At 45.0% G+C, this 72,089-nt stretch overlaps 1 protein-coding gene across 1 annotated transcript; it reads left to right on the forward strand.

The window, feature by feature from the left end:
- The first annotated feature begins 904 nt into the window (after nucleotides 1-904).
- On the forward strand, nucleotides 905-38,640 carry LOC148524960 (aquaporin-4-like). Its single transcript, XM_088471416.1, has 4 exons — nucleotides 905-1,319; nucleotides 24,388-24,552; nucleotides 29,783-29,863; nucleotides 34,697-38,640. The coding sequence occupies exons 1-4, from the start codon at nucleotides 954-956 to the stop codon at nucleotides 34,883-34,885; spliced, it is 801 nt and encodes a 266-aa protein (XP_088327542.1). The 5' UTR covers nucleotides 905-953; the 3' UTR covers nucleotides 34,886-38,640.
- The last annotated feature ends 33,449 nt before the right edge of the window (nucleotides 38,641-72,089 follow it).

Raw genomic sequence — 72,089 nt, forward strand, 5'->3', positions numbered from 1 at the left:
TTGTTCCGACCCCCCATACGGGTGGTGCCGTGTGTCTCAGCTGTACCCTGGCGAGAAGAGGGGGTGTCTCCTCAGATTCACTAGCACCACAATGTTGGCTGGCCCGCAGGGCACCGCTGTGATCTATTCTGTTGAAGAAAAACGGGATTAGTACAATCAATCTTAGCATTACCCTTTTTATTTTGTGGTTACTCACTTTGATTACTTTCCTGTGGTTAAAAGTTGTGCTTTAGCAATTACGCCCTGTTATGCTATGTGGTCCTCATTGCCACTCCCATGCCCGTGGCTTCCGTGCCGTGCAGGGTTTGGGTGGGTATTCCCAAATTCCAAAGTGACTTGCTCTGCCTTGCTCCCTGCTTAAATGCACCAACTCTGTGGGGAAGGGCAGCCTCTGCCTCCTTTATGGCTTTTTACTGAAAGAAATAAACTCCAGTGAGGACTGTATATTTGCCCTCTTTTCTATGTTCGTGCAATGTGCTTTGGCCTTCCATTAAAGTGTCATTTATTACATTCACTACCTATTATTAGTCATTCCTCTGGTGTTTACCTTCCCTAGAATACATGACTAAGAATGTTCTAATGGCTCCTTATATATTGTACACATCATAACATCTGTAGCAGATGAATGGTCTAGAAACAAAGTCAATTAAAGATGATCTGGGTGGGACCACAAAGTAATCCAGTAACAACCCCCCTGAGGTCCTTATTTCTCCAAGGTGTCCATGTTTTCACAAGCCCGCTCTTAGGATATAACATTACATTCCTTCACGCCCTGATAAAAAAAAAAAGGTATTTCTTTCTCTGGTTCAGGTCCACAGGGAAGGGGCTGTGTCACCAACACGTCACCACTTGCTCAACCTGTTTTCCTGCTGTTTTATTGAAATACCCAAACCCCTTTCCTAAAGCACCATTCACAATTCACCAGTGTGTCCACTATCCACACTGAGGGCAAGATGACGGCTTTCAAAGGAATATGGACGAGGCAGTTCTGGACCTCCATGGCTGGGGAATTTCTGGCCGTTTTCCTTTTTCTGGTAGTAAGCTTAGGATCAACAGCAGGGATGAATATACCTGGACCTAGCGATACTCACATTGCCTTCTGCTTCGGACTGAGCATTGCCATACTGATCCATTGCTTCGGACATATATGTGAAGCCTTCTTGAACCCAGCTGTAGCGATGGCTATGATATGTACCAGGAAGATATCGGTGGCCAAAGGACTATTCTATATTATTACTCAATGTGTGGCTGCTATAGCTGGTGCTGGAGTGGTCGCCCTCATTACGCCACAAGATAAATGGCCGGTTGGAGTCACCAAGGTCAGTGTGATTTTAATAGGACTGGAGTAGCTTAGAATTAGGGGTAAACATTTTGTAACTATTTTTTTTTTTTTTTTTTTAATTGCCTTCTAGGGGCTCGATTCAATTGAACGCAAATTAAATAGTCCCAGGAGGGAGCTCCTGGCGCTATTCTATTCAGCACGCTGTTAAGGCGCGATGCTGTTTTCTGCCTTTAGCGTGGCGGAAACAGCATTGCACCTGGCAGGTTAGTCAGAAAATGCCCGTTTTAGCAACTAAACACCCTGTTTAAGGCGCGAGGGGCGGGAGAATGGGCAGTCTCCGACCTAACAGCTCGCTGAATTGAATAGCTCCGGGAGCTCCCTTCCCGCGTTATTTAATTCGCGTTCAATTGAATCGAGCCCTAGGAATTAGGAAATGGATTGCTGATTATTCCTTGTTGATTTCAGTATAAGCATCAGATAACCCATGGGTCATCAGAGGAGCAGGAGAAATATATTATTTAATAATATAATGAAGGTTTTATGGGCTAATTCTGTATTTGGTAAGGGGTAACTTAGGGTTTCCCAAACTCGATCCTAACAGTTCATGTTTTAAAGATATTCATGCTGGAGCACAGATGGTTAAACCAAACTAACCGAGGTACTAAATCAGGTCACCTGTGGCATGGATGCCTAATAAAACCTGAACGGTTAAGGTACCTGGAGATACTAATAACTCTAATTACTCTTTATTTTATAATAATAAATTGTATAATATAAATAGTAAATAGTATCATTAAAATGTTGAACCATAATTATAAAGGCATATTTAACATTCCTATGATAACATAAAACTTAGCTTGTTTGATGGTATAAGTAGGTGTCGCTCTCTACAATGAGTGCACAGATCTGTGAGCCTGATCCAGAGACGTACCCTGCAGCGGCCATGCAAAAAATACGCAAAGGTCGCAGCTGCCGGGAATTGTATTGAGACGCCCACAAGTAGCTTCGCAAATCCAAGTGACTGCGTACAAAGAGGCAGCTCGGTCGCAGATTAGTCAATAATCGGCTGTGACACAGTCAGATAAGGGGTCCCTCTCCTGGGTAGAGGACTCCTTCCTTACACACACAGCAGCTGGGAAACAGTACGCCAGTCTGGATTCGAGTACAAGCTGGTCGGCGCCAGTCTTTATTGTGCAAAACAGAAACAACAAAAAGAAACCATAAACATAAATCCTAGCCCTGGCTGGGCTCTAACTTTACAGGTGGTTCCCTCACTACAAGAACCTGGCAGGGCCTAATGCCCTCACCAGCAACAAAGGCACAGCACAGCACTTACAGATAGGTTTTTCAAGTGTCTCTGAGCAAGCTCCCTGCCTGCTCTCCCAGGTGAGACACTCAGCCCTAAACAAACTAGGCTTATATTGGCCACTCTCAGGTGGAAAACCTAACAAGCCTGTTACCAGGCTGCAAGGCCCAAAACCTGGAGTGGCCGTGGATGGAGCCCTCCCTCTCCTCTCACCCACAACCCCCAGGTCCCAAACCGGCTTTTCAAAAATCCGAGACTCAAGCCTGCTACACTGCAGACTTTCTCCTGGGGGTTTAAAACACATAAGACAGGAATCTGGGACAAATGTACCTGCCACAGACCACTTTACCAGTGATCCTATCACACGGCCTTCTGAGATACCCTAAGGTTGCGCAGGATGGACATGGGACCTGGGAACATGGGAACTGAGACGCCAAAGCTATTTTGACTACGTATGGCAGGGGTGGGGAACCTTTTTTCTGCAGAGGGCCATTTTGACATATATAACTTTTTTCGCAGGCCGGTGGTGGCCACGCCCCTTCTGCCTGCCATCACACAGGGGCGGGGCCACAATCGCCGGTGGTTACAGCAATGCCTGGAGCATGTAAGGGCAGCGGTGTGACCATCTGAAGCATCCTAAGGACGCTCCAGGCGGCACTGCTGCATAGATTCTGGCTGCACGGTGCCATTCCAGGCACCCTGCTAGCCAGATGAGGCTAGCAGAAAAAAGCTCAGAGGGCCAGACAAAATTATTCCGCGGGCCTTATACAGTCCCCGGGCCTGAGGTTCCCCATCCCTGACTTATGGGATCGCTGTATCGGGCAAGAGACACGCCCTGAAAACGGTTGCGACACATCTGTGTTTCAGTCGCCACCTCTCGTTGGCGCCCACAAATGGTCTCTTGCCCTGATTCAGAGCTGGACGCTCTGACAGAGCGTTCGCTCTGAATCAGGGCCGGCCTTCTTGTTTTTTAGAGCGGCCTCCTGGCCGCTCGCATAGCTGTGGGTGACCACCCACAGCTATAGCAAGCGGCCGGGAAGATGGTCGCGATGGTCAAGACCATCGCGACCATCGGGCTTGCGACAAGACCCTTGTGGTATGGTCTCGTTGCCGCAAGCCCCAGAGAGATTTCGGCTCTCACAGAACCAAAATCTCTCCCACTGACATCACTCGTGATGTCAGTGGGGCCGCCCCCAAACGGGAGGCGTTCACATGGGAACGCCTCCGTTTGGGCAGCCACTCCCCCGGCCCACCCACTAAAGGGGGCGTGCTGTCACTCAACATCGACAGCACGCCCACTTTGGTACGAGACCCGGTGCAACGGTTTGCCCGTCGCTATCCGGGGCTTGCGCATGCGCACTAGGCCACCATTGACCCGCTTGCGAGCGCGCAGCGCTTGCGAGCGGGTCTGAATCAGGCCCTCTGTTTGTTGCTTACTTTATTATCACTGTGAGCGACATCAATAATGAAACATCGGCATTGCATCCATCTCTGAAACATGCCCTATGCTAAGCCTGGAGCCAATGAGACATTGCTTACAGACACAACATTTTCAGTGCTTCTGAATTGTACTTGTTACAGAACCCAGCCAGCTTGGGCCACTAGAAGGAGATAGGGTGACTGTCTTTTCTCCAGCCACGCGTGTTACATGTCATCGCAGTAGAAGTGATCTGCGATCAGTATCTTAAAGCCAAAGATTTGACTTAATTTTTTAAATTCTTATTATTCCTTAAATACATGTCCGGCTGCCTGTGGCCACGTGTATTGCAGATCAGAGCATTCTTCAGCAGCCAGGGAAAGTGTAGAAAAAGTGGCGAGAAAAGTAATTTGATAAACGGTAAATGGATAATGTGAGGTGGGTGAGTGGCCTGGGCAAACTGTCCCAGGATGGTGGTGACGGCCGGCATTGGTAGCAGTGTGAGCTGGGGGCATCTGCTTGCCACCATTTGGCTCTCTGCATGACAGCAAAAGGCATTTAGAGGAGTTATATATAAGATTATTTTTCTATTAGAATTGTTAATGTAAAGTCTATAGACGTCACATTTTGTTGTAGCTGTTTAATAGAATATCCTATCAATGTATATATTTCAATCTTCTTCCAACATATAAGGGGTATTAAACTGTATCAAAAAGAGTGAAGAGCATACAAAAGAATGTATTAGTGGGAGAAGCATGAAGACATTAAGGGGTCTATACATCATCACTTAATTTCTACAAAAGCAGGTGACAATTAACATTTTCACCTACTTTTGTAGAAAGTAAGTATCACGGCTATTCATTATAAAAGTAATGCAGGAAGGGTTGGGTACGCGATCCTGGCGCACACAATGCCGGCGCCGGAATCCCAATGCTTAAATGCCGACGCCTGCAAGTAAGTAAACTAAATCTTCACCTACCCCTAACCCACCTTTCACGCAGCCTAACCCTAACCTTCCGCTCCTGCAGCCTAACCCTAACTCGCCCTTCCCACAGCCTAAACCCTAACCCTTCTTTTCGGGATCCCTGGTCACGAAGATCCCTCCGCCTCTGTCCGTCTCCTTCTGCCGTACGCTGGGGCTTTGTGCGTCTGCATGAAGCCCAGTACACGCAGGTGAAGTAGCACTGAGCACTGCCGAGTCAGAGTTTAAGTAGCAGTGAAGGGGATCGCAGAGGCAGCTGATTTTCGGATCAGCTGTCTCTGTTTCGGAGCAATGTTGAATTGCTCAGGTGATTTTGCATCCACCACTGCTAGTATACTGATCACACCCCTTAGCGGTATGGAGTCTATTATCCAAAATGCTTGAGAGGATTTTATGTTATGTACAGTACAATTTGCTTTACTGCTGTTTCCACACACTGCTACTTTCATTCCCCACAGCAGTAAATTGTTTAGCAGAGCTCCTCTGAATAAGAAACCCTTTGTGTTATAAGGTCTGCGTCTACGCCAGAGGTTCCCAAACGCGGTCCTCAAGGCTCCCCAACAGTGCAGGTATTAGAGAGATCCATGGCTGAGCACAGGTGACTTAATTAGTACCTCAGTCAATTTGATTTAAACACCTGTGCTCAACCATGGATAGCTCTAAAACCTGAACTGTTGGGGAGCCTTGAAGACTGCGTTTGGGAACCTCTGGTCTACGCCAAAATCACCAAATAGTGGCAATAATGTACTTCCTGTCCTGTCTGTATTTTGAAATGTTCAAGATGTTTAAAGTTCATATTTAGAGATACATATTCCTTCACATTGTTTTATAGTATATTTTATTTACATTAAGGGCTATATATATGCACTGGAGATAAGCCCTATATTTGCTTTTGCCAGAGATGGGGCTATATGGGAGACTACTTTAAAAAGGTGGTATTGGCTGTCTATTCTATATCTCAGGAAGGAGACAGCAGAGGCTCTGGACAGGAAAAAAAATCTTTATTATTATAATCAATATTTTTTTCCTTTGTTAAATATATTAATATAGTGTTTGTCTTCTTTTTTTTAACAATGTTTACTTTTTTGATTATCATTTTTTTGTTTTATTTTAATCAACTGAATCTACAGCTAGAAGCCCAGGTCTAGGTACCAGTGCAGTATGCATGTGTGAACTGGCAAAGCCAGGTGCCGCATGCGCAGAGGGGACCAGGTCTGGCCAGCAAAGCGGTAATAGTCCTCCTACTGCAGTGTTGGCTAACCTTGACACTCCAGCTGTTATGGAACTACATAACCCAGCATGCACTGCTACAGTTTTGCTATTAGGGCATGCTAAAACTGTGGCAGGGCATGCTGGGATATATAGTTCCACAACAGCTGGAGTGTCAAGGTTAGCCAACACTGTCCTACTGTGACTAGCCAGTATCATCGCTCAGCTGCCCTGGGGAATATTTCTTGTCAATTTGCTGTGATAACTGATTTTAAACCTTACCAAATTGGTAAATAGATGCCTAAGTCCAGTTTCAAGGGTCAACTTCTAAACGTTTCCATGGTATTATTTATTATTATTATTATCCTTTATTTATATGGGGCCACAAGGGTTCCGCAGCACCTTACAAAGTACAGAAACAAATGAGCACACAAGACAACAGTTATTAACAGTACAGACAATGCAGGACAAGTACATGATATATAAACAATGCTGCATGACACCTAAATAAGCAGCAGGGTGTCAGTAAGCAGTTTTAGACACCATTGTAAATGAAAGTAAAAGTATGGCAATAAGAAGCACGTGAGGACAGAGGGCCCTGCTCGTGAGAGCTTACATTCTGAGGGGAGGGTCAGACAAACAGGGGTGACACAGATGGGCTAGATAGTGAGGAAGGAACATAGAGTAGTGGGTTAAGATGAGCGCTGGAAAGCATTGAGGAAGAAATGGGTCTTGAGGGCCCAGTTGAAGATTAAAAGCCAGGAAGCCAAGTGATGGAGGAAATTTGCAGGAGCAGTGGTGTCAGAGGGGTAAATCCAGGGTTTGGTGATGGCAAGGAGAATCAAGGTAGATAAATTCTAATAATAGTATTGGAGTGGTTATAGTCACAGGGAGAAAGGCTATTGTATACAGAGCTACACCTACATCATTTGCTCCACTGCACCCTCTGTCTGGCTACACCCATACCATGTACCGTTTATATAAGGGGACAAACACTAGACCAGTGGTTCTCAACCTCAGTCCTCAGGAACCCACACAGGTCACGTTTTCCAGGTCACCCAGCAGGTGCACAGGTGTACTCATTACTCACTGACACATTTTGAAAGATCCACAGGTACAGCTAATTATTTCACTTGTGTTTGTGAGGAGACCTGAAAAACATGCACTGTGTGGGGTCCTGAGGACCGAGTTTGAGAACCTGTGCACTAGACCATAACTCCCAACATGACCCATTCCAGGAGGAACAAAATGCTCTGTTCCTGGACTTCTCTCTTAATTTATGATTGCAGTCACCTGTGTTGAGACACGTCTTATCACATAACTAGTTCAACACAGGTGACAGCAATCATAAATTAAGAGGGAAGTCCAGGAACAGAGCATTTTGTCCCTCCTGGAATTGGTCATGTTGGGTGGTATGCTAGACATGCTAAAAGGACCTGTCCCCTCAGTGCTTGCCTTGCAGGGGTGTACTGGTTAGCAATTGCATCAAGAGAGGATGGGAGAAGTGGACCCCTTATATTACCTCACACCTATATGGCGTTTTGTCCACTCTGAAGCTCACACCAATTGCACATTATAAGCACATGTTGGGATGGCTGCTTTACTTTTAACATACTTACCTACTTTCGAAAAAAAACGCATTTCAGGGAGACTGTTAACGTAACACCTATGAGCGCGGATTTAATGTGGGCGTGTACCTGCTATATCTGAGGGGCGTGTCATAAAATTGATATACATCCAAATGTAACAAGCCGCAAAGCAGTTAGTGAGATCTACTTGTTGATGAAAAAACACTGATACATTTCAGAAAATGCCTGTAGCTATAGGGATCATTGGGCCTGATTCAGAGCTGAACGCTCTGACCAGAGCGCTCGCTCTGAATCAGGGCCGTCCTATTTAAATGTTGAGCGGCCTTTTGGACGCTCGCATAGCTGTGGGTCCATCGGGCTTGCGACGAGACCCTGCGGTAGGGTCTCGCTGCCGCAAGCCCAGGAGTGATTTTGGCTCTATCAGAGCCAAAGTCACTCCCACTGACATCATTACCGATGTCAGTGGGGCCGGACTCAGACGGTAGGCGTTCCCATGGGAACGCCTCCGTCTGGCCGCCACGCCCACCAAAGGGGGTGTGCCGTCAGTCACCATAGACAGCACGCCCCCTTTGGTGCCAGACCCCGAGCGACGTATTTCTCGTCGCTCGCCGGGTCTCGCGCATGCGCACGACGGAGCTCCCTCCGTCGTGCGCATGCGCACTCTTACAACATCGACCCGCTTGCGAGCAAACTTTGCTCGCGAGCGGGTCTGAATGACCCCCATTGTGCCTTATTATAACCAATGCAGGAAAATGATACTAATGAACTCATATGAATGCATAGATCTGTGTTTTGATTTTTTTATTTTATACCAGCTTCATAATGGGGGTATGGTGCAATCAGGGAGATTGTTAGACTCTTCAGGGTGACAGGGGATGGCTACTATTTCAGGGAGTCTCCCTGACAATGAGGGAGCGTTGGCAAGAATGCATTTTAAGCGACAATTGTCCTAAGCCCACAGTAGATAGATAGAATTAGATAGATATTGCAAGCAGGACACACACTGGCTTCTTTTGCATGTTAACCCCCAAAAAATGGACAAGTCTAGTATTTAAAAAACAAGCAAAAAAAATATTCTAAAAGAGATATTTACTAAGCAGTGATTTTGCAGCAGGGTTTAAAGGTGCATTTTTTTGTGTAAAGGCAATAAATGTTGTACATTGCCTTTTAAAAACTTGCCTCTTTAAGGGGCCTATTCATCATGTTAATTATAATTAACATCCTAACTCGCCGCGGATGCCGGAGCAATTCATCAGTGCTCCGGCACGGTGACAGCTGATGTGATATCAGCTGCCCCCGCTAGCGGCTTCACTGCTCCTTTTCGGAGCAGTGACGGGAATGCGCATCCGCGACCTACAGGTCACGCATGCGCACAAGAGCCCCGACGCCTCGGCGGAAGTAGCCGGACATGGACGGAGGTATCCGAAAGTTTTGCTTGGGATTATTTGGGGGGTTTACCCTGCAGCTAATAACTGCGCCGCATGGGGAAAAGTTATTCAGCTAAATAACAATTTCCCTGCTCTGTAAATCAGAGGTTAATGCATGTAAATGTTTGAGAATAAACTGCAGAATCAATAGGTTTCCACCACGTTTCACCTCTGATGGTGCCTTTTTCTCGCTGACTTTTCCCCATAGCTCATGAAGCTGCGAGGAAAAGTCCACCTTTGGGGATAACACCGCTAATTGAATTGGCAGCTGTAGGTAATTAGCCGTGGGATGAAGTCCCCCCCCTTCAGATGACTGCCTGATGTATTCCTTGTGCGCGCCTTCCTGCAACTTCTACTTGTTGAAGTCGGACAGCGCTTGTGCGCATACTCCATATTGGTCCCTTTAGGAAGGCTTCAAAAGTGCCCCTTATGCAGTGCCCCATATACAGTGCTCCCCTATGTAGTTCCCCCAGTAGTGGTCCCCCTATGCAGTGCCCCCAATAGTGCCCCTTATATAGATCCCCCAGTAGTGGTCCTCCCTATGTAGTGCTCCCAGTAGTGCCCCTTATACAGTGCCCCCAGTAGTGGTCCCCCCTATGCAGTGCTCCCAGTAATGTCTCTTATACAGTGCCCCCCAGGAGTTGTCCCCCTATGTAGTGCCCCCACTTGTGCCCCTTATACAATGACCCCAGTAGTGGTCCACCCTATGCAGTGCCCCTTACATATATAACACAAGACACACACAATATACTTACCTGAATCCCCTCTCCTGCGCCTGCCACCGTCCGGTCCTCTGTCCAACCGCTCGGCAGTATGGGAGAGACGTCATGACGTCTCTCCCTTAACCCACTGCGGGAGCCGGAAGGCGGTGCTCATGAGTGAGCTCCAGCCCGGCTCCCTCCGTTGATGCAGCAGCCAATGAAAGTCTGTTTGGCTGCTAAAACAAACACACCGCTGCTGGGTAGTACGAGTGTACTACCCAGGGCCGGATTATAGACGGGGCGGTTGTCCAGAGGCCCCCACACCGCTGCGCTCCACATTCCGGCCACTCTCTGGCATCTGGCTGGCTCTCGGCAGCAGACTACAGTGACAGGCAGCACACTAGTCACTGTTTCCCCATAGCGAACGTTTCAAGCCACGCCAATTTATTGACAAAATGCTGCGATTCGCTGGTGACTGTTAGGGGGCGGAGCTTAATGCCGTAATGTGTCCGCCCCCATCAGAAGTGCTACATGCCTGATCCTGCAACAGGTAGTGTGTGTGCGCTCTCTCTCTCCCCCCACCCCCTTCCTCCCATCCCCCAGAGAGAGTGTTACACAGTGGCTCAGTTCACATTGCATACTCTGAATGTGGAGCTATGTATAAATAGGAATGACATGTACAGCCCACCAGTGACAGATTAAACAATGAGGAAGCATAACTGTGAATTGAGGTTCATGTTACTCTCTTAACATGTCAGTAAATACAGAACCACAGAATATTATTTGCTGAAGACACTGCATACGAGAAGTATCAGAGTGTGATTTCGATCAGATCTACAAATAAAGCAATTTAATGAAGTGGCATCTTGAAAATCTCTGTAAAAAAGTAAACAACTATAAAGCAGTGTTTGGCACAGCAGTTTAATCAGGGTCGTTCAGACAAGTTTGCTCTTATTTTTAGTGCAATTTTTGTGCACTCCTAGAATGTCCAAGAATCTTTAGAATCTCTGAGACTTCTCTCAGACTCTCAGGATAGTAGACCACCCTACAGGATCCCTCCCATCCTACAACAGGGTCAGGGCCATGATAATGCGAAGCGCGTATTCACGTCCTCCCCTCGCACATGCATTGGACTACTCTGCCAGGATCTTCCATGTATCTCCCGTTCTATCCCCCTCCCTTCTCTCGACCCCCACTCAAAATCCTGCGTTTGCCTCTGGCAGTGTACTAGATCATCCGGCCTATTTATTAATAATCAATGCGATCTGGGCATGACATTATCGCCCATGCTCGCACTGCAAGATGCGATCATACTAGTGGCATGTATCAACTGGCACACACAGGGACAGGCGGCCCGAAAAGAGCCCGTCCCTGCGATGCACATGCTCAGTACTGCTGACTGCACATGTGCAGCTACCATAGCCGGTGAGGGTTCCAGGGGAGCCCTTTCCCAGCTTCTTATGCAATGTGTAGCACATCGTCACATGGCGGTAACTGAAGGGAAGTTGGTAAATCTGTTAGCATCGCATCCCCCATAGAAACCTATGGGGGATGCGGCTGTCAGTGGGAATGGAGGGATCGCAGGAGTTGTCGTAGATATCTGCTGTGGTCTCTCTGTCATAGTTCTGGGGAAAATGTGATATTTGCTGTTAACCCCCAAATCGTGTGTTTTCGGGGATTAACCTGCAAATGTACAATGATAAATGCACCCCCATGTCCAATATACTGCTCAGAGGCGGATTTAGACCTCATGGGGCCCTAAGCAGTGTGGGGCGGGAAGACAATGACACTGATATAAGGCAGTCACACTAATGGGTGTAAGGGATGTGGAACCTGCTAGGCAGCTACAATCAATGAGGGGGAGAGGGGAACACAATGAAATAATACTTATTATTGCAACTATTAGTGTGACTGCATTACATATCAGTGACCCCCGCCCCTCCCCTCACTGATTGTAGCAGCCTAGCAGGTCCCACATCCCTTATAATACCCAATATTACACCCATTAGTGTGACTGTATTATATATCAGTGACCCTGCCCCTCCGATTGTAGCAGACATGCCCCCATCTCTTCTACATACACAATACTATTACAGTATAATATCATATAATATAATATATCGTAGTCAGTGTGTGCCACAAGCTCCCCCCCTGCCCTTTCTAACATGATAGCAGGCGGATGATGGATCAAACTGTACTTAAAATAACACAATAAAGGTGGCAGGAGCCGGCAGCCACCGTGCCAGGAGCACTCACCTCAGCCTCTTCTTTCTTCTCTAGGCATGTTTCGGCCTCTTACTGTAAACGAGCCGGAGAGCAACCAGGTGCTAGCCGTATCCTCACCAGGGGTCCCGCTGCTGCCGCATTCTCTCCCAGGGTCCCACGTCACCAGACTCTAGTACTGCCTTTGGCCCTTCCCTCAGCTCCACCCAGCGCATGATGTCCTTCCCGCAAAGAGGATCTAGTCAGTCACTGCCGTCCCGGCTCCTCGCGTCATGTGTGTGACGTCATACGCACATGCATCATGACGTCCACACGGACTACACTTCAGGAGACACAGGCGTGCGCTGGAGCAGGCGCCCGGCAGCTGCACTGACAGCCTGCCGAGGGGACTAAGTATACAGCCAGTGCAGCGTTCAGAAATGCCCTCTATATAGAGCCCTGTTGGTGGGCCCCCTTGGACCTGCCGGGCCCTAAGCGCCTGCCTTTGTTGCCTAGCGGTAAATCCGCTACTGATACTGCTGGGAGTTGGTTCTCAGCAGTGTTGCGGACATGATGTAGTATGCTGCGACCTTGCCGGTCAGTGGAGAGTCCGGAGACAAGGTAAGGGGCATAGTAGTCACTGGGGCCGTAGCAATTTTATTGATGGGGCCTCCACATCCCAGTTGCCCCGGGGTCCCCACAAACCTTAATCCGGCCCTGGTACCACCCAGCAGCGGCGTGTTTGTTACTGTGTAGTGCGGACCGCACTCACTGTGGTCCGCACTACACTTACTGAAACCGACGGCACTACGCCACTAATCGGGGGGCAGGGGGGTTTTCTGGGTACTCAGAAACCCCCACTGCGTGCGTGTATGAATAATTGTGAGTACGGCTGTACTGTACCAATCACAATACTGCTGAATAAACCACTACTGGGCTGGTCACTAACTCAGGGCATCCGCTGGTGTGTACTTATACTCTGCCATGCCACCGCCAATAGTACAGACATATTCCAATGTTGCAAAATACACCACCTTCTAGCTCTCCTCTGCACTTTTCAGAAACATGTCTATATAATAAGGCAGATTTTTGTTGCCCTGGGTTAATACAAAGCTCTGGCAGGTTCTATAGAAAATATTTTCGTCTCATGTCCCAGGGCACTGAAAAAAATCCACCATATATATAATATATATATATATATATATATATATATATACACATACACACATGCTGGAAATTGCTATAGGAAGCTGGAGAGGTGTAGTTATTTATTTTGAGGTTACAATCTGAGGAGGCCATTATGTTGGGTAGAGGTGTGTCTCTATATATACAATGTCTCTTCCTAAGCTGTAGTTGTGGTGTGTATATAGGTGTACTATATATTAGGGGTGAGCGGGTTCGGATTTCTGAAATCCGAACCCCCCCGAGCCCCCCCGATCCGAGTCCGATCCGAATCAGGCTCGACTTTTCCCGCCTGACTCGGATCTGAAATCGAGGCAAAACGTCATCATCCCGCCTTCCGAGTCTCGCAGGTTGTGGATCCTATATAAGGTACCCACGTCGGCGCCATTTTCTCACTCGGCTGTGGACAGTGAAGAGGGAGGGTGGGAGTTAGGGCTGTGTAGTGTAGTGTAGTGTAGTGCTGCTGTTGTCCACTACTTCAAAGTCCATAGGGGCTGGTTGTGTTGTGCTGTGCTGCTGTTGTTAATAGGGGCTGTGTCCACTACTTCAAAGTCCATAGGGGCTGGCTGGACTGTGTTGTGCAGTCAGTTCTCCATAGGGGCTGTGTCCACTCCAAAGTCCTGTGCAGTGTCCCAGTCCTAAAGGAGTGCTGCAGTGTTGTCCAGGGGGTGCTCTGTCCATCAGGGGTGCTCCCCCCAAGTGCTAAAAAAATAATATATTTTCTGTGTTTGTGAATTGTGTGCGCAGTAGCCGCACGTGCATCAACAAAGTAGTGCCAAGCGTGCGCCTGTGTCATAAGTAAAGGGCCGGCTGGCTTGACCGTTAAGGGTGCTCTAACCCCCGAAAGTACACTCCAGTCCAAACCAAAAAAAAAATTATTTTCTGTGTTTGTGAATTGTGTGCGCAGTAGCCGCACGTGCATCAACAAAGTAGTGCCAAGCGTGCGCCTGTGTCATAAGTAAAGGGCCGGCTGGCTTGACCGTTAAGGGTGCTGTAACCCCCGAAAGTACACTCCAGTCCAAACCAAAAAAAAAATTATTTTCTGTGTTTGTGAATTGTGTGCGCAGTAGCCGCACGTGCATCAACAAAGTAGTGCCAAGCGTGCGCCTGTGTCATAAGTAAAGGGCCGGCTGGCTTGACCGTTAAGGGTGCTGTAACCCCCGAAAGTACACTCCAGTCCAAACCAAAAAAAAAATTATTTTCTGTGTTTGTGAATTGTGTGCGCAGTAGCCGCACGTGCATCAACAAAGTAGTGCCAAGCGTGCGCCTGTGTCATAAGTAAAGGGCCGGCTGGCTTGACCGTTAAGGGTGCTGTAACCCCCGAAAGTACACTCCAGTCCAAACCAAAAAAAAAATTATTTTCTGTGTTTGTGAATTGTGTGCGCAGTAGCCGCACGTGCATCAACAAAGTAGTGCCAAGCGTGCGCCTGTGTCATAAGTAAAGGGCCGGCTGGCTTGACCGTTAAGGGTGCTGTAACCCCCGAAAGTACACTCCAGTCCAAACCAAAAACAAAATTATTTTCTGTGTTTGTGAATTGTGTGCGCAGTAGCCGCACGTGCATCAACAAAGTAGTGCCAAGCGTGCGCCTGTGTCATAAGTAAAGGGCCGGCTGGCTTGACCGTTAAGGGTGCTGTAACCCCCGAAAGTACACTCCAGTCCAAACCAAAAAAAAAATTATTTTCTGTGTTTGTGAATTGTGTGCGCAGTAGCCGCACGTGCATCAACAAAGTAGTGCCAAGCGTGCGCCTGTGTCATAAGTAAAGGGCCGGCTGGCTTGACCGTTAAGGGTGCTGTAACCCCCGAAAGTACACTCCAGTCCAAACCAAAAAAAAAATTATTTTCTGTGTTTGTGAATTGTGTGCGCAGTAGCCGCACGTGCATCAACAAAGTAGTGCCAAGCGTGCGCCTGTGTCATAAGTAAAGGGCCGGCTGGCTTGACCGTTAAGGGTGCTGTAACCCCCGAAAGTACACTCCAGTCCAAACCAAAAAAAAAATTATTTTCTGTGTTTGTGAATTGTGTGCGCAGTAGCCGCACGTGCATCAACAAAGTAGTGCCAAGCGTGCGCCTGTGTCATAAGTAAAGGGCCGGCTGGCTTGACCGTTAAGGGTGCTGTAACCCCCGAAAGTACACTCCAGTCCAAACCAAAAAAAAAATTATTTTCTGTGTTTGTGAATTGTGTGCGCAGTAGCCGCACGTGCATCAACAAAGTAGTGCCAAGCGTGCGCCTGTGTCATAAGTAAAGGGCCGGCTGGCTTGACCGTTAAGGGTGCTGTAACCCCCGAAAGTACACTCCAGTCCAAACCAAAAAAAAAATTATTTTCTGTGTTTGTGAATTGTGTGCGCAGTAGCCGCACGTGCATCAACAAAGTAGTGCCAAGCGTGCGCCTGTGTCATAAGTAAAGGGCCGGCTGGCTTGACCGTTAAGGGTGCTGTAACCCCCGAAAGTACACTCCAGTCCAAACCAAAAAAAAAATTATTTTCTGTGTTTGTGAATTGTGTGCGCAGTAGCCGCACGTGCATCAACAAAGTAGTGCCAAGCGTGCGCCTGTGTCATAAGTAAAGGGCCGGCTGGCTTGACCGTTAAGGGTGCTGTAACCCCCGAAAGTACACTCCAGTCCAAACCAAAAAAAAAATTATTTTCTGTGTTTGTGAATTGTGTGCGCAGTAGCCGCACGTGCATCAACAAAGTAGTGCCAAGCGTGCGCCTGTGTCATAAGTAAAGGGCCGGCTGGCTTGACCGTTAAAGGGTGCTGTAACCCCCGAAAGTACACTCCAGTCCAAACCAAAAAAAAAATTATTTTCTGTGTTTGTGAATTGTGTGCGCAGTAGCCGCACGTGCATCAACAAAGTAGTGCCAAGCGTGCGCCTGTGTCATAAGTAAAGGGCCGGCTGGCTTGACCGTTAAAGGGTGCTGTAACCCCCGAAAGTACACTCCAGTCCAAACCAAAAAAATATTATTTTCTGTGTTTGTGAATTGTGTGCGCAGTAGCCGCACGTGCATCAACAAAGTAGTGCCAAGCGTGCGCCTGTGTCATAAGTAAATGGCCGGCTGGCTTGACCGTTAAGGGTGCTGTAACCCCCGAGAGTACACTCCAGTCCAAACCAAAAAAAAAATTATTTTCTGTGTTTGTGAATTGTGTGCGCAGTAGCCGCACGTGCATCAACAAAGTAGTGCCAAGCGTGCGCCTGTGTCATAAGTAAAGGGCCGGCTGGCTTGACCGTTAAAGGGTGCTGTAACCCCCGAAAGTACACTCCAGTCCAAACCAAAAAAAAATTTTTTTCTGTGTTTGTGAATTGTGTGCGCAGTAGCCGCACGTGCATCAACAAAGTAGTGCCAAGCGTGCGCCTGTGTCATAAGTAAAGGGCTGGCTGGCTTGACCGTTAAGGGTGCTGTAACCCCCGAAAGTACACTCCAGTCCAAACCAAAAAAAAAATTATTTTCTGTGTTTGTGAATTGTGTGCGCAGTAGCCGCACGTGCTTCAACAAAGTAGTGCCAAGCGTGCGCCTGTGTCATAAGTAAAGGGCCGGCTGGCTTGACCGTTAAAGGGTGCTGTAACCCCCGAAAGTACACTCCAGTCCAAACCAAAAAAAAAATTATTTTCTGTGTTTGTGAATTGTGTGCGCAGTAGCCGCACGTGCATCAACAAAGTAGTGCCAAGCGTGCGCCTGTGTCATAAGTAAAGGGCCGGCTGGCTTGACCGTTAAGGGTGCTGTAACCCCCGAAAGTACACTCCAGTCCAAACCAAAAAAAAAATTATTTTCTGTGTTTGTGAATTGTGTGCGCAGTAGCCGCACGTGCATCAACAAAGTAGTGCCAAGCGTGCGCCTGTGTCATAAGTAAAGGGCCGGCTGGCTTGACAATTAAAGGGTGCTGTAACCCCCAAAGTACACTCCAGTCCAAACCAAAAAAAAAATTATTTTCTGTGTTTAGCCGCACGTATATATCAAATCGATATAACATAAATGGAGGACCAAACTTTCTCCGATAAAAATAAAATAGAGAAAGATCAAGAACCACTTCCTCCTAGTGCTGAAGCTGCTGCCACTAGTCATGACATAGACGATAACATGCCATCAACGTCGTCTGCCAAGGCCGATGCCCAATGTCATAGTAGAGGGCACATACAATCCCAAATGGCAAAGTTCAGGAAAATGACCTTGAAAAAGACATTTAAATCAGCTGAAGAGAAACGTAAACTTGCCAATATGCCATTTACGACACGGAGTGGCAAGGAACGGCTAAGGTCGATCCCTAGTATGTTCATGACTAGTGGTTCAGCTTCACATGACGATGGAAGCCCTCCTCCCACTAAAAAAATCAAAAGAGTTAAGCTGGCAAAAGCACAGCGAAGAACTGTGCTTTCTAAGAAGATATCACAAATCCCCAAGGAGAGTCCAAGTGTGGTGGTGGTTGCGATGCCTGACCTTCCCAGCACTGGACGGGAAGAGGTGGCTCTTTCCACCATTTGCACGCCCCCTGCAAGTGCTGAAAGGAGCACCCACAGTCCACTTGCTGATATGCAAATTGAAGATGTCACTGTTGAAGTACAACAGGATGAGGATACTGGTGTAGCTGGCGCTGGGGAGGAAGTTGGCGAGGAGGATTCTGATGGTGATGTGGTTTGTTTAAATCAGGCTCCGGGGGAGACAGTTGTTGTCCGTGGGATGAAAAAGCCCATCACGGTCATGCCTGGGCAGAAGACCAAACATTCCACCTCTTTGGTCTGGCAATATTTCTATCCAAATCCGGACAACAACTGTCTTGCCATATGTACCATATGTAAAGGTGAAATAAGTAGGGGTAGGGACGTCAACCACCTAGGAACATCCTCCCTTATACGGCACCTGCAGCGCGTTCATAAAAAGTTACTGTCAAGTTCAGAAACTTTGGCTAAGACCGTAAGCAGTCCAGGGACACCTAAATCCCGTTGTCCTGTTGTATCCAAGCGCCTGCAAACCACACCGTCAACTCCCTCCTCGTCAATTTCCTCCTTAGTCAGGATCGGAAGTAGTCCTGCAGGCCATGTCACTGGCATGACTGACTCTCCTATCCGGGATTCCTCTGGAGGATCCTGCATTGCTACGCCTACTGCTGCCGCTGCTGCTGTTGCTGCTGCTGGGAGTCGTTCATCATCCCAGAGAGGAAGTAGGAACACCACTACTTTTACTAAACAATTGACCCTCCAACAGTCCTTAGCGAGGAGGATGAAGTACGACAGCAGTCATCCTGAAGCAAAACGTATAACTGAGGCCTTGACTGCTATGTTGGTGTTAGACGTGCGTCCGGTATCCGCCATTAGTGCAGTGGGATTTAGACAATTGATGGAGGTAGTGTGTCCCCGGTTCCAAATCCCGTCTAGATTCCACTTCACTAGGCAGGCGATACCGAGACTGTACAGAAACGTCAGAAAAAGTGTCCTCAGTGTCCTGAAAAATGCCGTTGTACACAATGTCCACTTAACCACGGACATGTGGACAAGTGGAACAGGGCAGACTAAGGACTATATGACTGTGACAGCCCACTGGGTAGATGTATCACCTTACGCAGCAACAGCAGCAGCGTCACCAGTAGCAGCATCTCAGAAACGCCAGCTCGTTACAAGGCAGGCTACGCTGTGTATCACCGGTTTCAGTAAGAGGCACACCGCCGACAACCTCTTAGAGAAACTGAGGGAAATCATCGCCCAGTGGCTTACCCCACTTAGACTCTCCTGGGGATTTGTGATATCTGACAACGCCACCAATATTGTGCGGGCATTACATCTGGGCAAATTCCAGCACGTCCCATGTTTTGCTCACACAATAAACTTGGTGGTGCAGAATTTTCTGAAAAGCGACAGGGGCGTGCAGGAGACGCTTTGGGTGGCCCGAAAAATTTCTGGCCACTTTCGCCATTCAGCGACTGCGTGCCGAAGACTGGAGCGCCAGCAAACACTCTTGAACCTGCCCCGCCATCACCTGAAGCAAGAGGTTGTGACGCGGTGGAACTCAACCCTCTATATGCTTCAGAGGATGGAGGAGCAGCAAAAGGCCATACAAGCCTATACATCCACCTATGACATAGGCAAAGGAGGGGGTATGCACCTGACTCAAGCGCAGTGGAGAATGATTTCCGTGTTGTGCAAGGTTCTCCAGCCCTTCGAACTTGCCACACGTGAAGTCAGTTCAGACACAGCCAGCTTGAGTCAGGTCATTCCCCTCATCAGGCTTTTGCAGAAGCAGCTGGAGAAAGTGAAGGAGGAGCTAAGACGGAGCGATTCCGCTCGGCATGTGGGACTTGTGGATGAAGCCCTTCATTCGCTTTGCCAGGATTCCAGGGTGGTCAATCTGTTGAAATCAGACCACTACATTTTGGCCACCGTGCTTGATCCTAGGTTTAAAGCCTATGTGGTGTCTCTCTTTCCGGCCGACACAAGCCTGCAGAGGTGCAAAGACCTGCTGGTGAACACACTGTCAGCTGAAGTGGAACGTGACACGTCAACGGCTCCTTCTTCATTTTCTCCCGCAACTGGGGCTGCCAGGAAAAAACTTAGGTATCCTAAGCAACCCGCTGGCGGTGATGCAGGGCAGGCAGGACCAAGTTTGGACATCTGGTCCGGACTGAAGGACCTGGCAACAATTTCTGACATGTCTACTGTCACTGCATATGATACTGTCACCATTGACAGAATGGTGGAGGATTACATCGGTGACAGCATCCAAGTAGGCATGTCAGACAGTCCATACCTGTACTGGCAGGAAAAAGAGGCAATTTGGAGGCCCCTGTACAAGCTGGCTCTATTTTACCTGAGTTGCCCCCCCTCCAGTGTGTACTCCGAAAGAGTGTTTAGTGCAGCCGGGAACCTTGTCAGCGAAAGGCGTAGGAGGTTGCTTCCACAGAATGTGGAGAAGATGATGTTCATCAAAATGAATTATCAGCTCTTCCAGGGAGACCAGCCTCCAGAAGGTACAGAGGGACCTGTGGTGGTGGATTCAAGTGGGGACGAGTTAATACTTTGTGAGGATGAGGATGTACACACTGAAGAGGGTGAGGAATCGGTGGATGAGGAGGATGAGGATGACATCTTGCCTCCGTAGAGCCAGTTTGTGCAGGGACACATTAATTGCCAGCTTGTTTTGTGGGGGCCCAAACGAACCAATCATTTCAGCCACAGTTGTGTGGCAGACCCTGGCGCTGAAATGATTGATTTGTTAAAGTGTGCATGTCCTGTTTATACAACATAAGGGTGGGTGGGAGGGCCCAAGGACAATTCCATCTTGCACTTCTTTTTTTTCTTTGCATTATGTACAGTTTGGGGCCTAGTTTTTCTAACTGCCATCCTGTCTGCCACTGCAGTGTCACTCCTAGATGGGTCACGTGTTTGTGCCGCCCACTCGTGTCGCTTAGCATAGTCATCCAGCTACCTCGGTGCAACCTTTTGGACATGAAAACACTATTGTGAGGTGTGAGGTGTTCAGAATAGACTGGAAATGAGTGGAAATTAAGGTTATTGAGGTTAATAATAGCATAGGAGCAGAGAAACCAACAAATTCTGTGATTTTAGCTGTTTTTATGCTTTTTTAAAAAAAAATACAGATCCAAAACACAAAACCCAGAACCCAAAACACGGAAGGGTGGTTTTGGCAAAACCAATCCAGATCCAAAACACGAAGAAAGATCCAGATCCAAAACCAAAACACAAAACACGAAAAGTGGCCGGTGCACACCCCTACTATATATATATAATATATATATATATATAAATTACTATTGTCACTGGTTTTATATAGATTGTTGTATTTGCTAGTTGAGTATAGGGGGTAAATTTACTAAAGTGAGTTTTTAGGAGTGAGTTTTAAAAGTGATGTTGCCCATAGCAACCAATCAGATTCTACTTAACATTTAACTAGCACCTTCTAGAAGATAATAGCTAGAATCTGATTGGTTGCTATGGGCAACATCACTTTTAAAACTCTCTTCTAAAAACTCTCACTTTAGTAAATTTACCCCTAGGGTTTACTTGTCACTGCTTTTTATCTCTAATACCCAAACCTGTTCTGGCAGCATGCTGCTCTTAGTACTAGTTTCGACTGCAGGAAACTATAGTACTAAGAGCACTTTCACTGCAGGACACACCCCTGAATGGCAATACATATGCCCATAGATTGAGCTAGACACGCCCACTGGGCGGAGCCAGACACGCCCTCTTGGCGACGCGCTACGCGCGGCACATTCTACTGCCATTTCCAATCTCCCTGAAACTATTTTTCAAAAGTAGGCAAGTATGTATATATATATATATATATATATCCTTATATTTGTCAGAAAGTGATGTCACTTATGTCATCTGGCTCAGTGTACAAGTGCTTTGTGAGGAAATGCATTACAGTTAGTGAAGGTAACACACACCAAGTACAGATGTTTTTAAAACTATTCTGCAAAATATTCACCTCATGCTGTACCGATGGAATTTTAGATTTACTATTCCCAGACCGATCCCAAACTTACCACTCAGCAGAATTGGCTGTTGTCCCAATTCTATTCATATAGATGTGTCCTCACTAAGGGTCCAAACTCCGTATGGCATGAGACAGCTATCATGACTGAGACACTCTGAATGGAGTAGCGTTCCGTATTGTTCTTTACATTTTACGTCTTACTCGCATCGCAGACACAGCGAGAAGCCACTAAGTGTACCAGGGATGCTGGGCTGCTTTATTTGCACAGGAATTAGTTTTACACACAAATAAAGTCGCAGATGACGCATATTGGAACCTGGCATGAAGAAAAGCCGTGGCTGCCCATACCGGAGCCCTTATACCGATTCAGACTCAGGGCCTGATTCAGCAAGGAACGCAGTTCGCAGTTGCTTATATGCACGCAATCGGCCAATTGTTGCGTACTGCGTATGCATCACAGTGCGCGAAGTGTCGTTTGTGGGTGGTGACGGGCGCTGGTCGGGCGAACGCAGGCTTGCCAGTGCTTTGGGGCGGCGTTACAGGGGCGTGCATAAATTAGCCACTGCGATACCATACATAGCCTGAGGCCTGATAGCGTGCGCTGAAGTAAGCAATTCCTGAGTAAGGTCTGACCTGCATTAAATGTGCATATGGGCCCGATGTTACCGATTGTTTCACTATGTTGACAAAGTATACGGATGTGAGTAAGGGGAAGTGGGCGTCCTAATGTTAATGCACACCCCATTTATCAGTGTACACTAGCAATGTAGTTTTGTCGCTTTTATGGCCCCTATCTACTACAATCCGCATACTAAATGCAATTGTAGTGTGATATTTTCGTCGAAATTCGCACTGCAAATTTAGGAACTATAACTTCGATGTACTAACATCCGCATCCAGGGACAGAGCTTGCGATGAAGACTCTGTCCTTGCGAATCCTCCGCAGACTCCTCACTGTATTTTTCGAAAAAAATACAGTGAGAATGGTCCCGCGCAAGCGCCATCGGTTCACCATACTGCCCTCTACAGCGTGTGGCCAGGGTGTGGGCCTACCCGCAACCACCCGGTACCCCCCCACACACACACCGCCTGCGATGACCCCCCTCCCTCCTTTCTGCTTACACTTACCTGCCTGGTTATTAGTGCTCCAGTGAGGTCCTCAGGGTCTCTGGTCAGCTGGTCTCCGGACTCCTGCACTGTGGACCTCAGTCAGCTGCTCTATGCTGCAAACTGAGATGCTGGCATAGAGCAACTAACCAAAATCACAATACAGGAGCCAGGAAACCAGCTGGAGCCCCAGAGGACCTCACCAGAGCACCGATCACCAGTCCCTGGATGCAGGTAAGTGTTTGTTTTTTGGGGGGGGGTTACTATTTTTTTTTTTTTCTTCAGTGATCAGCTTGTGATCTATTTAGACCACACAGCTGATCACAGGGGCCGGCTCTCATCTCTCCTCTGCCTGTCAGAGCAAAGCAGGAGTTGGGGAACCGGGGGGAATGCTATCTGAAGGTGGCGTTATTATCACAGGGCTTCCCCCGGTATTTTTTCACAATATATTTTAGTAAATCTGGGCAGATCACATTTCTCATTACAAGTATGGGAAATATTAAAAATATGTGAATTGAAGGGATTGGTGTAGATTTTCACAAAAACTACTCCAATTGCCCTTTAATACATTCATGTGATATTAAGATAATGTGAAAAGGGTGTGAAAACACCCGTTTCCACATTACTTTAGTAAAAATAATGTTAATAAATATGCCCCTATGTGTTTTAATTATGTGAATAAGAAGCACATTTTCAGCAAAAAAGATGCTTGGCGCAGCCGAGGCGCACGGGTTCTGTTGTGTCGAGATGGCCTACATGGTGCGACGAAGGAACAGTAAAAAGAACCCACCTGTAGACAATATATCCCACATACAAATCTCACAAAATTCTAATTTACTTAGACCTGCAGAATGGCATTACACATGATGGCAAAGCAAAAACATACCTTTGTAATTATATAGTCATAAGAATCCTAGATGATCTTTAATATCCTTGTATGTAATAGTAGAGATGATGTCCTGGCATTGCCACCATGATAAATAGCCCTGAAAACACATTAAAAATCTCTGCAAACTTTAATTGTTATCCCTCTACACTGCCTGATGACACTATGGGGCCTATTCATCAACACTAAAATAACGGTTTTAAAGGACATTTTCCTTAATTACTGTTTTTTTTTTAGTATTCATTAACACACTTAGCACAGGAGATATCACTGATATCTCCTGATTACGTCCACCTGCGTTAATTTCCACACAATTACCGCAGCTGTAGGCAGTGCTGCGCATGCGCTGCTTTTGCAAATTTAATGGCGCATGCGCAGCACTGATTACAGCGGTGGTAAGTTAGTGTAGAGAGGGAAAAGTATCTGTTTTCTGAAAAGCTGTCATTGCAAAAATGACAGCTTTTCAGAATAGATACTTATGGAGAGGAGGACTGATGAATTCCTCCGATAATTAGGCAGAACTCCATGCGAGTTCTAAACCTAATCACCTCCATTGATATTTTAGTGTTGATGAATAGGCCTCTATGTGAGACATGTATTATTTGACATAGTCTATAAATAAGGTCAATTATAAAGCATGTTTCTTTTCTCCCAGGAACATGCCACGATCACACACGGACAGGCACTCCTTGTGGAAACGCTCATCACCTTCCAGCTGGTCTTCACAATTTTTGCTTCATGTGATAAGAAAAGAACTGACATCAAAGTCCCCATTCCCCTCATCATTGGTCTGTCTGTTACCATTGGACATCTCTTTGCAGTAAGTGGGAGTATTTCTATTACATGCGCTTTTAATTCTGCAAAGCTTTCTGTAATCCCCAGGTATTATATATATATATATATATATATATATATACATATATATATATTATGAATATAAGAATGGATGCAAACTATGTATTTTATGGTACTGAGTATAGAACCAACACTATATATTTTACTCAGGATATAATGATCTATTGGTGGCCACAAAATACGTTTTTGGTCATTCAGCAAGGGTATTACTGAGTCTTTATTGTCAGCTGATGACCAGGTAATTCTGTCCATGGGAATCGTTGGATGATCACTTGTGTCATCCTCCCAGAACAAATTCTACTGGATCATTTTTATGTAATAGAAGGTAATTTAGTGGTCATACAGTACATGGTCACACTTGTTTTACTTCTACTGCAAGAAAAAGGCCTCTAATGGTCCTGGAATTAAGGGCCCGATTCAGACCCGCTCACTAGATGCGTTCGCACGCAGCCAAAGTATACAAATCCCGCGATCGCACAGCAAGGCATTCGCACGCCCACTATGTCTTGGCGGGCGATCGCAGTGTGTATTTAGACGCCCATTTATGCACGTCATCTCCAGGAAGTGTATGCAACCATCAGTAACATCGAGTACCATCGGAAGCGTATGCAGCACTTGTGGCTGACCATACCCTACCGCAAGCACTGCGAGTGCTTCAGTGTGTAAATCAACTATGTGACGTGTTCTATGACGCTGCGTCTTATTTATGCACGACTCTGAAACGGCGTTTAGATGTTCAGACACGCCTGTGTTCGCACCATCACTCCCCCCGTTTTTAGCGACCAACCCCGGTCACCACCCACAAACGCCTCATCCTGTCACTGAGCTAGCAAGGCGTCTGTGCACAAGGGGTGATCGCTTTGCGATCACATGGACTGGTTCGCGCAGGCGCACTGCGATGCGTACGTATGCGCAGATTGCAAACATCAGCAGGCTGCATGCGAACGCATCCTAGCGAGAGGGTCTGAATCGGGCCCTAAATGCTTTTATCATTGGTGGAATGATTTTAATCCACATTCGCCAAGCTATCTTCTAAATTTGATGGATGACATCAGTAACACTGCATAACTATCAATACTCTCATAGCACACCACAAAATATATATTGAGGCTCATGAACTGAACAGCGCACATCCAGATGTACAACTCCACTCCAGAGAAGGCGTAAAATTCTTATGAAGTGCACTGTGCAAAAGCATAAATGTCCTACTTCCTACCACCTCGTTCAATGAAATAAACATTTTTCTTTCTCTCCTAAGGCAATGCTTGGTCTAGCCTTATTTATGGCTTTACTAAATAATGAGAGGTGACATAGGCACATTTTAGTATGCATGTCACTTTTGTGTGTGAAGCTTTTTATTACATTTATTTGTTCATTACCTGCATCTGATGGTCCAGGGATGAATCAATGAAGATGATAACCACACTAATTGGGGGACTGTTCATAGTAACATGACCAAAGCCAAACTCATTGTCTTCTCCCCCTCCCAGGGCTCCATCATTTCCCCCATTTCCCATCTGACCATACTCAAGTCCACTGTCTGGGTTTCATCCTTGACTCCTCCCAATCCTTCACCCTGCAAATTCATATTTCTCACTCTTGTGGTTTCCAGGTCCCTAACATCTTTGGGTCAGGGCCTTTCTCACTCCTGATGCAACCAACACTTTTATCCACACATTCATCATTTCCCGCCTAGACTACTATAACCTGCTAGCTCTCATTTTCCTTTGTAACCCATCTGCATTGGCCTCCCCCATCGGCAACTAGCTTCACTGGCTCCTCACCCCCCTCAGAATCCAGTTCACACTCCTTACCCTCACACTTTGTACAATGTACTTAGTTCTTTTCACTCTCCTCAACATCCCCACCTCCAAGATGTATACTGCTCCACCACCCACCTCTGGAACTCCTGGCCTCGCGACACGCCCCCATCTTTCAGTATTCCCGGCCGAGCAGAGCGCTGGGAGGCGGAGCTGCTCGCCTGGGTTTGACGACGGACCGGCCCATCTGGCCATCGGCCCTTCTGACATTTGCCAGAAGTGCCACATGGGCAGTCTGGCCCTGCATAAGCTACATAAGATGACAGTACATGTTAAAGGCAAAAAATAATGTGTATAGGCAAAGACCCATTTGTAGTACAGAAGACAAAGAGGGTAATTGGAATATTTTCAGACTGGGCTAATATTATTAATGGTGTCCTATAGGTGCCCTCTCCTTTTCAAACTTTCTATTAATGTTGTAGATGGTCTGCAATGTAAGGTGTCTATATTTGCTTATGCTACTAAGCTACAGTATGTAGGGTTACTTACTGCAAACAGGATAGTAAGTTATGCTACAGGAAGATTTAGATGTTATATTGTGCCAGCTTTCAGGACTCAGGCGCAATTTATAATTACAGACGGACTAGTGTAACACTATAGTTATGAAGATTTAAAATAGAAAAGTGATGAAAATTCAGCGTCATGATTTAGTGAAGGTCATTGGGGTACATAGGTCAAGATGTCAAAGTAGAGTAAAATGTGTATATATATAAATATGTTGGAGGAAAATAAAACATGAAGGCATGAAAGGGTTTGTCAGAATTAGATGGTAATAATTAAATCAATTGCCCACTAAATATAGTATAAACCGGTATCATTAAATTATATTTCCTTGTTACTTTCCTGACAGTCTAGTACGCTAAATTCATGCACCTATTCAGATTCCCCAAATATGTCATATGTTAGGTGTTGTGATTATCTCATGGAGCGGAGGGGCACAGAAAAGCTGGTTGGACAGCCATGTTTTCACCTATAGAAAACAATAGGGCTCTTTGGTTATGAAACTGCACCCAGTATTGCTATGTGTATTACTCATCAGTCAATGTCATACTGGAAGAGATTTATTTATAGGAGGAGTAGTTCTGCACTCAGTGTAACATAGAATATAAACAAAACATATACATTAGCGCCACAGAAACACGTCAGGCATAAGGTAAGGGTTAGGTAGGTACTGTAGGCTTATAGGTTGAAGGTAGCAACAATTTACACATTTATTTAAGCACCGTTCAAAAGAATGAAAATGCCTGTGTTATAGTCCTAGGTAATTGGTTCTCAGCAGTTTCAACGTTGTTAGAGCAGACTTCAGAGCGTAAACTACAGAAGGCATTAGTATAGGATTAATATACTGTTATAAAAGGTAGACATTTGCTGTCCGGTGTCTGGTTGGTTTATCCTTAGGGCAACCATTTCCCTTAGCAGTGTCAGCGGAGCACTTATTGGGATTGCCGCTGACCCGGGCAATGCAAAAATGAGGAGGGTCCACATTTCCAATAAGCACTATTGTAGTTTATATGATATCTGGGGAAATCTTTGAACCCTGTTATTCAGGATATGTACATTGGCTACAAATGACTGCTAACTACTCGGTGAGTGGTGCTAATCAGTCCATTTCATTGGCACAACTCAGACAATATATTTGTGGACTGATTTTCCTATGCTCTTAAATGGTATTTACTTATCTGTATACCCAGGTATTTAGTAATGATAATTCTATTGCATGGTTTTATTTATATTAATGATATAATTTTGGATATATATATATATATATTTTATTCTCATTTTTGTGTCCATATGGTGTTACATGGTTTTATTTATTACTACTAATTATATATTTTTATATTTCATTTTAATTCTCATTTTCTTGTTCATATTGTGTTACGGTACATACTACCAATAAAATGACACTGAATGTTTACACTCAAATTAATTGTTTGCAATCACCTTTTACAATAGATGAGATCAATAAAACGTTACTTTCTATACTCTCTCCACCCTAGTATGTCTATACCAGTGTCTGTTTCATGGAGTACACCAGTTCAGTGTGTCTTTTTATTGGTTAATATGGATATTTTTGCCTTGTGTTATGTCTGGATGATCAAATGATTAATGTGGGTGAATATTTCTGACACTCTTAGGGGCATATTCAATTGGTTGTGTGAATAGCAAAAATCCCGCACCTGCCAGGTTTTTCCTGCAGGTACGGGATTTTTGCTATTCAATTAGGTGCATGTGTTTTTCAATTTAGAGCCCCGGGAGGTTTTTTTTCACGCACCTCCAGAGAAAGTGTGATTTTTTTCCCAAACTCGTTATTTTTGGGGAAAATCAGCAGGACTTGCTCTGGGACCCTGGCGGCACCCCCCTGAAGACTAATTATGCAATTGGAAGTTTCCAATTTGCTTAATTAGTCCTTCTGCATCTTCTTCTGCATCCAGTGTCGGAAGCCAGGTCTTCGGCAGTGGGTGAGTATGGCAGTGTGTGTGTGAGTGTTTGTGTGTGTGTGTGAGTGATGTGTGTGTGTGGCCCCCCAATGTCTGTCCGAAATGGGCGCTGAGAGAACTACATCTCCCAGCAGCCCTTGCCCCTCCCACAAGCCTCTGGAGCCTCCCAGAAGCCCCCGGGACTCCCAGCAGCCCCCTCTCCAGTGTGAAGATAGAGGGGAGGCCACCAGGAGCGGCGGAGACCCCTGGGCAGGTAAGTGAAAAATTATTTTTTATTTATTTTTTTACGCGGCGACCACTTTTTTTAATGGGATACAGCGGGTATCGGGAGTGCGCATACCCGCTGTATTCCAAAATTGGGCAAGAGGTTTTTTACCTCGCTAAACCTTGCGCCCAATTGAATATGCCCCTTATTGTATAACATGATATTTGGATAACTTTTGGATTCTAAATCAAAATATAGCTGTAAAATTCATCTAAATAAACTTAGAGTGTACCTATCCCCTATGCACAAAGGAGGCAGCCCTTGGCTAAAATAATCTTCAAAACAGAAAACAAATATAACTGCCCTCAGTTTTACCATAGTACCAGTTGCGTGGCAATATTAATGCCATACTGTATATTGTATATCAAAGCCGTTAAAAGTTACCTTTAGTAAATTTACCCGAGAGTCTCTATACTTAGCGGGCCAGTCATTTAGGGCTGGAAAAAGCTCAGTAAAGCGCCAGACTGTACAGTCCAGAATGAGCTAAGATCCAAATGTTGTACTGCTAACATTCAGACAGGAGGCCGGGACACTTATTTGTACTTTATCATTTATACTTGGTGATCTTCATTTATCAACTTGTTCTTATTTTAGTTTCGCATTCTGCGCATATTGTTTAATGTAATACATTGAATTCTATACAGACATCCTCACATGGTGCTCTCTCATTAGATTCAGTTCACAGGTGCCAGCATGAACCCAGCAAGATCATTAGGAACCAGTGTTGTATTTGGACAGTGGGAAAATCATTGGGTAAGTGTGCAAAATACTATACTGCAAAAACAAATGCATCACTTGTATATATGCAGCACGTTGCAATGAAACATAACTTGACCAAAGTATCTTTAAATATAATATTAGTGTTCCCACTAAGCTGTTTTAATGGGGCAACACACCCTATCTGATTTTAAAAGGGCAAAATGCACCCTGCCCTTTTAACGGCGCCACGCAAAAACAGCCTACCCTGAGCCTTTCCCACCTGCGTGCCGCAGTGTCCTGCGGGTGGGAAAAGTTGCGGTGACAGATCTCCATCCGGTGAATAGACACTGTGCACAGAAGCTCCTGGCCGGTAGCCCCAGCGCCCTACCCTGGTCGCTTACTAGCGAGAATACTAAATATTTATTTATTAAGTTATTTATATAGCACACACATATTCTGCAGCACTTTATAGAGAATATTTGGTCATTGACATCAGTCCCCGCACCAGGGGACAAACAATTAGACTAGGCACTAAATTCACTCAATATTTACCACCAAATGCAGAATGCAGATAATACAAAAATAATTAATAAATCTCCCTATCATTTCAAAAAGCTGCTATCAATTATAGGGATATGCTCAGCCCTACAGAAAACAGAGAAATATACATACAAGAAAACAGCGCTAATGAAAATATATTTTAATAAGAATTAGTAAAACAATATACAATAAAACAAGGGTATCGGCTGGTGTTACTAATAAATTAAAAAAACACTTATTATTTAATGTGAAACCTTATTGTCCTCTTGGTATATAAACAGATCTCAATATTGCCAATAGTTGCTTAAATTCCATTTTCTGAATATATATTCTGCCCCTTTATAGAAAATGTTATTTGTCTGTCCTATGTTTAGTTAGTATGGTATATCTTTGTTCATTATTTCACAGTGACCATCATACTCATACAGTCAGGTGCATAAATATTGGGATATTGACAGACTTTTCATATTTTGGCCTCTATTCACCACCACAATGGCTTTGAAATGAAACAAACAAGATGTGCTTTAACTGCAGACTTTCAGATTTAACTTGAGGGTAATTACAACCAAATCAGGTGAACGGTGTAGGAATTACAACGGTTTCTATATGTGCCTCCCACTTTTTAAGGGGCCAAAAGTAATGGGACAAACGAAACAATCCTAAATCTAACTTTCACTTTTTAATACTTTGTTGCAAATCTTTTGCAGGCAATTACAGCCTGAAGTCTGGAACGCATAGACATCACCAGACGCTGGGTTTGATCACTGGTGATGCTCTGCCAGGCCTCTACTGCAAATGTCTTCAGTTCCTGCTTGTTCTTGGGGCATTTTCCCTTCAGTTTTATCTTCATCAAGTGAAATGCATGCTCAATCGGATTCAGGTCAGGGGATTGACTTGGCCATTGCATAACATTCCACTTTTTAGCCTTAAAAAACTCTTTGGTTGCTTTTGCAGTATGCTTCGGGTCATTGTCCATCTGCACTGTGAAGCGCCGTCCAATGAGTTCTGAAGCATTTGACTGAATATGAGCATATAATATTGCCCGAAACACTTCAGAATTCATTCTGCTGCTTTTGTCAGCAGTCACATCATCAATAAATACAAGGGAACCAGTTCCATTGGCAGCCATACATGCCCACGTCATGACACTACCACCATGCTTCACTGATGAGGTGGTATGGTTTGGATCATGAGCAGTTCCTTTCCTTCTCCATACTCTTCTCTTCCCATCACTCTGGTACAAATTGATCTTTGTCTCATCTGTCCATAGGATGCTGTTCCAGAACTGTAATGGCTTTTTTAGATGTTGTTTGGCAAACTCTAATCTGGTCTTCCTGTTTTTGAGGCTCACCAATGGTTTACATCTTGTAGTGAACCCTCTATATTCACTCTTGTGAAGTCTTCTCTTGATTGTTGACTTTGACACATATACACCTACCTCCTGGAGAGTGTTCTTGATTTGGCCAACTGTTGTGAAGGGGTTTTTCTTCACCAGGGAAATAATTTTTCTGTCATCCACCACAGTTGTTTTCCGTGGTCTTCCAGGTCTTTTGGTGTTGCTGAGCTCTCCGATGCGTTCTTTCTTTTTAAGAATGTTCCAAACAGTTGATTTGGCCACACCTAATGTTTTTGCTATCTCTCTGATGGGTTTGTTTTGATTTTTCAGCCTAATGATGGCTTGCTTCACTGATAGTGACAGCTCTTTGGATCTCATATTGAGAGTCGACAGCAAATGATTCCAAATGCAAATGTCACACCTAGAATCAACTCCAGACCTTTTACCTGCTTAATTGATAATGAAATAACGAGGGAATAGCCCACACCTGTCCATGAAACAGCTTTTGAGTTGATACTCCCATTACTTTTGGCCCCTTAAAAAGTGGTAGGTACATATAGAAACCGTTGTAATTCCTACACCGTTCACCTGATTTGGATGTAATTCCCCTCAAATTAAATCTGAAAGTCTGCAGGTAAAGCACATCTTGTTTGTTTCATTTCAAAGCCATTGTGGTGGTGAATAGAGGCCAAAATATGAAAATTCTGTCAATGTCCCAAAATTTATGCACCTGACTGTATGTCCAGCATTAGTTATACAGCAATAGGCCGGTGTTAATCCAGTGTCATATAAGCAACATTGTACTTCCACAATGCAGAGCTAGTAAAAGCAATAATGTGTTAGCACAGGCAGAATTTGTTGCCAAAACAAGTTCCCAACAGGATACAAAGTTTTAACTTGTATCGATTTGTGCTGTCAGTTGGTAGTTTCCATGTGACTTTAATTCTTTAGCAAGGTTTGTTATATAAGCAAGCATATAGCCCAGCCAGTTTACAAATATGTGGAGTAACAGTCCTTTATATGCGCTGTAAAAACAGTACTACAGTACTGTGCTTACTTTAGTACAAAGTCCCACATGCGCATAGACTTTAAAAATTAAAAATAAAAGTAAGAGTGGTGACCACCAGCTGGTAACGCTATAGAAAGTCTTAACACGTTTCTCCGCCCTTTTTTAACCTTAGCGGCTTCCTCAGAAGTGTGGATCGGTGTTTATACATCTCTGCTTTAAATATCCGGTTACGGCACAGTACGCATGCGCCGTTCAGAGATCCAAGCCTCTTTCTGGAAAGGAGTTACTGCGCCTGTGTATCAGCATTCATGCGTTCCCTCTCTCCATCCTCAGGGGCATATGTATCAAAGCTTGATGGGAGATAAAATTGTGAGAGATATATCACCAACCAATCAGCTTCTAGCTTACATTATGCAGGCTGCGTTTAAGAAATGATAGTTTGGAGCTGATTGGTTGGTGATATATTTCACAATTTTATCTCACATCAAGCTTTGATACATATGCCCCTAAGTATTCATACACGGGGGAGGTGTTTACATTACGTTTGTCACGGTCTATTATACTTCACACAGGTATAAAATTAAACCAGTATAATTATCCATATAGCAATTGAAAAAAAGGAGATTATTATAACATAGCATAAGTATTTATATTTGAATAGCACCTGTTAGTTATCCTATAACCAGTTCATTAAACATTCTCAATCAAAGTTTTTTTTAAAACATATTTATGCACATACTACCGGTAACAACCTAACTAAATCCTCAAAGACATTAAATTGTTTTTCAGACACATTAGTTAATAAAAAATCCTATTTTTAATGTATATTTTATTTTATTCTATTATTATAGAATCCTATATAGAGACATGAAATTAGAAGAAATGAAAAAAATACATAATTCATGTGTCTTATATTTAATCCTCTTCTTAATTTATTACTATATATTATTTTAATTATTCATTTTATTCCCACAGGATAGATACAATCTCTTTTATAACCTCCATAGTTATAACATATCTCCACAAGTGCGCCGTGCTGCAAGCCACATGTCATGTGACATATCAACCAGATGCAGAACTTCATATGAAAAGCAATGGTGTTCTTCATTTTAATGTATCTTTATTCATTCTTGAGTTTTAACTGAGTTTTCTTTTGCAGGTAGTGACATTAATGGCAATGGAAGCTCGAGAATGAAAAAAGATACGTTAAAACAAAGAACACCATTGTTTTTATTATTAATTTCTGCATCTGAGTGATATGTCACATGACTACCTTCCTAATTAAAAAATTAGAGTTGCATCCAAGATGGCCACTATACGGGTGACATACCCTAAAAAATTTCACTCACTCCCATATCATATGTGTAGAAACCAATCAGCTCCTAACTGTCATTTTTCAAACACAGCCTGTAAAATGTAAGTTAGAAGCTGATTGGTAAATACCCCCTAAGTTACTAATTAGTTATCAAAGCTTGGAGATATACAGTATAAAATTGTGAGAGATAAAGTACTAACCAATCAACTTCTAACTTACATTTTACAGGCTGTGTTTGAAAAATTACAGGAGCTGATTGGTTTGTACTTTATCTTTCACAATTTTATCTCTCTCTAAGCTTTGATAAATAACCCTCCTTAAGGCAACATAATACAATAAATATTTGTAGATGATCCCCGATGTGACAATGTTTGAAACCTACTTTAAGGGCAGAATTCAATTAATAGAAGATGGCCGCCAGACATATATTACTTATGTTGTTCGCCAGGTGCCTTCGCTCCACCATTCCAGACACCACACACCACTATGAATCTAATTCCTCCCCTATGGATATGAGGTACTTCAGTTAATTTCAAGATTTTAAATCAAAGGGAAATAACCAATACTGTAAGTTCTAAAAAATAAACTGAAACGTGTAGAGTAGTTTCTTATCTGCGGGAATTACTAAACAATAGCAGCAAATAATCTGTCTTGTGTATTTTAACCAGCGATTGAATCTCCCAACAGATCTATTGGATTGGTCCAATGATGGGCGGCATCCTGGCCAGTTTTATCTATGAGTACATATTCTGCCCTGATCCTGAGGTGAAGCAAAGGCTTCAGGCTAATTTCAGAAAATCACAAAATGAAGATGAATCTGTTCAACTGAACGTCACACCGGGAGGAGGATACAACAAACTGGAGACAACGGCGTAACACTGTCAGGCTGCTGTGTGAGGCTTTATGGAAAGATAGGTCTGGAACTTGTTGTGTTTCGGCTCTTGCTGAACTCCTGACTGGCTAATAATGGGGGCTGTTGTAGATAAACGAATACCATAACTTACTGTATACAACCTAGCACTGACTGAGGCTTTCCTGTATATGCCAGAATCCCCCCAAAAATCTGTTATTGATGAATTCATTGTATTTATAGTATCTTTACATCGGATAGCTAAATGTCTGCTCAGCTTTCCACCCCCATTTTTCCTCCCTAATTGCCTGGAGTAAGTGCTCCCATCAGGACTGCCATAAAACAATTAGAAGACAACCCTGTTGTTTATTTCAGATTATAGCTGTATGTATTGCAATATATAGCTGATGTAGTTAAAATGACTAATAATGTGGTGTGTATGGGCTGGAAAGTTGTGTGATAATGATAGCATTAAGTGGCCTATTCATTATGATAATGATGATTAATGAATAGACCCCTAGTACTGGGAATGTTTGTACATTTGTTTGGCCGCTGATTGCCTGTGTATGCTGTCATCAATCATATGCACTCAGACCCCAATGATGACTGATCTCATCCACATTTGTCACCTACGTGTCTGTCTAAATTGTCCATAGTCCTGTCACCCGGCTCTCAGTCCAGCACCAACCACTTGTGGTCAATAGAAAACTATCAAATCTCTTTATTCCTATATATTAATATTATATTCATATGTGCAACAGTTGCCAGAAAATGGTGTCTCTGTTATCCAATGTCTACATTAAATTATGAGACATAACTATAGCACTATATACACAACCCATTTGCTGCTCACCAATCACTGAGCGGTCACAGTATCAGGCGGTGATAACCCATTTTTTGGTGTGTTTGCTGAAAAAAGGGGATATTAACACTTCTTCATACATATAAAAAGGCAGTCCATGGAGAAATAGGAGATTTCTCCAGTGGTGCCAGTGGCAAATGCAGGATTTCTAGAGGGGGGTTTCCAAATGCTTGAATTTAAAGCAAGTGTGGCCAGTCCACGAATAGGAAATAATCAGCAATTAACCAGCTATAATATACATCATACGAAGTATAATGTATGTAATAATTCTGACATATATAGGACCAACAATCACATTATTCCATTATATGCGTATGTAGGGCCATCCTGCCTGAGCTGAATGTTTTTATTTCAGATGTGGGCTCCATTCCAAATAATTTCAGCAAGTTCGGGAATCTGGGGGGCAGCAGAAGAACCTAGCACTGCCCTGGACATATATGTACAGATTGGTCTCCTTATGTACTGGCTAGTTCATTATTATACAGTATTACTAATTAACCCTATCAATGGTCTATATCAGTGCACCCCTAACAGTGCATGTTTTCCAGATCTCCTAGTTGGTGCACAGGTGTGTTTATTACTGGCTCAGACGTTTTAAAAGATCAACAGGTGGTGCTAATTATTTCATTTGTGACACTGAGGGGGATCTTAAAAAAATGCAACTTTAGTATTATATGCTATTTCTATTGTGGTCATCATGGTGTGGACTTGGAAGGGGGTTTCCAGGCAACCGGAAACCCCCCCTGCGTTTGCCTATGGGCACCTTTGTTTTCTCTTAATAACGCTGCCAGCTTGTCAGGTAACACGTAATGCCAACTGAGGAAGGCATTATGCCCACTCACCGGGCAGGTGCCGCATCCAAATGCTCATACAGAGGTATGTGCAGGCACAGTCTTCAAATCACAGCATTTTGTGCTTCTTTTAAGTCCTGCGCACAAACTGCCACGTGGAGTAAGAGGGCGAGTGTGCGCTAAAGTCGCATATCCACTGCACAATATAAATGGATGATTGAATGATAATGACATTGTTATCGTTCAATCATTCATTAATTGTGCACTGAATATGCCGGCAACGACCAGCGATGCACGCTCCCGCTGGTCGTTGTTGGCATCTGTCATCGCCTGAACATACTGCCCAACCTGACGATATCATCAGGTTGTGCATGTTCTGGCATGATGGAGGGTGCCTGCACTGAACAACATATCTTTAAGTGTGGACACAAGGGACCTCATTCAGAGTCTCTCGCTAGGGCTCGCTCGCTGGGAGCGATAATCGCACATCTGCGCATGCGTATAATTCGCAGTGCGCACGTCTTTTGTTGCAATCTTATTTTGGTAGCTGGAGACCCACTTTCAGGTCACTGCTTTGAGTGACAGATAGTGCCGTTTGTGCGTGGTAACAGGGGAAGGTGCTTGTGAACGGGGGTGTAGATGTGCGAACGCAGGCGTGTCTGACCGTCAGAACGGCATTTAATGGGTGTGCATAATTAGCAAAGTAGCGTCATTGCACACGTGACTTGGTTGTTTTTTTAGCCTGAACTGCTCGCAGTGCTTGGGGTAGGTTAGGTCAACCCCAAGCACTGCGAGCAGCTCCGATGGCCCTCGATGTTCACAATTAATCAGACCTTCCCGGAGATGACGTGTGCTGCGAGTGACAGGTGGGAGGTTTTATAGTCCAGCGTACGCTAACTGTCATCGCTCACTAAAACATAGAGGGCGTCTTTACAGCACAAAGAGCGATCGCTTGATTTGCATACCCGGCCCCTTTTTGCAAATGAGCGATCGTATCTCGCGAGAGACTCTGAATGAGGTCCCATATCCAATGCACAGTATAATGAACGATAACGATGTTGTTATCGTTCATTCATCGTGTAGTGGATATGCCCCATAATACCTCTTTGGTGACTGTCATTTTGATACATTACAGTACAAACACATCCTGCATCACTGCTGCAAGAGGCAATGCAGGATGTGTCTTTGCAAAGAGATAAATGACTTAATGTATTTATCCCTATAACAGTAACTGAAGGCCAAATGTAATAGGGTGAGAGTTTAGAAAATGTGAGAGTTTAGCAGTAAACCCTCACACTATAACATTGATCGAGTTTTCTCTTAAAAATGGGAAAACATCTGGATGAGAGTTTAAATCATGAGGTTTTTTTAGTCTAAAGACATGAGAGTCTGCATGTTCTCGGACTCTATTACATTGGGCCAGTTTAAAAAGTGTGAGAGATTACTGCTAAACTCTCTCCCTATTACATTTGGCCCTAAATCCACTGAAGTTATGGAAAATGCTTTTGCTTCCCACTTTCCCTACTGGAAATGTCTAAACATGTAATTGTACCTGATTGATAAAGGTTAATTAATTGCTTACACAACTATGCCACTGCACATATAATCAAAGCTGTATATACTATTTATTCTGAGTAATGTTTATTTCAAAAACACTTCAACATTTTTAGATAAATTAGAGCCCAAATATGATGATTTTTTTAGCTTGGTTTCTTTATATATTTTTATTTGAATCTACCTGAGAGAACAGACTTGTAAAATGTGTACATGCCATAATCTATATATCTCTACACGCCCATTTCATAATCCCTAAATTCCCAATGATGACCTCAAATGGAAACTGTGAAGTTGCTACAGGGTTTTTTTTTATTTCTTTGAATTCCAAACTGCCAAGTCCACAAGTCTCCACGCTGCTAAAGTCATTGGGAATCATTATTATTATTATTATTATTATTATTATTATTATTACTGTATATCCTACCTGTGCTTATGTCAATTGTTTGATTTATTAAAAAAATTAAAGGTCACCATACAATAAACCGTTTCTGCCCAGATCTGTGTATTAACATGTCATTCCCCCAACAAATACTTATCTGTTTACATTTACAATAAAATCCAATTTCTGAAATAGTTTCCTTCTTTTAATGACTGCTTTGGGGTATAGTGTAGAAGTGTCGCACCCTTAATAAGCGTGGTATGTTGGGGTGCAGTGTAATGCAAAGTGTCTTACCACTTCCCCGTCTCTGGATGGCTCAGATTCCAACCGGAAGGTGAGAATTAGATATAGGCAACAGGGTACTCATACACTTTCGTATTTATTCAAAGAAAACGTAGGTGTAGTGAAAGGTAAGTTTTCTAAACAGTTTTACATGGGAGCAAATTTGTACAACACCACTTTAAAGGAGCAATTCACAATTCAATAAACAAATATATGCATACATATGACCACAGTAAATGCACGCTTGTCCTAGGGTAATTTTATTTTACAGGAACGCTTCTTTCTTTGCGCTGAAAGGAAGACTATTATGGCAAACATATAACACAATACCTATTATTCACCATATATGAAGCATCCGTCCACAATATAACAATTGAAACCTTTTCAAATACCCGGGATTTTCTATATACGATAGAGTGGTCTATGACCTATCAAACCCCTAAAAGTCTGGCGCCTATCTCTTACGGTGGTGCACGTTTGAAGGAGTTGAGAACTTAAAGTTATGTCCCATCGGATATCTGCAGTTAACTACGGATGCTACACTGATATTGGTGCTGCCACTTGTATGCTGCAAGCCCGGACCTGAGGATTCCTGGGTTAGTCACCTGAGGATACTATTATACTCCTTTAGTCTGTACTGATCCCTACGTAATCTTCCTGACTTTAGAGCAACGGTGGCTGTAGATAAAGCTGGGTTGCTGAATAATAGTTTATTTTAGTACGGCTGATAAGGGAGGTTATTATACACATGGGCACTTGTACTTAAGTTCTCTTATTTGCTGCCTCCCAACACTTAACAAAGAGCTGAATTTCGCTTTACTGAAGCTGCAGGATGTGTTTCATATAACTGAAGTAGCTATGGCTTCTCACTGTACTGTTTCTATTGCCCAGCACTACTATATGATTCTCTTGCTTTGCCTCTCTATTTCCTTTGAGGGAGAGAGTTTTTAGGGGAAGAGGCTGATCCTATGATAACCAGTGCTGACAGGTAGGATAAATTAACCTACAGTACCTCAGAGTCACTGTAGATATTTAGGCTTAGTATACAATTCTTCCTGCTACCAGGACAAGTTCTGACTAGAATAGTTGTTATTACAATTTATCAATGTGCTTCGCCTGTTAAATGTGGTGCTGAGGTGTAATTACAATGCAGCTCAACAGACCTGCTCCTGCTGTTTTCAGCTACAGCACCCAGGATAGCGACCTCCAGTCCAGCCCCCAGCCGTCAATCATTTTTGGAAGGGGAGGTTTAGAGGCAGCCCCTGATGACACCGCTTCCTTCGGCAGTGCCTCCCAGCTTCCTGGCAGCTTCGATCTCAGGGGCTGATTCAGAGCCGGACGCTCTGAACGAACGCCCGCTCTGAATCAGGGCGTTTTTTGGTGCGTCCTCCTGGACGCTCGCATAGCTGTGGGTTACCACCCACAGCTTATGCGAGTGTCCATGATGATGGTCGCGATGGTCAAGACCATCGCGACCATCGGGCTTGCGACGAGACCCTGCGGTAGGGTCTCGCTGCCGCAAGCCCTGGAGTGATTTTGGCTCTATCAGAGCCAAAATCACTCCCACTGACATCACTAGTGATGTCAGTGGGGCAGGACCCAGATGGTAGGCGTTCCCATGGGAACGCCTCCGTCTGGGCAGCCACGCCCCGGCACGCCCACCAAAGGGGGCGTGCTGTCACTCACCATCGACAGCACTGCCCCTTTGGTGCGAGACCCCGAGCGACGGGGAAGCCTCGCGCATGCGCACGACGGAGCAGCCTCCGTCGTGTGCATGCGCATTTGGGTACCATCGACCCGCTTGCAAGCATCCTGCGCTCGCGTGCGGGTCTGAATGAGACCCTCAGCTCTCTCCTCACAGACGCCCGTCGACAACGCAGCTCCTCTCAGTAAGTCCCGCTCCTACCACAGGGCTGCCGCTCCGGCTCTCTCCTCAGAGACTCTCCCCGCAGTCTCCGCGGGGCTCCCTTTTATAAACAGTGGTCACGTGCAGGGTCGCTTCCCGCTCACCGCACGTGCCGCTCTTGCCTGTGTGCTGTCTGTTACCATGGGGACAGCTCTCCCCATGCGGCAGCGGCAGTGGCATGTCTCCGGCAACGAGCCCATAAGCCCACATAGCTCCAAGAGAGCAGCCAGGTCTATCTTCCCCTCAGTGAGGGGGGTCACCCATGAATCACCAGGCATGTTCTCTCAGTCCAGAGGGGCCCATAGTAGCTACACAAGCCAGCCTCCACTCTGCCCACCACCACAAACAATGTGCAATGATTCAGTGCAGTTACATGAACTAACATTTTTTTACTATTCATACACTTTTAAGGGTATCACAGAAGCATCCTTTTGTTTTGTTGCACAACATGAATTATGTCTATTTGTATACACATTTTGTTATTTGTTCCTATATTCATACATATAATAAGTACATCTAAACATACTGTACATTACATGAAGTTCACTGATATGCAGTACATATGTATTCGAACTGAAATGTGAAATATACATATTGTGGGGGAGATGTACTAAGCCTTGGGGAGAGAGAAAGTACCAACCAATCAGCTTCTAACTGTCACGTTACATGCTGTGTTTGAAAAATGAGAGTTAGGAGCTGGTTGCACTTTATCACTCTCCATTTTAACTATCAGGCTACAAGGTTTAGTACATCTACCCCTGTATCTGCTATTTATATCAAATCAGATATGTGGTTTGGTTGCTCCCTTTTTAGTATAAATGATTGCAATATTCTCTATGCTGTAACATTTATGGTTTCATGATAAAAACCGAAAATAAAATTTGTTCTTCAAATTGCCCACAAAATTAATACCGTTTTCTTGAATGGTGTCTTGGGTTTTGTACTAACAGCATTTAAGTAAACTTTTTAATATTTAAATCATAATATTTGGAAATATGCAGTGTCCTATAAGGCCAAATCTGCAATTCGATTTAAATCTGCATTGTTACCAAAAATGTTCTCAACTTTAATATGACTGCAGAATGTGTGTGTGTGTGTGTGTGTGTGGGAAGGGGGGTGAGTGGGAGGACCAATGAGAAGCTGCAATGCCAGGGATTGTGGTTTTGCATTGGTCCTTCCACTCACCCCCCTAAACAAAACATCACATAGTCCTGGTTTACAGCCAGGCCTGTGTAGAGCAATAATGCTCCGTCTCCTCCCTGGTGGTAGGTAGGTATAGAGAATGAAAGCAAATGTCTGGTTGCTATGGGTTACTGAATATGTATTCTTTTCCAATCAGACACCCAATTTAAAATGTGCAAAACCATTCCACTATTTACAATTGATTTACTGTGTTAATTTGTTGCTGAAATGATTAAACATGCAATAAATTATATAAAAGGTTAGGTATATTTATTGAATGCATAAGGGAATAGCAAATACACAAAGTAATCCTTACTTGGGTAAAACACATACTCAACGATTATTCCCGTCTGTCATTGTATCACGTATCTTGCTACTTTGTTTATGAATTCATATGTGTATAAAGTATATCTCTGTAGTGTTGGTTATGTAATATTTAAAACTAAAACTTTATTTTACACTTTTATTTAAAACATTAGTGAAATTCCATTTTTAATCCTTTCTGTGAAAATATCATGGGGTACCGTTTACTGCAGAATAACACATCAGATCAAGAGATTTAGCGGTTGATTTTAATCGATTTTTATCAATTTAAAATCAGTGAAAATCGATCAAAATTGATCAACATCGGATGTTGCGTTTCTGGGGCTTAAATCACACAAACAGAATTTTTTTTTTTTATTATTTCATTTTTTTTTAAGTATTAGTAAATGTATGATTTAGCCCCAGAAACACAACATTGATGTTAATCGGTCTTCATCTGTTTTAAATTGATCAAAATCAATTGAAATCGACTTTTAGTAAATATACCCCGTACACTCAAATGATATGCTTATTTGTCTAGGCTTTGTCTCATTGTTTTCTGCTTTAAATATCCATCTAGTTTTTTGCAAAAGGTCTCTATCTAATTCTGTAATAAAAAAAAATGTAATACAATAATCTTGTATTTGTGTGATCTGTGAATCAGGATGAGACTTGTCTATGTCACAATGGGGCATGGCCATGTCCTCCGGAGTTGATCACACTCGCAGTGGTGTTGTGACGCTTTGTTATTTTGTTTCTAGAGGGAAACTCACCAAAGACGGTATAACTGTGATATTCTACGACGTGGTAGGCATACCTGGAAGTGTTTAACACAGGAAGCACAAAAGCCACAACTACAGCTGACTACCCAAAGTGTGGTAGCATGCAACAAGGTGCTTTGGCACTGTTTGAACAGCGTGTGGCGTGCAATGAGGGGCACAAATGCATTGTCACTGTTTGTACAGCGCGTAGTGTGTAATAAGGTACAGGGAGGTGTTGGAACAGTGCGTGGTGTTCAATTAGAGGCACAAAGTAGATGCAATAACCCTGGTACTCAAAACCAGACAGCGAATGCAAACAGGTGAAATTGGCACAACCAAATGCACTGGGACAGAGCCTAAGACCCTCTCCGGACTTTACCAGGGATCCCCACAAGAGAATATGGAATTTACTCAGTGAAGACACAGGTTGCAGCCCAGTGTAGTTGGTTCCCACCGTGAAAGCAACAGAGTACTTAGCTGGTATGCGAACAACACTGGAAGCAAACTATACTGAAAAGTATAGTTCTGAGATAGGAGCATCTATGAAAACACAACGGAGTTCATTATTATTATCCTTTATATGGAGCCACAAGGGGTCCGCAGCACCTTAAAAGGTAACAGTCTGAATAAAATAAGGGATAGATGTACTAAGCCTTGGAGAAATATAAAGTGAAGAGAAAAAGTACCAACCAATCAGCTCCTGTCATTTTTTAAACACAACCTGTAGAGTGAGTTAGGAGTTGATTGGTTGGTACTTTTAGCTCTCGCCACTTTATCTATCTCCAAGGCTTAGTACATCTACCCCAAAATGCGCTTTATCTGCGACTTTGTATGTAAAACTAATTCCGGTGCGGATAAAGTCGCAGCCCAGCAACTCTAGTACACTTTGGGGTCTATTTACTAAGCCTTGGATGGAGATAAAGTCCCAACAAATCAGCTCCTAACTGTCATGTTACAGGCTATGTTTGAAAAATGACAGTTATGCTGGGTACACACTAAACTCTACGATTTGACCGATTACGACACATCGGAATGAGAAATCGTTCATATCGTCCAGTGAGTATGCATTATGGGCCTGATTCACTACGTATCGCTATTACGAATGCAGCTGCAATTATGCATGCAGATCTGCTGCAAAAATATGCTAATGTCTGCAATCGCAAAGCCAGCATAGAGACTACCACTATCTCACAGCCGTAATACCTCGCAGATCTGCATATACATCGGTAACATCGGCCCCTCACGCAGAATTACTGCAGGTCTGACCTTACTCAGAAATTGCAACTTTTTTCACATGCAGTGAATACTCAAGCTGTGAATGCCGTCACAGAGGCTAATTTATGCACGCCCAGGAAACGGCGTTCAAACAGACAGGCACATCTGCATCTCTCCAGCCACTCCACCGTCACCACCCCCAAACGCTGACGTCCCATCTCTTGATCTGCAATGGCTTTGTATCTGCGTAATTGATTGCAGTGCGCCCGCAATGCTAACTCATGCATGCGCAGTACGCACCATCTGCCAATCTGCGTACGCTGTTGCAATTGTGATCTGTAATTAATCAGGCCCACAGTGCATAGTGTGGAGACAGAGCATGCAGTCTGTGTCTGATAGGCTGCATGCGGAAAAAAGATAAATGTTTATATTAGAAATACTTATCTGCAGGTATCTCTGATTGGTGGGCTGCTACTGTAACTCGCAGGTCCCAGCGCTCCTGCTGCACGCTACGGCTGCTGCGTGTGCACAGTCCTGCAGTCTAGCAATCGAGGTAGCCGCTCACTTGTGGCTGGCTAAAAGTAAATAAATGAGATCCGAATCAAGTAGCCAATACATAAGCCAGTTGGACAGCAAGCAGCGCAGGAGTCTCTTTAGCAGATGACACAATGGAAATCCAAAACAGCGTGACAAATGCTTAATTCAGCAGGTCAGTCCTTCAGGATGTCAGTATATATGGGGTATATTCTCTGACATGTTTCGCCACCTTTGAAAAAGCCTCCATGGTGGCACTGCTTGCTGTCCAACTGGCTTATATATTGGCTACTTGATCCGGATCTCATTTATTTACTTTTAGCCAGCCACAAGTGAGCGGCCAACCCCCATTGCTAGACCGCGAAGAAGCGCTGGGTCCTGTGATTTCATGCAGGTCCAGGTAAGACAATAACAGCGGCTGACTCACCACACAGAGTGACATCTATGATACAACCTTGGAAACAGGATAGATATATCCTTAGCAGGATTTTCAGCTGCAAGTGACTTTTTTTTTCCCTAAACCAAGGTGCCAAAAGCTGACTATCTACTTTCGCACAGAGACAAATCAATGAGCCTCAGCCAATATTATCCACACAAAGCTATCCAGTTGTGACATTTGCAGCAGGTGCTTGAGATAAACCTACTACAAGTCCTTATTTATAAGTATGGATGTCTGATATCACATGTCTATATTCATTGTAATTTTATATGTGTATTTTATTGAAATATTTTTTTTCTATATTTTTAATTTTTTTTTAATATATATATAGTTTTATTCTATTTGTCATTAAATGTACATTGTTTAAGATCGAGTTTTTGACCTTTTCATTCTCTGCCATATTGCAATCCACATTTATGGAGAAGCGGAGAATCCATATGTATTGTTCAGTATAGGTATTTTTTATTTCTGTGTAGTAGCACAAACTCACAGAGGGATTCTGCAGCTGTGAGCTAATTAATAAGCAACCCATAGTGTTTACATAAAGTGCATACAGCGCTGGAGCAGCTTTTTCTGTTGCTTCTGTAACTCGGTCAGCTGAGCTGTGTGATCAACTGAGATGCAGTGAACATTGTGGCCGACACCTCAGCTGACCGGTTTATAGCAGCAGCCGACCGATCAGAGATCCCTGTGTGCAGGCTGATCCCAGACCTCGACTAGGGGCTCAGGGCCTGATTCAGACTGATTCAGACCCACTTGCAAGCGGGTCGATGTTGCCCAAGTGCGCATGCGCACGACGGAGGCGGCTCTGTCGTGCGCATGCGCGAGACCCGAATAACGATGGCCAAGCCGTCGTTATGGGTCTCGCACCAAAGGGGGCGTGCTGTCGATGGTGATTGACAGCACGCCCCCTTTGGTGGGCGTGCCAGGGGCGTGGCTGCCCAGACAGAGGCGTTCCCATGGTTCCCATCTGATAGAGCCAAAAGCACTCCAGGGCTTGCGGAAGACGAGACCCTACCTTAGGGTCTCGTCGCAAGCCTGATGGTCGCGATGGTGAAGACCATCATTTTGGCTGCTCGTTATAGCTGTGGGTGGTCCAAAAAGTAAGAGGGCCGGCCCTGATTCAGAGCGAGCGCTCTGTCAGAGCGAGCGCTCTGTCAGAGCGTCCGGCTCTGAATCAGGGCCTCAGTGTCTTGATCGGTTGTGTAAGGGATGGGAAAGCTGCTGGATGGGTCTCATTGCAGCTCACACTTCACTCATTGTTAGTGACATTGGCTATGCCATGCCTGTGTTCTCGGCATGGCAGAGTAGGAGAACGGGGGAGGGATCTCACTCTCTGCTGGGCACAGCACACAGCTCCCATCTGCTGAACGTGAGGAGCTCGCACTAGTTTAGTGAGGCTCCCTCTCGTATTAAAATACAATTTGACGATAGTAAATCTGACCTGATAGCATTTCTCATACCTGTAGTGGGATAAGCGATCAGGATTCTAATCAGATCTGAATTATAGGGCATGGAGGAGTTTTTTCCGAAATCTCCTCCAAAAACCCTTTCATACATATAGATGATACTAAAACAATATAACATGGGTGTAAAAACATAAATTTTCCTATTATTTAGTAAAAAAAAAAGTATTGATAAATATTCCCATAAACCAGAAGACAGATTATTTTGGAAGGACATAAGATATGGTTCATTTGGGTGAAGCATTCTGGTAATGAAACTGTTAAAAATGTGTTCATTAGGGCAGAGGTTTTCAGGACCCCGAACAGTTCACATTTATCAGGTGACATAACAGGTGTATATGAACACATTTCAAATGATCTACAGGTGGTGCTATTTATTCCACTTAAGATTCTGTGAGGAGATCTGTGAGGAGATCTGACATTCAACGAAAATGTCTCAGATAACCTTTCCTCCTGACATAATTCCCTCAGATCAAGGAGGTCACATGAGCAGACATATCCGGTTCCACCTGTCTGCAGGCTGCATGACATCATCAGTGCACATAGGCTGGCAATTGCTTCTCTAGGTAAAACTGCTTTCTGATGACAGACGATGAGTCAGTTCATTGTGTTTCCTCTTCTAAAGAAAAGAGCTGCATTCCTCATTACCAGGGTGTGTTTTGCCTACAGACTTCCTGCTATAGTGTAGAACACATTTCTAACTGTACTGTATGCTAAATTAAAGGGTAAAGCACAAGGGCATAACTAGACATTTGTGGGCCCCTGGCACGCATCTAAGGAAATTATTTTTGCCCGAAATACACCATCCGCAAAAAAGTCTCTCCATAGGCGTATGCACGGTCGCTGAGAGGGGAGAGCGGGTACTATTAGCCCGGGCTTCCTGGAGGGGCCCGGCCCCACCCCTCCCTCTTATAGCACAGAAGCCCAGCACATGCTGCTGTGTATTGGGCTGCAGTGGGAGGCTGCCGCAGCAGTCTCCTGTGCCTGTGGGGGGACCAAACACACTGATCGCATCCCCCCGCAGCTTTGTGCCGAGCTGAGGGGCTCACAGCACCTCCCTCCCCGCAGCGGTGCTGCAATTTTTTTTCTCTCAAATCCTAAAGGAGTGTAGCCACGCCATCCACGATTAGGCCACACCCCTTATGCCGGGCCCGGCCAACCTCCCAATGCCCCTAGGCATATGCACAAGGTGTGCGCCCCACACTCTCCTTAGGCGGACACCCCCAACCTATACTGTACTGATGAAATTGCCGGGATTGGCAGACACGGATCCTGGCAGTGTACATGGGGGCATGGCTGTAACGTTGCAGGTGCTCCAATACAGAACCACCACATAATTGGTCAGCCCTAGGAAGAGCAGCTCAGCAGCCGAGATGGGTGATGAGCAGATGGAGCAGTGATCTAATTTCAATAGGAAGTTTGCGGGATGTGGGAGGGTCACCAACTCTTAAGAGAGGGTAACTCCGTGAATGTTGGAACCAGAGGTGTAGGGGAAGCTTCAAACTGGGGCATAAAGGGCTATTTATATATTCCAACCCACAAAGTAATTCCACTAATAAAATCCAGTTTTGTGTGTACTCAATAAAAATACACCTTACCTATATGGTGGTTTCTCTGCAATAGGGAACCTCTAAAGAAATTGATCATCCCTGGGTAGACAGTGGGGGCCATTCAGAGTCGGTCGCAAGCGCTGAGCGCTCGCAACCGACTCGATGGAGCCGACTCCGTCGTGCGCATGCGCGAGACCCGGCTAGCGACGGACGCTCCATCGCTAGGGGTCTCGCAGCGGATGTTGAGCGACAGTTCGCCCCGTTTGGGAGGCGGGCAGGGTGCATGCCTGCCCAAACGGAGGCATTCCCGCCGGAATGCTTGCCGTTTGGGGGCGGCCCCACTGACATCATTGCTGATGCCAGTGGAGAGCTTCCTGCTCGATCAGAGCAGGAAGCTCCCTGGGGCTTACGAGTGCCCCGACCCAACCGTAGGGTCTGGTCGTAAGCCCCGATGGTCGTGATGGTCTTGACCATCACGACCATCACCCATGTCGGTCGCTAGAGCTGTGGGTGTTAACCCACAGCTTAGCGATCGACAAGGAGGCGGTCGTTCAGGATGCAAGTGGCCGCCCTGATTCAGTGCGACCGCTTGCAACTAACGACCGCCTCTGAATGAGGTCCAGTGTCTTCTGTCGGTACTCACTCTTCATGTAGGAAATTACATGGTCCGGAAGATGCCTGTTTGTGTAGGAATGTAACCAATGTCATCATCATACAACAGCCCCCTTTCTCTACAGCCCCATCACACCAGGGTTGTGTATAGATACCCTTCAGCTAATGTACCTGGATATGACATGGAGTGAGGGCGGACATGCGGTGCCCTTAAAGCGATGTTACTTTAGAAACTTGTACCCTCGCGGGCTAGCTTCGTCACCACGCTTCGGTGATTGGCAGGCTACTATTTCTGGTCAATGTACACGTGGATAGTAACTGACGACATCAGGGTACGTTTACTAGCCCGTTGCCATACTACCCCCTGTCACTCCAGCCAACCGCCTCTATATACACACACAGCAGCTACATAATATAACCGCTATATAATATATATATATATATATATATATATATACACAGGGTCATACATACATACAAACAGGCATGGTAATACGTACATACATACATACCATACTGGCCTACTTTTGAAAAAGCATTTCAGGGAGATTATGAAAGCACCACCTATGAGCGCGGCGGTAAGGTGGATGTTTACTGCTACATCTGAGAGGCGTATCATAAGATTAATTTACAGCCAAATGTAAATGAGCCCCAAAGCAGTCAGTAACATCTACTTGTTGATGAAAACACACTTTTCAGAAAATGCATGTAGCCATAGGGATCATTGTGCCTTATAACCAATGCAGGGAAATTATAATAATGGTCCCATTTGAATGTATATACCTGTTGTTTTTTGTATATACAGTGCATCCGAAAAGTATTCACAGCGCTTCACTTTTTCCACATTTTGTTGTTACAGATTTATTCCAAAATGAAATAAATAAATTTTTGTCCTCAAAATTCTGCACACAATACCCCATAATGACAATGTGTAAAAAGATTTTTGCAAATGTAATAAAAAAAAAAAAAGAAAATCGCATGTACATAAGTATTCACAGCCTTTGCCATGAAGCTCAAAATTGAGCTCAGGTGTATCCTGTTTCCACTGATCATCCTTGAGATGTTTCTACAGCTTAATTGGAGTACACCTGTGGTAAAATCAGTTGATTGGACATGATTTTGAAAGGCATACACCTGTCTATATAAGGTCCCACACTTGACAGTGCATGTCAGAGCACAAACCAAGCATGAATTCCAAGGAATTGTCTGTAGACCTCCGAGATAGGATTGTTTCGAAGCACAAATCTGGGGAAGGGTACAGAAAAATATCTGCTGCTTTGAAGGTCCCAATGAGCACAGTGGCCTCCATCATCCGTAAATGGAAGAAGTTCGAAACCATCAGGACTCTTCCTAGAGTTGGCCGGCCGTCTAAACTGAGCAATCGGGGGAGAAGGGCCCTAGTCAGGGAGGTGACCAAGAACCCGATGGTCGCTCTGTCAGAGCTACAGTGTTCCTCTGTGGAGAGAGGAGTACCTTCCAGAAGGACAACCATCTCTGCCGCAATCCACCAATCAGGCCTGTATGGTAGAGTGGCCAGATGGAATCCACTCCTTAGTAAAAAGCACATGGTAGCCCACCTGGAGTTTGCCAAAATGCACCTGCAGGACTCTCAGACCATGAGAAACAAAATTCTCTAGTCTGATAAGACAAAGATTGACCTCTTTGGCGTGCATAGCAGGCGTTATGTTTGGAGGAAACCAGGCACCGCTCATCACCAGGCCAATACCATCCCTACAGTGAAGCATGGTGGTGGCAGCATCACTGATATTTTTCAGCAGCAGGAACTGGGAGACTAGTCAGCATAAAGGGAAAGATGCATGCAGCAATGTACAGAGACATCCTAGATGAAAACCTGCTCCAGAGGGCTCTTGACCTCAGACTGGGGTGACGGTTCATCTTTCAGCAGGACAAAAACCCTAAGCACACAGCCAAGATATCAAAGAAGTGGCTTCAGGACAACTCTGTGAAAGTCCTTGAGAGACCCAGCCAGAGCCCAGACTTGAATCTGATTGAACATCTCTGGAGAGATCTGAAAATGGCTGTTTACTGACGCTTCCCATCCAACCTGATGGAGCTTGAGAGGTGCTGCAAAGAGGAATGAACAAAACTGCCCAAAGATAGGTGTGCCAAGCTTGTGGCATCATATTCAAAAAGACTTGAGGCTGTAATTGCTGCCAAAGGTGCATCAACAAAGTATTGAGCAAAGGTTGTGAATACTTATGTACATGCGATTTCTTAATTTCTTTTATTATTAAATTTGCAAAAATCTAAAAAAAAAACTTTTTACATGTTGTCATTATGGGGTATTGTGTGTAGAATTTTGAGGACAAAAATTTATTTAATCCATTTTGGAATAAGGCCGTAACATAACAAAATGTGGAAAAAGTGAAGCGCTGTATAACAGCTTCATAATAGGGGTTCGGTGCAATCAGGGAGATTGCTAGACTCTTCAGGGAGTCAGGCAGATTGCTACTATTTCAGGGAGTCTCCCTGACAATCAGGGAGAGTTGGCAAGTATGATACATACATGCATTCAGTCAGGGTCACACACATACATACATAGTTATTTATTTATCATCATTTATTTATATGGCGCCACAAGTGTTCCGCAGCACCTTACAAAGTACTGTAGATAAACAAATACGTTGATGGAAAAAAATATATATATATTGATGGATAAACAAATAAGTTGACCAGTGACTTACAGTACAATACAATACAATACCATACAGGACAAGGAACATGGATAATATATATTGCTACATTAGCGACCATAACACCCAGATAAGCAGGAGAGCAAAGCAGCCAAGTGTTTGGTGCCCTAGTGGGGAGTAAGAAGTAGAGGAAAGTACAGAAGGAGAAGCACAAGAGGGTAGAGGGCCCTGTTCATAAGAGCTTACATTCTAAAAGGGAGTGGCAGACAAACAGGTGTGACACAGATGGGGTAGGCAGGGAGGAAGGAGTATGTAGCAGCAAGTTAAGACGAGAGTTGGAAGGCTTTGATGAAGTAGTGAGTCTTGAGAGCCTGTTTGAAGGATGGTAGAGATGTGGAGAGTCTGATGGGAAGAGGGAGAGAGTTCCAAAGGTGGGGAGCAGCGCAGGCAAATCTTGGAGGCGGGAGTGGGAGGAAGTAATCAATTTGCAGGGGAGGCGGCGTGCATTTGTTGAAAGAAGAGGGGGGACAGGAGAGTGAAGGGAGATGAGGTCCAAGAAGTAAATGGGAGAGGAATGGGTGAGGGCTTTGTAAGTGAGTGTGAGAACCTTGAGTTGGGTTCTGAAAGGAAAGGGGAACCAGTGGAGAGCTTGTAGGAGAGGGGAGGCAGATACAGAGCATTTGGAGAGGGAGATGAGCCGAGCAGCAGCATTGAGGACAGACTGGAGAGTGGAAAGAAGGGAGTTGGGGAGGCTGGATAGGAGGAGGTTACAGTAATCCAATCTTGAGATGACCAATGAGTGTATGAGGGTTTTAGTGGCATCCTGGCTGAGAAAGGGTCTAATCTTGGAAATATTTTTAAGATGAAAACGACAGGACTGTGAGAAATTCTGGATATGTGGTCTGAAGGAGAGGGAGGAGTCCAGGATAACTCCAAGACAGCGCACTGTGGGGCTAGAGGAGATAGTTGTGCCATCAATTGATAAAGAAATGGTGGGAAGTGCAGTCAATTTGGGGGGAGGGGGGTGTATGTATGTATATATATATATATACACACATACACACACACATACAGGGTCAAGCATATATACATACAGTACGTACATACATACATACATTCAGACAGGGTCACACATACATATAGTACAAACATCCGTACACACACATAGATAGATAGATATATATATATATATACACATATATACACACACACATAAGGGGAGGGTCACATTTGTACACATACAGACAGGGAGGGTGATAGAAATAACCAGACAGACATGACTGGAGTAACTATCTCACCTTTATGTGGACCCAGCAGCTTCTTCCTCCATGTTACAGGATAGATCCTCGTCAACATGCTGCTGTAGCCTCACCCTCTGCTGGGGTCAGATGAGCATGTGCTGAGCTCCACCAATCAGGGCTCAGCACAAGCTTCTCTGACCACGACGTCTCTCACTAAAGCAGCAGGAAGGCAGGCTGTCAGCTATTTGACAGCTGCTTCCGGAGTCCAACTTCAGTGTGCCCACTTGCAACTTCGTACCTGGAGCTTACGCTACGGTGGAACCGCCCTTCCCTACGCCCCTGGTTCGAACTAGCTACGACATGTTCTGTATGGGAAATGACATCATTTAAGCATAAGGAGCGACTGGACCAGCTAGCGAAAATAAATATGTAGCAAATGGGGAATGTAATAACCTCCAATTTTGTAAAACTGGGTCAATTCTGTTGAAAATTCTATTGAGTTTGAAGTCGCTGTATGTAATAGAATCAGGGCTATTTTTCAGCAGGAAGAAGCAGGAACTCAGGACCTAATTCACTACCAATTGCAACTACGGTTACACACGCAATCTGTCGATTGTTGCGTTCTGCGCATGCATCGCAGTGCGTGTGCCGAACACCCCACTGCGATTGGGACAGTGACTACACCGACCCATCACAGAATGATTGACATGAAGTACCGTTTGGGGGTGGTGACAGGGGAGGTGGTCGGTGAAACACAGGCGTGCCAGTCTGTTTGAACACCGTTGCAGGGGTGTGCATAAATTAGCTACTGCGATGCCATACACAGCTTGGCCTTTCAGATGTTACCGATGGTTTCACAGACTTGCTAAGTTATACGGATGTGTGTAAGGTAAAGTGGGCATCCTTATGTTAGGTAATGGCATTGCGATTGCAATCATTAGCATATTTTCACAGTGAGACTGCGTGCGATTATGGAGCTGAAATTGCAATAGCGATCCTTACTGAATCAGACCCTCAGTTCCTGAACCTCTCATTAACTATTACGTAATGTCCTGGGGCAAAATGTATTTTACATAAGTTTTATTTTAAAGTCCCTATTGAGTGCCTCTTTTTCTAAATACTACATATATATGTGTACAGTGTATACTATATACGTATACAATTCCAGAAAGGTCCACACTCATGTCAGTTCCAGAAAGGTCCACACTCACGTCACAGTCCACAATTTGCTGGGGCAGCTACCCATATAGGACCAAAAAAAGTAATTACAAAAGATAGAGGTAAATTTCAGCGATGCTGCTGTAAATTATATGCTGATACAGTATGAAATAAATAACTTTTTCTTATGAAGACTGGTGAGTGCACCCCTGAGATTTACCTTTATGAAATGTGAGTTGAGGTACGCCTCAGATGATCTACCTTGTACAAAGTGGTGAATTTCTTCCAAAAGAAACCATTATATGTGTTGTTGCTGTACCACTCACGTGAGTTTTCGGTACGCACTCAATAGATTTTGGAAGATATTGGTGGCGAGTCCTCTTTACTTTGACACATTGGGAACTATATAAGCACCATTTCCATGATCAACACAGAGGGACATATTCATTCATTTTTATTTATCAGTACTTCACATTGTATGTTTTGTTCTTTCTTTTTGCATAATTATTCCCCACATCAAGGAGTGATCTTGAAGAGGAGAGGAAGGTATCGCATGCACTGCTTTTTTGGAAATCTTCTTGTGAACTTTGGACTATTATTTCATTGTTTATTGATTATTAGTTTTCATCTATCGCCTTTGATCTCTTTACTATTATTATTGGTTATTTGATGAATAGATGTTTGAAGAATAATTGATTTCTGAGGATCCGATGTTTGAAGCATAATAATTGATTTGCTGAGGATCCGATGTTTAAAGAATAGTAATGTTGATCGGTAAGAATCGATGATGATACTTAGTGTAGTTGATCGGTAGGGACCGAAAATTATGCTTTAATGTAGTTGATCGATAACGTCCGATGGTGATATGAGAGAGAATTTTCAATGGCAATTCCAGACTGCAGCAAATGGTATCAGAGTCTGGTTCCAGATGAAGGAAGTAGAATAGGACAGACCGCACCGTTCAGATAAGGCAAATCTTGGAGCTCAGTACTTGAGCTGTAACTTCAGCGATAAGTGACATTGTACTGGCAACAGATCAGTCAGGAAATGGAATTTATAGGGCTGGATCCCTGATGATTGGATACTGTGGTCAGCAAGTCAGAAGGTAGTGTTCTGATTTAAGGCATGTCGTCACGTGACAGAGTCCAAGATGGCCGCACCCATATCCACGTTCAGGAGGGAACTCTGGCATGTGTGTCATCATGCTGGGGAAGCCTGTTAGGAGTAGGAGGTCGCAGAGAACCATCAGCATGCCCAAACATCAGCCGGGCGCGGCGTACAGCAGGGACGGACCTCTGCCATTTTGGATAGGCCCCGGAGAGGTAAGAAGGCCATTTTAGTAGTACAGATCATGACAACTAAATGGTAAGTGGTTACAGGAATTTTAATTCTATTTGTGTTTTTAGATACCAGGTATGTGCTCAAAGCTACTCTTGATTGATGGGCATAAGTCTGCTGTTTATAATATATGCATGTCTTTGATCCTTATTATATACACACAGAAGAGTGAAGGTGATTCTAGCAAGGTATGAAGCCAGGAGCAGAATGAGACTTCCTCTTGTGAAGCAGGATTACTGAAATACGACAGGGTAGATGGAACAAATATTTTGATTATTTTTTTCTTAATTTAAGAGGCATGAGTCTTTTTCCATCAGACTTGAATTTTGAACCAGATACTTTTTACACTTTGCCTTTGCGGATTGTTCCACTTTGGCAAAAATTAAGGTGTTGTAGGCATCTCCCAGGAGTGACGGGTAAGCATACAGTTTGCAGTGTGCTGGCAGGGGTGATGCTAGGCTCTCTGTTATCTCTCTGTTATCTGGGGCAAAGACTCAGCTAGGTTACCTCACCCTCTCCCATAGATAGTGGTGATCATTGGTTTGCTTGAATACAGACATCAACTTATTCTCTGGTTTGGGGTGCTTCACTTTTAAATTGAGCATGCAGGCTCTACTGTCTTAAGATACAAATGTAAGTATCACTGTCTGTACTACACTACCTCACCCACTATAGATCATCCTAGTGATTAATTTAGAATACAGATAGCATCAGTGACCTCCATACTATACTGAAAGCATCCCAGTGACTGCCATGTAATGCAGAGAGCATATTTGACTGCCATACTGTACAGAAAGGATCACAGCCAGTGACTGCCATATAATTCACAGAGCATCAGTGACCTTCATAAAATACAGAGAACAGATCTGTGACTGTCATATAATACATAGAGCATCAGTGGTTGCCATACTGTATAATACAGAGAACATCAGTGACCACCATATAATATAGAGAGCATCTGTGACCATGTGACAGCATCAGCTGTTGCCATAATAAAACTAGAGCATCAGTGACTAACAAATAATACAGAGAGCATCAGTGACCACCCTATAATACAAAGAGCATCAGTGACCCATCATATAATACAGATAGCATAAATGATCACCATACAATACAGAGAGTGTGAATCAGAGGTGGACATTGTTGTGGCTTTGAACACAAGTGTCCAATGTTTTCAGTCTGTGCATTCATACCAATGGTTACTGCCAGGGGAAGCAGAATGAATTTAGTTGCTAAAAGAGGCAATTTTAGTGGTCATTCCTGGGAGGTAAGATGGGGGTGGCTAGCTAAATGTGAGCATGTAGCAGTCAGCGACTGAGACTGATTTTGGTGCCCATGTTCAGACAGAAATTCTGCGCCTCCAAATGGGTGGTGCAATGTCCGATGGTGCAAGATTTTATGCAAAGTGGCGGATTAGTGCTGCAGTCGGTGTGTGTCTCTGTATGAATTTTTTATCGGCATTAGCATAAAGGTGCAGTCACGATCTGCAGAACAAGATGGAGTCGTGGCTGCATTAATATCCATCAGTGACCATCAGACAATACAGAGAGCACGAGTGACCGTCATATAATACAGAGAGCATTAGTGACCACCATATAATATAGACAGCATAAGTGGTTGCTATAATAAAACTAGAGCATCAGTGACTAACATATAATAGAGAGAGCACCAGTGACCACCTGATAATACAGAGAGCATCAGTGACCAGCATACAATACAGAGGGTGTGAATCAGAGGTGGACACTGTGGCTTCTTCAGACACAAGAGTCCAATGTTTTCATTCTGCGAATGCGTCCATGTCACATTGCACATGCATGCGAATGGTTACCACAAGGGGACGCAGAACGAATTTAGGGCCTGATTCAGAGCCGGACGCAATTAGCGCTCGCCTGTCCAGAAAATAGGGGTGGCTATTCAAATCAACCGTTCGCTCTTTGCGGTCTGTTCACGCCTCTAGGTCTGAACGAGCGAACCAAACTTGCGGTCGTTTTTTTAAAAAATACGCCCCCTGGCCGCTCGCATCCTACGTCATGTCCGCTATTTATTAGATTAATCGAGTACATCGACCAGGGTATGAACTGCTCGCTATTCTTGGGGTTGGTTTTTCCTACCACAATTTTGCGAGCAGTTCTGACTATAAAATAACCCAGTGACGTGGTCAATGACGCTGCTGTTTTAATTATGCACACCCATAAAACGCCCGTTTTAACCTTTAAGCACGCCTGCGTTCGGATCTCCACTCCCCGTTTTCAAGCACCTTCCCCCGTTACCACCCACATACGCCTCTTTCTGTCACTCAAATTATCAGGCAGTCGCTATTTTGCGAGCACATGAATTTCGGCCGCACTGACTGGTTCGCACATGCGTATAACGATCCGTACGCATGCGCAGTTGGGCAAACATCGCTCGGAGCGAACGAGCGGCCGCTTACGAGTGGCTCTGAATCAGGCCCTTAGTTACAGAGAGAGGCAATTTCAGTAGTTATTCCTGGGAGTTAAGAGGGGGCTGGCTAGCCAGATGCAGGCGTGTAGCGGTCAGCACTGAATTTGGTGCCCATGTTCAGGACATTCTGCACCTCCATATGGGTGATGCAATGTCCAATGGTGCAACATTTTACGCAAACCTTCATCGCAATTAACCACGCATTAACTCCTTCATAGGCAAACGCAGGGGGGGTTTCCATCTGCATGGAAACCCCCCTCCCCAGCCCACACCATGACCACAATAGAAATAGTAATATAATAGATTGTTACTAGTGCTGCATGTCCTTCTCAGTATCACAAATGAAATAATTACCACCACCTGTGGATCTTTTAACATGTGTCAGCCAGTAATAAATAACCTGTGCACCAAATAGAAGATCTGGAAAACATGCACTGTTAGAGATGCACTGCTATAGAGCCCAATATGTACATATACAGTATGTCCAGGGCAGTGCTAGGTTCTTCTGCTGCTCCTCCAGGCTCCCAGACTTGCTCCAATAGTCTGGAATGGTGACCACATCTAAAATAAATACATTCATCTCAGGCAGGATGGCCTACTGACACATCTAATGTCTTACTGTGATCACTGGTCTTGTATATGCTGGAATTAATACACATAACCAGCTTTAATAAGCCTCATACAAAGTGTATTAAGTACTAATTCTGCCCTCTTCATTGACAGGCCACACTTGCTCTAAGATGAAGCATTTGGAAACCCCCCCTCTGGAAATCCTGCGTTTGCCACTGTCCTTACCACCATATTCTTATTGAAGCATGACAATTACAAATACAAAAAGCAGCAAAAAAAAAATAAAATATATATTCAATTTTAGTACAGCCTTATACATATCAGGTACATACATCCAATATACAGCAAAAGTAAACAAGCATTACGTTCTATACCCTTATTCTTAATATTACTTACTATAATCTATACCCATTGTTCCAGGATGAAGTTATGAGACCGGCTCAATCCCGAAAGGGAAATCCAGACAAGGGATTTAAGATAGGCATCGAAATACCGACATCTATCTTAATCCCGACGACGGGATGTCAAAGGACGCCTACCCCAACAAGGTAAGTCCGGGTTGCCCTTAGCGTTAGCCGCGCGTGGGGGTGTTAGGTTTAGGGAGCGCAGCAGGGTTAGGGTTAAGTTTTGGGGGGAAGGTTAGGGTCAGGCACCCCTAGGGGGGTGGGTTAGGCACCACTGGGGGGGGGGGCGTTAGGGTTCGGCACCACTGGGGAGGGGGGGTTAGGCACTAAGGGGGGAGGGTTAGGCTACAAGAAGGGAGGGTTAGGGGGGAGGGTAAGTATACTTATCCGACCCCTGTCGGGATACCAACCATCGGGATGACGCTGTCGGTATTCTGACAGGAGGCATCCCGACAGCCGGCATTACATACACATTCCCATTGCTCCCTATACTCTTGTATACTTGTTGGTGATCTCATCTGTTCCTCTTCTTGCAGCCACAGCATTCAGGAAACAGGCAACCAGATAGGTCCCACCGAGGCTGTGAGTAAGGGGGAAGGACTAACAGAGGGAAGACAGGGGCCATGCAGCCTGTAGAAACAGCACAAGGGCCGCGGGTTGGCCCCACACCGCAAGATCTGCAACTATTAAATTTTTATACCCTCTTTCCAGTCCTTCTGGAATACTGCGCTATGATTTGGCGACTTCTCTGGAATTGTGGTGCTGGTACCATGTTTGTGAAGTAAGGGCCTGATTCAAAGCCGCTCGCAAAAAGCGAGCGCTCACTCTGAATCAGGACGGATGCTTTTTTGTTTTAATCCGATCTCCTGGCCGCTCACTAAGCTGTGGGTGACCATCGCGACCATTGGGCTTGCGACGAGACCCTTGTAGCAGTGTCTCGTCTGCCGCAAGCCCCAGTGATCTTCCGGCTCTAATAGAGCTGGAAGCTCACTACTGACATCACTCGTGATGTCAGTAGGGCCGCCCTCAAATGGCAGGAGTTCCTTCAGGTACGCCTGTTTGACCAGCCACCCCCCCTCCCCGCCTACAAAACGGGGCGAGCTGTCGATCAACATCGACAGCCACCCCATTTGTAGCAAGCCCAGGAGCGAGTGAATTTCTCACTCGCTCCGGGGCTTGTGCATGCGCATTGCGCACACCACGTGTGCAATGCCCCAACATCGACCCGCTTGCGAGCGCATAGCGCTTGCGAGCGGGTCTGAATCAGGCCCGAAGTACCAGAAATATATCGACGAAGACATATTTATGATTTATTGTGCATGGGCCAGGGGGGGGGTCCATGAACATCATCACACAGACCCCCTCCAGTATTAAAGCACCCCTGATCATAACAAACATCTATTGTTTTGGGAGGTAGAGATCCTGCTCTGTGCCAGAGGGGCCACTCAGATCTCCAATAGCCAGAGCATAATCTCTGCTTTCTCTCAATGCTCTTTAATCTGTTATTAGCGCCCAGGGTTGGACTCGCCCCGGTGGGTCCCACTGCCTGAGGGCCCCGCCATTTTCTCTAATGTCAGGTTTCAGACTATGCACTTGAATTATATATTGTTACTCTATTAGAGGGTCAGTTACATGGTCTCTAATGTCTGTTTAAGCCTCTCTGGGGGCTGACCATATCACAAGCATGGGCCCCTACCACTGAAAAGGTTCTTCCCTGCTGTGACCTCTTACCTAAATGAAGCTCCCTCCCAGCTCCCCGAGCTCTCCTCCTGTGAGCCGGTGAGTCAGGGTCAAGGGAGAGGGTACAGCGACAGGGGGGAACTGACACTGTGGGGCTGCACGGTCTAAGCGGGGGTCTCAGCGGGATTGGCCAGGGGCAAACGAGCAGGCAAGTGAGTGGGGGGGGAAGTAGAGGGGGCTGGACTCCTCAGTCTTCTCTCCTGCTGCTTCACTGTCTCTTTGCAGCATGTATTCAAGCCGTGCATGCTCAGGTTCAAGACAGGCAGGAGAAAAGTTCCTTTATTCCGAAAAACTGTCTCCGCAAAAATAACAGCTTTCGGAAGTGATAATTAAGTATCGGAGGCATGATGAATGCCTTAAATACTTGGATTGTGCTAGCAGCGAGTTCAATCTTTAATTATCACAGGGGATATGTTTCTCTTAATGAATAGACCCCTAAGTACTCCCTAGAGCAGAGGTCCCTAAAGTGGTCTATATCGACCCATGATCAATAAGACAATCAATGAGGTTCAATATACCCCAGATTGTCAATTAGGAATCAATTAAACTTTTGTGTTTAAAAAGTGACAATCATAAGAAATATTAATGCCTGACGTGCAGCACAGCAGATGGGAAGATGTGATGAATGGCGGATCGGCTGTACACACTATACGATTTGTACACTTGAGGTGTGGCCATGCCCCTTTAAAAAAAAAAAACACTATTTGCAACACTGCAAAGCAATGCTGTGCACGGGGGAGGGGTGCTGGGATCCTCTCAGCCCGGCGCAAATCTAGGGGGGGGGCCCGATCAGTCTGATTTTTATGTGCCATCAATGGTAATCACCGATGGGCCCATCGATGGTAGTCATCCCTATGAGAGACCGCCCCCAAGTGTTTTTCTCGCCTTTTTACATAGCAGCTGCTGCTGTGTCAATATGACAGCTTCTGAGCCGGAATCGGTGTGATTTACCACAGGACCCATGCCCGGCGGTTGGAATCCCGACAGCGGCATCCCGGCAGAGGAGGAAATCCCGATCGTCCTGAGGTAAGTATTAATTAACCTAATTCTACCCCTTAACCCTAACCCTCCCTTAGGGGTGCCTAACCCTAACCTTCCCCCCCAGTGCCTAACCCTAATCCCCCCTCTAAGTGCCTAAACCTAACCCCCCTTCCCCGCCGCCTAAACCTAAGTCCCCCGGGGAGGTGCCTAACCCTAAGTCCCCCCCCAGGGGTGCCTAACCCTCCCTTCCCCTAGCCTAAACTTAAGTCCCCCGGAGGGGTGCCTAGCCCTAAGTCCCCCCCGGGAACCCTAAACCTAACCCTGCCCCCCCTACCCGCAGCTATCTGCGCTCGGCGTCCCTTCGATCGGGATGCCGGGCGCCAGTCTCCCGGCGTTGGTAAAGTGACAGGTGTCTAGATTTAGACGCTTGTCTTTTAACCCTCGCCGAGATTAAGCAGTCGGGAAGCCGGCTGTCGGGATTAGGTCCGCTGGCCTCCCGACTGCATACCTCAGAGCCGAACTGAGCCTTCCACACAGTACCCAGATGTCAACTGCTGGCTAGTGCTCACTCAATATTAACAGTGTTTGTTGCCCTTCACCCATTCTAACACTCTCCTTTTTTCTTGGCCTCCTTTCTTACCTAATGTATCTCTCTCATTTTACTTCCCCCATTCTCATTCTTCACTTTCTATACTTTTATGCATGCCCCTCTTCCTCTCGGTTATTACTTCCACATGGATTTCTTGTCTAGTGAGCAGGGGCGCCGAGCAAATGCTAACTATCTGGGCCCGGGCTTGTTGGAGGTGCCAGTGTCCGACGCCACCCCCCTCCCCCTCCTGCTGTGTGCTGGGCTGCAGTGAGAGACTGCCTGAGCCTCCTCTCCTCTGCCTGTGGAAGGGAACTATGACACTGATCGCGCCATCCCTTTGATTTTTTTGCCGGGCTGAGGAGCTCACAGTGCCCCCTTCCCAAATAGGGTTTTTAAAAAATATATATATATTCTAGGGGAAGTGGCCATGCTACATCTGATTAGGTCTCGCCCCCTAGTCAGTTATGGGATCCGGCCGTCTCTTAACGGAGGGCTGCTCCCATTCATTTCTGACCTGTCTGCTCTGAACAAGTGTCCTGTGGTTTTTGGTCCTATGATTGGATCACAAAAGTCTGGACTATTCTAATAAACGTTAGAATGATATTTTAGCTGTTTTCAAGACTGTTTGAAAGATCTTAAGCCATTTGGTTTAGCAGAATTAAAGTCTTTGTGATATCTCTGTAAAGGCCCCTACACACGGAACGATATTGCTAACGATGCAATGCATCGGAACGACCGATTGTCAATATCGTTCCGTGTGTATGCACTATATCGTGCATTGCGCACTCCTGTTGGCTCGTCAGTCGCATCGCCTGATCTTTTGAACATGCAGAAAGATCAGGTGATGCGGCTGATGATTCCTTGCAGCGCTACAGTAAGCAACGGGGGCCGGTATATCGGGTGGTCGGGCACCGGATCGCCTTGTGTATACGGGCCACCCAATATGTCGGTCTGGGAACGTGGGTCGCATCGGCAGGTACACAATCGTACCGTGTATAACCACCTTAAGACTGCATAGATCATCACACGATTATTTCTCTATGTTGCTACATTTTATGGAATGGCTGTGCTGACGTTTCCCCAACACTACTTTGCCACCTAGTGGTGTTTGCTGAACATTTCAGTGCAGATTTTGTTTTATATGCTATTACTACACTGGACAAAACGTGGTTAATTTTTCTTTAGGTAACATTTCTATTATATCGCTGGCATGCTTTTCTGCAATTGTATTGGTTATATATTCTAAGTATTATTGTCTGCCTCTGGGTTACTGCCATATTCCGCAATAACAGTGCGGGTTGGTTTCCATTCCCATTCCAGGTTGATGTTTTAATCTTATTCTATGCTGCCACGTGCACTGCCTGCATTATTATGTAATATAATTTATTCTTAGGGGTCTATTAAGCCTACTCTGATCACATGCTATTTCCCTTTCATACCATGCACTAGGCACACCAGAGTCTCAGGGTTATAAATACAGGAGACAATGGAAGGCTCCCCAAAGCAGGAATAAGCAGGGAGCCTCAGGGGCATGTGCTGCCTTCCTCCCTCTCAGGAGGAGTGTGTATCTGGGTGCTACTGTTTGGGTGTTGGCAATTAAAGAAAGTGTGTGGGTTCTGCTGGGGTGTTGGCAGTGAAAGCAGAGGAGTTTGTCTGGATGCTGCTGGGGTGATAATAGTTATTTCAGGGGGATGTGTGTGTCTGGGTGCTGCTGGGGTGAATACAGGGGGAATATAGTATGTGTCTGGGGTGTTGGATGTGACAGAGGGGAGGTTGAGGCCATGGAGGGAAATGGGTGGGGGGAGAAGAGGCCATGAAAAGACACAGGAGGGGTAAGGTGAGATGAGGTAGGCCATGGAGAGATATGTGGGAAGCTGAGGCCATGGAGAGACAAAGAGGGGTGGGGAAAGCTAAGGGAGGCCAAGGAGTAACAAAGAGGGAAGCTGGGGCCATAGGGAGACATGGGGAGGCTGAGGCCATGGAGAGAAATGGGAGGGGAGGGGGGGGAAGAGGCCATGAAGAGACACAGGAGGTGTAAGGTGAGCTAAGGGAGACCACGGAGGGGAGCTGAGGTCATGGAGAGACAAAGATGGATAGGGAAAGTTAAGGGAGGCAAAGGAGTGACAAAGGGGGAAAGCTGGGGCTATGGAGAGACACAGGAGGGCTAAGGAGGAGGGAGGTGAGGCCATGGAGAGAGACACAGGGGGAGAAGCTGAGGAGGCTTGAGAGATACGGGGGAGCTGAGGCTATGGAGAGACACAGAAGGAGGCAGGGGAGGTGCTAGAGTGTTCGGTGCTCCCTGAAAATTATAAATTTGCGCCCTCCCTCCCATTTTGTATAAAGGGACAGCATGCACCAAAGGTGTGCACCGAAGAAAATGGGCGTGGCCACGCAACAGTACCCCCAATTCAAATTATGCCAGAGTAGCACAATCTTATTCACATTACATAGCTCATTGTGCCCCTGATTCAGAACACAACACATAGTAGTGTCCCTTAGTCACGTTACGACACACAGTAGTGCCCCTTATACACAATGACCACAGAACTGCCCCTTATACACATAAAGCCCACAGTAGTAGTGCCCCCTATGCAGTGCCCACAGTAGTGTTTCCCCCTATGCAACACCCACAGTAGTAGTGCCCAGTATGCAATGCCCACAGTAATAGTGCCCCCTATACAATCCCCACAGTATTAGTGACTCCATATACAATGCCAAAAGGCAACATCTCCATTTCTAAAAACCTGCATTTTAGTAAATATACCCCTATGTCTCAGGAGGAGATTCATATTACCAGATATTCAGGTATAAACCCATCCGTAACCAGTGGAAAGCGAGCAACTACGGTAATGTATGACTACACCATCGGACCATCAGTAGCCAAAGCTCTCACAATGGCCTGCTCCCACTCAAAAAGCTCAGTGAGGATGGTCCGCACTAGTATCCATCTGCCAGGATATCAACCCACTGTCTCTCTCACTGTACAATTTTGTGGTTATCCACCATGGACAGTGCCAGCTGTTTACACCTGATACAGGGCCGGCTTGAAGCTCATTCCTCCAGGGCGGCCACACAAGGGCACCACCCCATAGTGGGGTGAGTCACTGACACAGCGGCAGGGCAGGCTGAGGTGCTGAGGGCACAGTGCTGACTACGGCTGGCTTTGGTGAGGTGAAGACTCTGCGGTGCTGAGACAGCTGAGCAAGTGATGGATGAAATAAATTGATGTTAAATGCTTTTAACTCCAAATAATGAATGCAGGAGATTGCAGGTGGGAAATTAGTGTGAAAATTAGGAGCAGAATGTTCTCTTATTGTGAAGAGAATCCTGGTTAGGGGGGAGCAGGCATGTTATATACAGTGTAGTTCTCGATCTAAGCAACATTTTCAGAACTGTTATGTTGAGTACAGGGCGGGTTCTAGACAAAGTGGAGCCCAGGGCAGAAATTTCCTTTGGTGCTCCCTACGAAAAATGTACATATGTCAGTTTAATCATAACAATACGCGTCACAAGGCATGGCGCGGGTCACTTGTATCAGGCCTCTGACCTTTGTATTTTTTTTACCCAGATTAAGTACTTTTTTCTTGTATTTTGAGTCTTAATATAATACGAGTGTAACAAATTGTTGGTACAGATGTACTTATTGTAAGTTTATTCTCAACATCCATTTTCTAATATAGGCCCTCATTCAGAGCCATACGCTCTGAGCAGAGCGCACGCTCTGAGCAGAGCGCACGCTCTGAATGAGGGTCGCCCTCCATAAAAATGGAGCGTCCTCCTGGACGCTCGTATAGCTGTGGGTCACCACCCACAGCCTATACGAGCATGCAGTTTGATGGCCGCGATGGTCGTGACCATCGCGACCATCGAAACTGCGAGCCGGAGCCTGCGGTTGAGGTTTTCAACCGCAAGGCCCGGAGTGATTTTGCCTCTGTCAGAGCCAAAATCACTCCCACTGACATCACTAGTGATGTCAGTGGGCCGACTTCTGACGGTAGGCGTTCCCTTGGGAACGCCCCCGTCAGGGAGGCACGCCCCCGGCACGCCCACCAAAGGGGGCGTGCTGTCAATCAACATCGACAGCACGCCCCCTTTGATCAGACACAACGAGCAAAGGACTTTCCTTCGCTCGTCGCGTCTGGCGCATGCGCACGACGGAGCTCCCTCCGTCGTGCGCATGCTCAGTGCAGACCATCGACCCACTTGCGAGCGGACAGCCGCTTGCGAGTGGGTCTGAATCAGGGCCATAGTTTGAAGATTTACATTACTGCAAGACAGGTTGCTCTTTACATGTAATGTAAAGACCCCATACATTAGAGATTGATTGCAGCAATCGTGCAATTTGCAATTGTTTGTGTATTATTATTATTATTAGCATTTATTTATATAGCGCCACAAGTGTTCCGCAGCGCCTTACAAAGTACAAAAACAAATTGTATACAAGTGACTTACAGAACAATACAATACAGGACATGGATAATATATATTGCTACATTAGTGACCATATCACCCAGATAAGCAACAGAGCATAAGCTAGTCTGTGTTAAGATTCAAAGTGTTCTGATTATAAGTGTAAATTACAACTACTGCTCCCATCAGATGCTGTTTTAGTGATTGCCTCAGCACAGTTTTGAAAATTTATACTGGGTAAATTACAACTACTGCTATACTAAGAGCAATTTATCTAAAGGAAGTTAGGAATGTATTGTGAATCTTTGTTGGCCTCCCCCCTTCTCACAAATTGTTTATCTTAGACTTTATTGCATCCCAATTTAGTGTGTGTTAGAGATTTCGGGGTGGGGTCCCAATCAGTGAGCACAGAGACACATGTTTGTAACTTTAGATATTACTGCTCCCACAGGCTGCATAGCCGGTGGCTGCCATAGTCTGTGTTAAGATTCTAAGTGTTCTGATTATAAGTGTAAATACAATTTGATAACTAAGTCGGAGTTACGCTGGAGTTAAACTGGAGGAAAACTGAGGGAAATGAAACTCAAAACCAGAACAATTTCTGAACAACAGGAAGCAACTTATTTATGTGAATGAACAAAACAACATCTTCTGCTGTATCCAGGCAACTACTTACTGCACTCACTGCTTGGACACTGCAAGTGCTCCCCTGTCTGTGTGCTGCTCTTGTTGATTGATCTTTGTTGATCAGAACACTTTGGACTGGATCAGCTCGGGTACATTGTAATTTTGTCCTCATTCATTTTGTATTGCCTTTTCCAATTGTGTCACATCTATCCACTTTAATCATTTGTTTAAAAACTAATTCCTGCACCCACTACTCACACACCTCTCCTTTATATATCACTTTTGGAGCTGCGCTCATACATTAGCAGCACTGTTCTTTACATGTATTTTTGAACATATAACAACTTTAATCCACACTGACTCTATATCTCACAGCCTCCACTCCAGTTTACATCTCAATTATTACCTTGACCACAGCATGAACACCCTTACTTCACACAACCCCCATATTCTATGTCCACATAATCCTCTACTTTATCCATCCCTCTCTTCCCCCTCCTGTTTCCTCCACTTGCTGTTCTTCCTTTTTTTCTCTCATCAGTCTGCTTCCAACCCTCTGCTTCTTTCCCCCACCTCTCCTATACCTCCACTCTCAACCACCTCCCTCCATGGTCTTGTTACCCCACTACTAAGCCCCATTCCCTCCTCGTTCTGTCTGTCACCTCCAGGGCTGCCAAGAGAAATTCTGGGCCCGGGTACTGCAACATCCTGTGGGACCACATCATGTATGGCTGCACCCATTTGTGAGTGGGTCTAGCATGTGAGATGCACCCACTCACAGGAGCATGGCATAGCACCCAGCAGCTGGAACTAAAGTAGTCACTACTGTATTAGGATGGCGGGACAGTCCCATAATAGCTGCATTTCTTGTCAGGCTGTATATAGATGCTAAAATGTAACACACAAATTAAAGTGCTTCTACTTTACTTTGTACATCTCTCATGTAAATAACACAAACAATCTATTTTCTATCATAGAGATAGATGTATGAATGACTTAATTTTTACATAACATCAGGTCGTCTTATACACACACATTCCGCAGCACATATCCTAACCCACTGCTCCATGCTCCTTCTTCACTATCTACCCCTCTGTGTCGCCCCTGTCTGTCTGCCCTTCCCCTTTAGAATGTAAGCTCTCACGAGCAGGGCCCTCATCCTCTCGTGTTTCTCCTCCCCCTACTTATAGTATCATTTACTCCTAACTCCCCACAACGGCACCTAACACCTGGTTGCTCATGTCCTGCTGCTTGTGTTTTGCAGCTGAGTTTATAACCTTGTCCTTGTCCTGCATTGTTTTGTATTACTATTAACTGTTTTTCTTGTGTGCTCATTTATGTACTGTGTAAGGCGCTGCGGAACCTTTGTGGCGCCATATAAATAAAGGATAATAATAATAATAATAATAAGCAACCAAGTGTTAAGTGTCATTTACTTCTTACTCACCACTAGGGCACCTAAGTAAGGAGAAGCACAAGAGAGTAGATGGCCCTGCTCGTGAGAGCTTACATTCTAAAAAGGTGGGGGAAGACAAACTGGGTTGACACAGATGGGGTAGATGGGGACGAATGAGCATGTAGCAAGGAGTTAGAATGATAGCTGGAAGGCTTTGATGAAGTAGTGGGTCTTGAGAGCCCGTTTGAAGGATTGCAAACAGGTGGAGAGTCTGGTGCGGAGTGGGAGAGAGTTCCAGAGGTGGGGAGCAGTGCGGGCAAAATCTTGGAGGCGGGAGTGGGAGGAAGTAATCAGCTGGCATGAAAGGCGGCGTGCATTAGTTGAACGAAGAGGGCGGAGAGGAGCGTGAAGGGAGATGAGATCAGAGATGTATATGGGAGAAGATTGGGTGAGGGCTTTGTGAGCGAGCGTGAGAACCTTAAATTGGACTCTGAAAGGGAAGGGGAGCCAGTGTAGGGCTTGTAGGAGAGGGGAGGCAGATGCAGAATGTTTGGAGAGGAAGATAAGCCGTGCAGCAGCATTGAGGACAGACTGGAGAGGAGAGAGATGGGATTTGGGGAGGCCAGATAGGAGGTTACAATAGTCCAATCTGGAGATGACAAGTGAGTGTATGAGGGTTTTAGTAGCATCCTGGGTGAGATAGGGTCTGATCTTAGAAATATTTTTGAGATGGAAACGACAGGACTGTGAAAGGTTCTGGATATGTGGTTTGAAGGAGAGGGATGAGTCCAGGATAACTCCAAGACAGCGCACCTTGGGACTAGATGAGATAGTTATTCCATCAATTGATAAATAAATAGTGGGAAGTGAGGTGATGTGGGAGGGTGGGAAGATGATTAGCTCTGTCTTAGACATATTAAGTTTAAGAAATCGCTGGGACATCCAGGAAGAGACAGCAGAGAGACAGTTGGAGATACGAGTCAGAAGAGAGAGGGAGAGATCAGGGGAGGAAAGGTAGATTTGAGTATCATCAGCATAGAGATGATAATGGAGGTCAAAAGAGCTGATGAGTTCACCTAGAGAGGAAGTATAGAGGGAGAATAGGAGAAGACCAAGAACAGAACCTTGGGGAACACCTACTGTAAGAGGCTGTGGGGGGGAAGAGGAGTCGTGAGAGGAAACTGAAAAAGATCGGTCAGAGAGGTAGGATGACAGCCAGGAGAGGGTAGTTTCACGTAGACCAAGGGAGTGAAGGATATTCAGCAGGAGAGGGTGGTCCACAGTGTCAAAAGCAGCAGAGAGATCAAGGAGAATGAGAAGAGAGTAGTGGCCTTGGGATTTGGCAGCAAGGAGGTCATTGCTGACTTTTGTGAGGGCAGTTTCAGTGGAGTGGAGAGAAAAGAAGCCAGACTGAAAAGGGTCAAGGAGGGAGTGGGAGGAAAGAAAAGTGGTAAGGCGGTTGTAGACAATCCGCTCAAGGAGTTTGGAGGCAAAGGGGAGGAGAGAGATGGGACGGTAGTTAGAAAGAAGGTTAGGATCAAGGGTAGGTTTTTTAAGAATGGGGGAGACAAGGGCATGTTTGAATGCAGAAGGAACAGTGCCTGATGAGATGGAGAGGTTAATGAGGTGGGCAAGATGGGAGCAGGCTGAGAGAGGAAGCGGAGGAGGCGGGAGGGGATGGGATCAAGGGGGGAGGTGGAAGGGGGGGGGGAGGACCTGATGAGGGCCATGACTTCCTCTCCAGATACAGGGGAGAAGGATGTTAGAGTTGGTAAAGTTGATGGGGAGGGGTGACTAGGGAAAGGAGGAGGTGGAGAGCTGGGGGACTGATTGGATATGATGTCCTGACGTATGGAATCAATTTTAGATGTAAAGTAGGTAGCAAAGTCAAGGGCAGTGAACAAGGAGGGGAGACGAGGAGGGGGTGGGCGAAGGAGGGAGTTGAACGTAGTGAAGAGACGCTGGGGATTAGAGGACTGAGAGGAGATGAGGTTCTTAAAGTATGACTGTTTAGAGAGGGAGAGCGCAGCACTATAGGATGAGAGCATAAATTTGAAATGGAGAAAATCTGCCTTAGAGCGTATGAAAATCTTTACCTTTTTCAATCGATTGCAGAATTGCCAGAGTTTTATACGCAATCGATTGCAAATTGCATGATTGCTGCAATCAATCTCTGATGTATGGGGGCCTTAAGGTATACAAAATTTCTCTCACAGGCTGCTAGTAGACCTATGGCCCACTCTGAGCTGCCATTTATCCAAGTACCCTGCAGGATTTATTTGATAACAGGCACATTGTTATTTGATTTTTGTGTAAAGTGTCCCTTATATACATTGGAGCTACAGTGCTTAATATACAACCACATTTTTATTCCTTTTTATTGATATTGGTTCTAATATGATCGAAAGATTATACCTGTATGATATTAACGCCACTCATGCTGTTTAGAAATGTAATGATGTATGTTTAGGTGGTCTCATAGCGCTTGCATTTGTCTGTATTGCACCTACAGTAAATAAAGTCTGTGTCATTGGAATCCTTACCACAGCCCAAAGTTAGCACATTACACCTGAGGTGTTAGTAATCTCATATTCCTCATTCTGTAAACTGCAGATTTATGCAGTGGGTATCCTGTTAGTCGCTTTTAATTTTACCCTTGTATGTCTTATTTTCACGTATTGCTAATCGCACATTGTAACCTATGAAGTGCACCCAAGATGGCTGCCTCGCCTGGTACTCTCTTGTGTAGAATAAACAATGTATGAGTCTGATGATTTAGCAAAGATCTCTCTTAGTATTTTTTATCTCTAGTGCACCTAAAATGGCTACCTCACCTGGATCCTTTGTGGGTAGGATGAATAATCCTTGGAAATGATGACCCAAAATAGCTGCTATTTGTATTTTATTCATGATTTCTGTATTTTATGAAAATCTAAACCTCTGTATTATGTTCATAGTATCTGTAAAGCGCCTTGAGTTCTATTGGAGAAAAGTGCTATATAAATGTAATATTATTATTTTGTATTTTATTATTGTTACTACTTAGCAGGAGTTTATGACCCATATATGGTATTTTTGATTTGCATTAATCTCTCACATACAAATATAATGTTTCCCTACCAATTCTTGATCACATATTACTCAGAGGCATCGATCCATTCTCATAATTTCTCCATAAAGCCCTGTCATTTGCATTGTCACCTCAGTGTTTAGGGTCTAAACCTGCAGATCTCACACCTTTACCTGTACTTTATCTAAACTGAGCCTTCATCCTCTCAGCCTCCCCACCACCATATTACTTCCATTACCAACTCTGCTCTCATTTACCTCGCCAGGCCTCACCTCAGCCTCTTCACCTTGTGAGAGCATTTATATATACAAATAAAGACAACTTCAAGCAAAATATATTAAAAAAAATAATTTAAGCTTTTATTTAAAGTAAAATGTAAACTTTTTTATTTACAGTATTCTGCATTATAAAATTGAGAATTCTGGACCAATATTGATGCAGAATTCCTAATGTGCATACATACTACACGAGTGTTGAATGACTGTACGATTACAACATTGCAATTGTTCAATTGTTCATCATCCTGTGCAGTGGATAATGGCCCTGATTCAGACCCACTCGCGAGCGGCTGTCCGCTCGCAAGTGGGTCGATGTTCTGCACTGAGCATGCGCCAGACGCGACGAGCGAAGAAAAGTCCTTCGCTCGTTGTGTCTGATCAAAGGGGGCGTGCTGTCGATGTTGATTGACAGCACGCCCCCTTTGGTGGGCGTGCCGTGGGCGTGCCTCCCTGACGGGGGTGTTCCCACGGGAACGCCTCCCGTCAGAAGCCG

Source organism: Taudactylus pleione, unplaced genomic scaffold, assembly GCF_031769625.1.
Source record: "Taudactylus pleione unplaced genomic scaffold, aTauple2 ptg000114l, whole genome shotgun sequence".
In the NCBI taxonomy this organism is placed as follows: domain Eukaryota; kingdom Metazoa; phylum Chordata; class Amphibia; order Anura; family Myobatrachidae; genus Taudactylus; species Taudactylus pleione.

What these genes read in the sequence shown, in the direction of transcription:
- LOC148524960 (XM_088471416.1), top strand. Translation starts at nt 954, where the DNA reads ATGACGGCTTTCAAAGGAATATGGACGAGGCAGTTCTGGACCTCCATG. An exon ending in CCATTGGACATCTCTTTGCA is followed by an intron (nt 24,553 to 29,782) that starts GTAAGTGGGAGT and finishes CTCTCTCATTAG; the next exon opens with ATTCAGTTCACAGGTGCCAG. An exon ending in GACAGTGGGAAAATCATTGG is followed by an intron (nt 29,864 to 34,696) that starts GTAAGTGTGCAA and finishes ATCTCCCAACAG; the next exon opens with ATCTATTGGATTGGTCCAAT.